Source organism: Malania oleifera, chromosome 3 (assembly GCF_029873635.1).
Source record: "Malania oleifera isolate guangnan ecotype guangnan chromosome 3, ASM2987363v1, whole genome shotgun sequence".
Taxonomy (NCBI): domain Eukaryota; kingdom Viridiplantae; phylum Streptophyta; class Magnoliopsida; order Santalales; family Ximeniaceae; genus Malania; species Malania oleifera.
In genome coordinates, this window is record NC_080419.1 from 69,794,006 (window position 1) to 69,866,094 (window position 72,089).

The 72,089-nt window shown below is 36.3% G+C and overlaps 1 protein-coding gene across 1 annotated transcript; it reads right to left on the reverse strand.

Annotated features, from left to right (window-relative positions):
- Positions 1-3,413: 3,413 nt before the first annotated feature.
- Positions 3,414-13,478, reverse strand: LOC131150628 (uncharacterized). The gene is made up of 3 exons (XM_058101474.1): positions 13,241-13,478; positions 12,837-12,902; positions 3,414-3,723 (listed from the first exon to the last, which is right to left on the reverse strand). Exons 1-3 carry the CDS (start codon positions 13,286-13,288, stop codon positions 3,676-3,678), a joined length of 162 nt encoding a protein of 53 aa, XP_057957457.1. The 5' UTR covers positions 13,289-13,478; the 3' UTR covers positions 3,414-3,675.
- Positions 13,479-72,089: the final 58,611 nt, after the last annotated feature.

The window sequence follows — 72,089 nt, forward strand, 5'->3', positions numbered from 1 at the left end:
GATTTGTGAATGTTGTGAATTTTTATACTGATCAAACTTTGTTGTAGTTACAAATATGAGTTTGATTTAATATGCTGGAACTATTGTATTGGTTCATTATTCATTCAAGTTATTGCATAAACTATTTTTTAGCTAAGCATAACTTTGTTAATATTGATTTGCTGTAAGTGTTGTAAATATCATGTGGTTTGGTTTCATACTTAAATCTTAACTCATGCTCTTTAGAATATCAAGATATATATATACATATCAAATTGTCTATTGAGAATACTGCCGCTGTTAACAAATTAGAACACGTTTAAAATTAGTTTTAAAATTGATTAAGCTGCCACCCACCCCCCCCCCCCCCTCCCCCCTCCCCCCTCCCCCCTCTCTTGGTATTACACCTCAACTTTCAAGATTGCCAATGTAAGCCACGAATATTCCAAGTATGAATTGCTTGTGATAGATGACATAGGAAAAACACAAAATATTCCATGTATGAATTGCTTGAGAAAGGAAGGATATAACACTTTTTGATTGGCTAAAACAGATTTGGTTATTTACGACTACTCATTTATAAGCATTACAAGTAACTTAAGGGAGCACTCGTGGAGTGCATTGTTATGTCATCGTTGTATAGCTCCTTGGAATGTGATGGTGATTGTTTAGTTAAGATAGTCACTATAAAAAAAAAGCTTGACTAACAAAGTAAAACATGTATCATCTACTTAGGGAAGTGACTAAGTGAAGAATGGCCTCAAGAAGTAAGTCAAACACCAAAGGCGAGACACAAATTGCCATGATGGAATTGCTTATCCCCTAAGCTAAATTGAACACAGAGTCAACTGGTGACAATAGTCATCTAACTTATTGGAAGAAGGTCACTCATCATTAAGTGACAAGGTGAATAAGCAATGGGCAAGCAAGTCACCAATAATAATTTGGACTTATCAAATGGTCTCAATTTCTAATTAGGTTTTAAATGTTTTATAAACTTCCTTTTTTATTGGGATTTATTATTTTGAATTTATGTTTGTAATTATTGAAGTAACGCAAGTTTGACTCTAGAAAATTATAAATATGTATAATGGGTGTTGTATGGTGATCTCCAACTTAACTTAACAAACATCATTCAATAACCCAGTGCTAAATAGGTCTCAGTGCCTTTTATCTCTTTTATATCTTTATCTCTTTCTCTCTCACTTTATTTGCACCTTAGTCTCTTCACTCCCTCTCTCCTTACCTTTTCTAATTTAAGTCTTTTCACCTCCCTTTTTTCTCCCTCCCATGATTTCTACAATTTATCTCTATCCTTGTGCTTTTGATGAGAGTATAACGAATTCATTCACAACCGATCCAACATCTGCCCATCTAAATTCAAATCATCCCTTAAAAGGTGCTTGATTTTTTTTTTATAGACACATACTCATTCTTTACTTCTTATTAAAGAGTGTCAAAAATGTCTTATGCAACACCCGAGAGGGGTTCATGTTTGGCAAACCATCCATCCACCCTAATTCATATTCCTCTGTTACCTATTGTTTTTAAATTTCCTTTAATTATTGCAATTTTTTACCATTGTTTGTTTATTATATGTTTACTCCCGATGTACTATTGGTTTATATCCATTAATAAAGTTTGTCTTCCAAAAAAAAATCAAATATTTCTTAAAGTTATGAAAGTAAATGTTAAAACTACACTAGATGTCAATATATATTGTGTAATTGTTTGAAAAATTAAGTTTTTTCGCAAGAAATTTTTGAAAAAAAAAAATTTAATGGTGTTTATAAGGCTCAAAAAGCAAACTTTATTAAAAATTTATAATTCTAAAACTATTTAAGATTACTAAGATCTTAAGTCAAATGTGGCTAATTTGCATGATAACATTCATCCTTATTTGCCTTCGAGCATATATCTAATAAAAATATGCCTTCTACTTCACTTTAAATTAGACACCCAATCAAATTTTTAGATAGAGTTGCGCGCATCCAAATTTTTAAAGAACGTCAATTTTCCATTCAAGAGAGGAGCGATGGCTTCTCATAATCAATCCATGAGAAGATGATGAAAATGACAACAATGGAAATGATGCTTTTGGATCAGAATGTACAATTTTAGAAGAATTGAATGATTGGTTGAACTTATTAATTAAAAGAATTGAATGATTGGTGAAAAGTTAATGCAAAAAATGGCACCTCTAAACAGGGGCAAGAAAAATTGACCCAAGAATGATGTTTTGTGGGCGATGTATAGAAAGAGCCATAGTAAGAGGGTGTGGTAGCATATGACGTAGAGGAGACTTCTCTCCATTTTGCACGCATTCAATACAATAAACAGGCTCCTCTTACTTCTGTTGATTTACAGACCAAAAGCTTATGCGAAGTTAGCAGCATTGTCACATTCCACTCGAACATGATCGGCCATTCTCAAGCAACCATACAAAAATAAATAAATAAATCTCAAATTGTGTTTCCTAGGTGAGCTGCTGAGAGCATACACTTGATGCACTAGAATGAAATGAACTTACAAAAATAATAAGATTAGTCGCATAACAAACATTTTAAAAAAGAACTGAGATGTCTTTCTATGAAATCGCGGGTCTCTCTATTAGTGGAATATAGGGAGTAGTTATGATCGATTTAATATTAGGGGGGAAAAAAAAAAAAAAGCAAAAATAGAAAGTAAAAGAGAATAGTGTGTTTTCTCATCAGGGATTTCCTAAAAGAAACTGCCATATCTTCCTCCAATTCCTTACTAAAGATATTCAATCCATCAAAATAGAAATTAAAAAGGGTACTTATACTTTGTCGTGTCCTTTATATGGACATTAGAATTCGACTCAACCAACTCCATTCCTCCCAACCAAACATCGCACAACTTATAACCTGCCTAAGCTGCCCTAAACATAAATATAGGTTTTGTTCGGGGTACAACAAATATCTAAATCATCAAATCCTCTTGGGATGGCCTCCATGCAAGCTGAAATTCCCAAGTGAGTCCCCAAACTGGCAAATCTTCTTAATTAAACCATAACACTTTCAAATGGAAACATGTAAATAATGGCAGGTCGACCCATAGGCTAATAAGATTCAAGATCATGATGCATATATACGTTGCTGGTGCCTTTGCTGGGAGGGAGAAAAAAAGAGAAACCACAAATGCTGCACTTGGTTCTAGTCTTCTAGGATCCAATTTATCAGTGGATTGTGAAGAGTTCCAAGCAACTTTGATATGTAAGAATGAAATGGAAATCAAAAAAATGTAATTGAATTGGTCACTTCATTTTTCTCATATTCTCCGATCAACTCTTTATTTCATTCTGTTATACAAACCAAATATGACAATTAAATTCCTAGCATAATCATGAACTCAAATCCTCATGAGCACAAAAGGATTGAAAAGACAACAATTCCCCATAAAAAACATTGAAATTGAGAGCACAAAAATTCTGAATAATTTCTCTAATCAACACACATTTCATAATCATCCAGTTTCCCTCCTGTTCAGAAAGCAGTGGATCCCTTAAAATCTAAGACATGGTGAACACCACTAACCTCTATCCATACAGTTTCAGAGCTATATAACTAAAGCACCATGGTGGACAAATGTTTAATGCTAAAATATGAAACATTGGCGAGACACATCATAATGCATTATTTCTACCCACAAAAAACCAGAGAGCAAAGCATTTCTTCAATGGTGACCCTTAGCTTCAGCTTTTTGGTGAGACTTGGCCTTTGCCTGGGAAAAATCAAAACAAGGCCACAAGTAAGCACGTCTGTAAGCTTTGATCAAAGAAAGTATTCATCACCTGGCCAGAAGGGCCAAAGGGAACAGTAAATTCTTAAATATATTATGCAGTTGGTAGGGATATCAAAAGAAATTATGACAGAAGGAAGACTTCAAAAAAACAAAAAGAACGAGGCTGTCACCCACACAGAGCATGACAGCAAAAATGAACAGGCAAAAAAACTATAACAAGCAAACTATGCAAACTTTTTTGATCACTTAGAATCATAGCCTTGAGAACCCCCAGAAACTTTCAATATGCACCAAATTTGAACAATTACTCATTACACTGAACTGCAAAAGGCAGTATATATGAACAGAAAAAAATTATAACAAGCAAATTATGCAAACCTTGATCACTTGAAATCATTGCCCTAGCCTTAAGAACCCCCAGAAACTTTCAAGATGCACCAAATTTTAACAATTACCCATTGCACTGAATTGCAAAAGGCAGCAAAAAAAATGAATAGGGAAAAAAAAAAAAAAAAATTAGAACAAGCGAACTATGCAAACTTTTAATCACTTGAAATCACTGTCCTAGCCTTAAGAATCCCCAGAAACTTTCAAGATGCACGCATGCCAGCACCTTTGTGTTCCTCACATCAATTACACTTTCCATTCGAAATGACTAACAAATCTTGAGTTCTTCAATTTTCTTCTAATCTCTGGGTTAAATCCCCAGGTCTATGTTTCCATTGCTGGATCACACTTCACATTTTGAACAAATGTATAATGTTTTCAATTTTAATGCCCCTCTGGGTTGCATATTCTGATCATGCCCCAATATCCTTGTGAACTGAATCCACCAGGCTAATGCTCTGCTTGTTTACCCTTTTCACTTCCTGCAATTTCACTTCGTTTCTTTCACAACTGTGTTCTCTTTCATTTTTTGCAAGTATACTGAATTAGTTCTATGATAATGTTTTCACTGCACATATTATGCCCGTGTATTTAATCTCGAGCAATGTGCGTTCAGTGAGCACTTCCTGTACAAAAGGAGCAGCTTGCTTATATGCTAGCATGAATTAATGATTGTCATAGCATCAATTTATGTTCCTAATATGAATGCATGCTCATAATTTCTCTCTTTACTGGGCTTATTGCTCCTTCAGCATGCATCGGCATATGGGAGTTAAATGATTTTTCTGTTATTTTAATTAAAAAAGGCTGGAAGAATCTTTGGAACCAAAAAGACATTCATTTTCCACGTGAGGAATTAATGAATGAATAATATTCCTTTGGGGTCCTATTTTGCAATTATATTTTAATTATAACAAGCTAAAAGAACAATCTGCACGGATCTGTGCAACCAATGTTCAAAAAAAGGCTCAATCAAGGCTTGCCTCATGGTGAGGCTTAGGCATTTGTGCAAAAGGCACACTATTGCACCTCTTTAGTTGAGGATTATGCATTTTGGGTGTATTAATCCCGAGTTAGATTTCTTCTAGACTAATATAGCCACATGTTTATATGAAGGAATGTCCTAATACAAGTTTTATCACCCAACTCTAGAACCTATCTTTCCAAAATAATTGAGAGTTGCACATCAGATCACAAAAATAAAAAAAACAATTGAAATGGATGATTTACTTCAAGACAATATTCTTAAAATTAATGGCCAACTAGTAGTTTGTGGATTATATTAGATTTTTAAATTTTTATTGTTTTTTTTCCCCATATTTTCAAAAATATATGTAACATATTTACATATTTTATCTAAAAAATGTTCTCAAAAAGGCTTACAACACAATTTGTTAATTTTAAGGCTTATGCCTTGCCCACGGGTTAAAATGTCTGGTCTCATGCCTTTGCCTTTTAAATCATTGTGTGCGGCCAAACGAATATCAATTTGCCATAGATGCTTTTCTTCTTTATGAAATTAAGTTTAATTTCACTATTCAAAGATCTGTTCCTGTCAACCATTCAATCATGGATCTTAACTAGTCCCTTTAATACAAAACTCCAAGTTAGGATCCTCTCAGACTAAAGTTTCAATGTTTATTTTAGGTTAAAAAATAAACTTATTGAGATAATGAAGAATATACAAGGAGGTCGAAGAATCCTAGTAAGCAATACCAAAAAAAATGCATACCAAACTCAAACTAACACAGCCAACCAGTCACACTGAATATCAAAGAAACTAAAACAACTAAAGCAACTAGAAGAGAAAGATACAATCTTGCCCCAAATCTAATCACTACGCACAAAGCAATCATGGAAAATGCAAGTGTTTGTTTCGAGCAAATACACTCGCAACACAAAATGGAGGAATGCATGTGAATGATTCTAGATGGTCATGTTTAGTATGAAGATTTAAAAATTAGGTATTTTGTGGGTTTTAGTTTGTTTAGACTTATTTTTAATATTTTTGATACTTCGTGGTTATTTCATAATTATTTGCTATATTTTTATTGTTGGGTGCATAACTCACTTTGTATATTGGACAGTGACTAGACAGTTATTAACTTGAATTCAGAATTGTGTCTCTCTTCCATCTCACTAAAGTCTCCTCCTTTTTCATCTCCCTATCATTCTTCTTTCTCCTTTTTTTTCTTCTCTTCTCTTCTTTTTCTCTCTACTGTTTCTATCTTTCCCTGTAATCCCCTACTATATTGGATCACAGTGAAAACTGCCCACCATCATAATCTCCTCACTTCCTTGTGCCTGCCGAAACCTCTAAAAGCTCTCCTACAAAAATGTCTCATGAGAACTAGGACATGCTCAACACAAAACAAACCGATGACTTTATTACATAAACAAGAAGCTGCAGATTAGTGGCGGAACAGATAAGCAGACTCACACCTAGCATTGCACAGTTGCACATTACAAATACATCAAGAGATAAAGCCTTTTAATGCCTTCTAATCTACAATTGATTTTTGGTGTTAACCCTGTTAAGAATGGTCATCCACACAAAAGCCTCAACCTTAAAGGAAGCTTAGCTTTCCACAAATAGGAAAAGAATTAGACAAACAAATCAAATAGGAATAAGTGAAAAACAAGATATTAGGCCACACACCAAAAGACATATTAAGTCCAAATCTTTTGACATCCCTTCCATAGGAAAGCCAAAAGGAATCCAACAAACTAAAAAGCAAAAAAAGCTCCTCAAGTTCTTCATCATTGGGATGCTTAAAAAAATGAAAATCCCAAAAAACACAATCACCATTGATAATTAGAAAAGAAGAAACAGGAGCATTAAGATGCAAAGTGATGCGAAAAAAAAAAAGAAAAGGAAAGCAACAGAAAAACAATGCTCCCCATCCCAAAGATCCTCCCAAAATGAACCCAAGGACCGTCCCCACTTTATACTTTATATGAAGAAAGAAAATGGGTGAAATATACAACATAAATTTCCACAGGCTTTTATTCATGAGCAACTAAATTGACTGTTGATCACTTTATGCAGACTTAACTTCCAAAAGAAAACACCACAACCACTAACCAACAATTACAATTCTTGAGACCCAAGTCCCCCTCATCCCTAGACCTTACGAACAACCTCCCAACTCAGAAGATGGTCCTTTGTGATCAAGCATGTACTAGAAATACAAAAACGGATTGAAAGAGTTTTACAATTTGAGACATGCTTTTGACAATTGACTGTTAAATAGGCACAAGAAACACAAGTGTTAACATGTTGACGAGATGGATACACTGTTCTTGCAGGCATTAGCATGATACTGAAAGTAGAAGTATAAAGAAATATTTAGCCCAATCAGGAGTGACCATAAGTTGTTTAATATATTGTTCCATTCTGTCCTACATTTGTACATGGAATTGTTCAAACAGCATAAACTTGTATGAAGAATAAAACATAAGAGAGATGGAGGTCATCAAGGCGCAACCATTAGTAGGCTGTTTATCATATTGTTGCTTTACAATCCTACATTTGTGCAAGAACTTGTTCAAACAGCCTAAAGCTCATATCGAAGAACAGAACAAAAATGAAAGTCATTTAAAGAACAGTTGATTGTGTACTAATCATATAATTTCGTGCATTAGTTGAATGTATATATTTTTGCAAGTGGATGCTGCAAAAAAAAATTTAGCATAATTGATGGAACATATATCAAATGTGCTAAGAATCAACAGACACAGAAATTGAACACACAAAACAAAAACAAAACAAAAAAAAGGGACTGCTACAAATGCACTAGGATTCATTCACAAGAAATGCCAAAAAAATAAAATGATTCGAGGCAAGGGCATCAACCTACAATTACACAAGTTGTTTAACATGAAGAACTCATTAGCTGGGAATGTTATAGAAGAATGTTCCAGGTTACATAAAAAGTTAATCAATACTTAGAACAAAGTCATTTTACCCAATTAAGACAATGTAAAAAAACATAGGGTCATTGTTTGTATATGTACCAGTGGTAATGCATCCAAATTTTTATCAAAGCTAGCAAGCATAGAAAGGGCAGCACAGATTAATTTTTTATGGCGCATGCAGCAATTAGATTACCTTTTCTAATAATAGCAGAGACTATGGATGCTTGCATTTTTATTTTTTTTTGTTTCTTTGTCTTTTATTTCTATATTATTTGACAACCTTTTGTTTTCTAGGTTGGATCCAAACATCAATGGACACGTATGGAGGATGCTAAGCCAGTAGAATGTCATGTGAAATGGCTAAGACGAGGTATATCGAAGAGCTATGGTGAAAAATTAAAGATCAATTACCTCCAACAACCAAAAAAGTGATTGTTGCAATAGCTATTTGGGACTATATTAAATAATGAGCTCATATTATGGGAGTAACTGAAGATGTCACTATAGGGCCAAATAAACCAGCTTGGATTTTAGAAAATTTCCTCCTTATGTAGAACATTCTTATAGATTTTCAAAGTTTGCACACACTCAAATTGAAAGCATGGGATCAAATTATAAAGCTTGAAAAGTATATTTGTTTTAAGTATTGTACTAAAAAAGTTTACAGTACAGGTAATAACACCCATTAAGGAAAGCATCCTTACTCCATCGCATATTGAATCAAGAATGGACCTATTGAAAAGACAATGCCAAGGCATTGCTAAGATATTGAGACCCAAAAAAGGGGTTTATGTGGGATGATAAATTGAAGTTTGTGACATGAGCTTCTCCTTTTTGAAAAGAATGGATGAGGTTAAATCTTGTACATCTAATAAAAATGATTATTTTGATTTTCTTACTTTTTCATGCTAATATTTTTCAATAGATTTGATATTATAGCATCACCTAAGTCAATTGGCTTAAGGAATAAGTATTTTCCTCACTATAACAATCCTGCTCTCATCTTTGGGAAAGATACATTAAAAAGACCTAATGCAGAAGGCCTTTATCATGTGGAAAATGTGGAAGAGAAGCAGCCAGAAATAAGAAGGGCAAGAAGAGAATGAGTGAAGAGGTGGGTCAAATAAGTAGGTTATGCAGCTTTTACAAGAGTGTTAAGTGAGGCCATGAAAATAAAAAAGTTTCCGACAAGTTTCAAACTTGAGGCTGCTGAGCCAATAGAAGGATGAAGGTGCTTAATGATCTTTACAAAGTCACTATTGGATTGTTGGCTTAAGCATTTTCCTCACTTTGATGATGTTTCTCTCATCTTTGGGATAGATAGATTACACAACTTGATCCAAAAGGCCTTAATCATATAGAAGATGTGGAAAGGGAAGCAGCTAAAAAATATTTTAGATAAAAAAGGATATAATAAGATAGAATGAGAAGACAAACAATAGAGGACAAGAAATCCCCAACGAAGAAAATTAAAGGAGACAGCTAAAACAAGCAAGGGCAGTAAGGGAATAGGTGAAGAAATGGGTCAAATAAGTAGGTTATGCAGCTTTTATAAGAAAGTTAAGTGAGAATATTGAAATGTTTGCTACAAATTTCAAATATGAGTATGATAGAGCCAATAGAAGGTCGAAGGTCCAAGATCAGATTTTGCACAAAAAAGATCAAAACAATGACAACATTTAAAAGCCGTAGATATTTAGAAAGACTAATTACTTCCTCACATTGAAAGGCATTTTTGGAAGAATTATGCATCAAACTTGCTTTAGAGAGAGAGAGAGAGATTTTAGGTACTTCTGCTCTACTATCCATGTATTGAGAAAGTTTGTTTCTTGCTTGCCTTTTGAAATTATTTTAAAAGATTATTTAAAAATATTCCCCATCTTCATGTTGAAAGGACATTCTTTAATTTGATATCGTCTCTATTTCTACGTTGTTTGCTGTGGGATGGGTGTTAATATCTTGAATTTTTCCTTCTATAAACATTTTAAGTGGCTTTGGTCATTTTTCTTGGTAGGAAAAAGAAAAATTAAGAAAGAAGAATGTAGGAGGTTGAGAAATCCTCAAAAAATATAAATAAAAAGGGAAAAATAAAAATAAAATTATAAGAAAACAAAATTAAGTAGTATTGTTGGATAAGTATTATTTCTTGTCCCCTTTTAATTTTTATGCGAATGTTACATCCGGGTGCATACGTAGGATCCAATTTTAACAAGGCTTAATTTATAAACCTTGGACTTCCTTTTGTTTTCAGTAGTTTCATGCCTGTCTTTGCATATAGATGCATAGTACATTTTTTTTTGCTCATACATGCTCTTATTTTCAGTTTAAATCGCCATGTTGCAATTTACCTAGCTAGTTTTTTAACTTAATTTATTTATTCATTTGTGCACACAATAGCTTGGAGATTTTTGTACTAAATGGAAGAAATTGATGAAATTAGTGTTGCCGATGAATTTTTTACCCTCTGTTTACAAATTTATCAATCTGTATGCTATATGTTGCATAGAAATACTTTTGGAAATTAGAGGTAAAATTTGTTATTATTACAAGGGATGTTTGGACTAAACCAAACATAAAAATATTACTTTTCTACGAATAAAAAATGCCTAATAATCCAAAGAAACAAAGACAACATAAAATGCATTTCATTACAATAGATCAAGTAGATCTAATAAATTGTAGTGTCTACAAATTACACTAAGAATTTATTTAACAAGAGAAAATCTATGCATGAGCGCATCTACAAGCAATAATCTCAAGCTTCTTCACTCCAAAAGGAAAATCCTAATTTCTACCAATTTTGAATTTAAAAAATAAATAATAAATCTATGTGGACAATCAAATATCCTGCTTTGAATTTTTTTAGAAATAAAAACTTTTAATGTAAAAAGCCAAAGTAAATCTACAAATCATTTGCACTTCTCTTGATCAAGTAAGATCATTTTCATAAAGAAAAGGAAAAATGTGTATTATGTTTTAAAAAATCTAAATTTTTCCCTACATTTTTAATTTATCAGTCTCTTATATTTGGGAAAAAAATAGGAAAAAATGGTTAGTTAGACACATGTAATTTACGATAAGATAGAAGCACTCTTACACACACACACACACACAGAGACCAGGTCCACCACATCTACAAATTGAACCAAATCAAACCCTTGTAGAGGTAGAAAGCTCCTACTTAAATTGTACCCATGGATCCAATGGCTGTTCTAGTCAAATCTAACCAAGAGAAGCTATGGTGGGAATTGGAGAGAGAGAGAGAGAGACAGGATACATAGAGAGAATGGCTATCTTGGTTGCACCACTTCAGAAGAGATGATGCCGCCTTTATGCTTCAGTGATAGATAAGAGAGTAAAAACCTTAATAAATTTACTCAGAGAGTTCAATAGAACTTTTTACAAATCCTATTTCAAGGCAAAGTGGCCATCCTAAAAGCGGCCACCCTATTTGCAACTTTTCAAGCTCATCTTAGTTAAGAACTTTATAACAAGATTTTCAAAATCTTTTATATGCAAATAATTTTCTACTTTTAATTCTTTTAGTCATCTTAAATGAAATCTATTTATAAAGAGTGAATAAAATTATCATGAAACATTTATTATTATTTTTTGGAAGTTTTTTATAGAAAAAAAAATCAACTTCACATTGTATTTCTGGAAATAAGAAAGGCTGCACCATTCTATCAATCAATCAGCTTTGTTGTTAATTTATCAATTTTTTTAACAAAAGAATTATTCACATTTTTTTTGGTAATGTATGTCACTGTTTCCTACTAATTAGTCTTCTTAAAAAATTTTGACAAATGCTAGTCACATACTCCTTTTCACAATGAGTAACTCTTTATTTTAATTTATAAACCTTATCCACGAGAAAAATCAAGTGCTTATCACAAAAATTAAATATTATGTTTTACATATTAAAGATTTGTTTCACACTACATGGGATTTAAAATCAAAACTTGGCCAGTATTTATGCATAAGATAGGGATGGCTACGCATAGTATTGCTCAAGGCAACCGTCAAATTGCAGATGTCAACTTCTGGGAGCTATATGAATATTGCTTGGGACTCACAACCAGGAAAACTATGTACTTAACAGCTAGCACCAATCTTGTGGAAAACTTAAATATTGTTCATAGAAAAGTATCAAGATCCTAATTGAACTTGTGCTAGGGAGTTAATAGGCTTCAACTATATGAGGTATTTTTAGAAGATAAAATCGTGAGGCTAGGAGGCCAAAGCGGACAATACTTAACCAAAATTGGGTCAATACCATTCTATTTGGTATCAGAATCACCCTGAGAATACCAGCATGATAGTGAATTCCTACGCAGTTGTGGGTTCCGCACAGAGGTATGGGCTTGAAAAGCCAATCACAATCCTACATTGGACGTGCTAGGAATATGTTGGCCACATAATGATGGTTAGACTTCAACTATATGAGAAGCCTTTTATAGGATAAAGTCCTGAGGCTAGTGGATCAAAGTGGAAAAAAAAAGGAAGCATGTTAATCTAGTGGTTATAAGAATATTCAAATTTTGTTGAAATAAAATTGTTTTATGAATCTCATTTCTTCCAATTAAATTTCATCAATCTCATAATTTCTTATTACTAAAATGGATATTTAATATTTTTAATATTTACATTATAAATATATTATATTACATTTTGTTAAATTCGTTAGTCTCTAAATTACAAAACAGATTAATATTTGACGCATGGATCGTGCTAGTACTGTAAAGCCAAAGGAGGTGGCTTTTCGAAAGGGGCCGTTAGTTGGGTACCTTCAGATATTTGAGCTTGATACTTCCGTAAACGAGTCCAATAGAGAAGGCAGAAGCACGAGCCACCTGCGAAATCCACAAAAAGAAGTCACAACTTTTGTGATTAGAAGAAAACAAGAAAACCTTGTCACAAAAAAAATTAAACGGTGAAAATCTGAGACTGATCCAGAAATGCGGGATGGGAGTATTCGGCAAATCGACCGCGAAGGCAAAAGATGAGCTGGTTTGCTAGCCAGTTAAAGTCTGAAATTCGAATTGGGGTTAACAAATCTTAAAACCCTTCAGAAAAAATCTCAAGCTCTGTTTGCCCTTTAGATTGCGTTGCTACGAGTGTTCGTAAGAAGCTTCATGTAACAATTTGAAAAAAAAAAAAACGATAATTGAAACGCTATCGAAAAACGTACCAAAGCAAGAGTGCTGGTTCCGGAATAGGGTCCTGGAGGCGGCGCCATTGGAGCTTCTTCCTAAGGTACGCGTCTAATACTAGTTAGAGAAGAGTCCACCAAAACCCTCCCCAAAGCAGAATTTTCTGAGCCCTAGAATTTGCAGCCAGGCGAAGCTCTTTAAAATGCGGAAATAAATACATGGAATGACGTCGTTCCGCCCATTCTTGGCCCCACTCAACAAGGTCGCACGGTTCTCGTTCGTGCGTTTGTGCACAAAATGGAGTATAAAGAAAATGAAATGAAATTTTAAATAAAATTATGAAAATTTTGAGGGATAAATTTGATTTGATTTTATTTTATTTTATTTTTATATATTAATTATGTATTTAAAATATATTTAATTTAAATATTACAAAAGTTAGACTAAACTTAATCCTTAATAACTTATATTTAGTCCAATCAAAACACATAATTGTATAAGCAAGTATAACCTCAATTATCAGCTAAAAATCAAGAAAGAAGATACTTGGAGGACTCGAGGTGTGTCTTGAAAAATCACTCTGATGCCTAAGGGAATATGGAATGATTGAATTATTGGAATAGGAAAAGAATATTTGAAAATGAGATATTTTACCTATGGTTATATTTTGATTGATGATATTTATTGGGAAAATTAATTATAGTATCATGATCTTTACCTCTAGTTAGTGTACCCCATTGATCTTGTTATTTTTAGGGTCAATGTAGAGTTTATTGTTATTTTTTATGCTATATTAGTTGTCCCCCACTCCTAAGGCCAGAAATTAGTTTTCTTAGCTTAGGGATAGTTTTAAGATTATATATATGTATATACATTTTGAAGTTAAATAAATCCCTTTTACCTTTGATTAAGCAAGCCTCTAGCTAAGTCGAGTAGGGTATGACTAAACCAAATAGGCATTATCTAAGCTGAGTAGGCTTCATACGAGATAAGCAAAGTTCATCCAAGTCAAGTAGGGATCTCTTCTTCTTTTTGGTCAAGCAAATGATTCTTTCTACTGAGCAAATCTTATCAAACAAACGTTTTTTTAGGACTTACGAGCAATGCTCATCATGTGGGTCATATATTAGTATGTCATGCTCGCCTCTTGTTATCTCATAATGTATGTTCATTAAATGGACTTTTTTGGGTCTCATGAGCAATGTTCATCAAATGAGTCATATTTTGGTGAGTTATGTTCACTTCTTATTGTCTCATGAGTTGTACTCATGAGATGGACAATTTTAGGTCTTATGAATTGTGCTCATCGTATGAGTCATGTTATTGTGAATTGTGCTCACTTTTTGTTATCTTATGAGTTATGCTCATCATATGGATATTTTTGGGTCTCATGGGTTGTGCTCATCGTATGGATTATATTTTGAGTAAGTGGGCCTAACTGACTTGTTGAATTAGCTTACAGTCTTTGTAAGATATTACTTGTCTGCATTTAAATATTAACAAAAAGAGAATATCTCGCAATATTATAACAAAGTTTTATTGAATTCATTTAATATAAAATGATCATGAACCTCCATTGTTTTTTCAAGCTGATTGATTTTTTTTTTTTTTAAATTATCCTCAAATGCTTACAAGCATTATTCATCAATGTCAATGTTATTGATATCCTCATGATCATGACTCTTCCTTATCAGATCTAAATTCTTCAAAGTTGATTCTTGATGCTTTGGTGATTTACTTTTTGGTGGTGTATCCAAAGGAAACATTCTTAGATTCTGTTATGAATAATCCTTCTTTGTTGTGGAAACACTTCAAATATCTCTTCCACCTTCTTTTAAAAGATTAGAAATTGCTCCATTGGTACCATTTGTCCTATGAAAAGACATCAACTTGCATTCTTTGAATTGATAAAAGTGAGTGATCTCCAAAAGGATTATACGAATTAGAATTAAGAGAGGCCGTTATGATCGTTTTTATTTCAATCCTTTTAATCTTCCCATAGACAGAGTCAATTGTTGCAGCCAAAAATGACCAGGTTAACCAGATCAACCATTACCTCGACCACCTACTAAAAATCAAGAAAGAAGAGACTTGAAGGATCCAAGATGTACTTTAGGGGGATTACTCTGATACCTAAGTTAGGGAATATGGAAGGATTAAATTATTGTAACAGTAAAAGAATAGGTGAAAATGAAATGTCTTTCTTGGGGTTATTTTTTTATTAATGATATTTATTAGGAAAAATAATTATGGTATCATGATCTTTGTCTCTTGTTAGTATACCCCCATTGATCTTGTTATTGTTAGGTTCAATGTAGAGTTTATTGTTTTTTTTTTTTCATGCTACATTAGGTCCGAGCACATGAACTGGAGGTGACTCATTTTTATCAGTAACATAAAACAAATACTTCATTTTCTCAATTCCTAAATAATATTTTATTAATTCCTAAAAATAACCTTCTTATTTCATTCATTATTCATAGTTATGCTTACTAATTGCAAAATACTATACTAAATTATTATTTTCAAAAAATCAAAATATTTAATATCATTTAATAATTGTTTTAAATCTTGTTATTCATCCATGTTAATTCTACTACTCCTAAAAGTGATTTATTGTTTTTTTTTTTTTTTTTGGGCATGGGATGATAGTTTTTAATAGACAAGTTTGCCATTGTTGTTATACTTGGTTCAAACTTTAATTATTGTTATATCCTCCAATACTATCATCCTAGTCAATCAATAAGTGTAATATTATTTGTCAATAAATTCATTTTTTGCCCTACTAGAATTTTAGTCATGTTTTGTCAGTGTCGCACAATTGATCATTCTTCTCTCTTATTAACCTTTAGTTCTTATTTGAACCCTATGTCTCTCTGTAGATCATCAAAAGTTAGGAATGCACATACAGACACATACCCCCGCATACCTCACATATTCTAATGATGTTCTCTCTTGCTCTCTTGTTTAAGCAATCTGAGTAAGGAGGGTGATTAAGTTTGGGGGGGGGGGGGGGAAGGTTTTTAAGCTAAGGGTCTATTTGGGTCCTCAGATTTGGAGGCTTGGTTTTGGAAACCCCCAATCCCAAGTCCAAAAATTTGGAACCAAAAAATGAGTTAGGATTCGAATTCCAAATGTCCATAGTTTGGAACCACAAATGAGCTAGGATTTGGATTCCAAATTTCATTCTTTAGGGCCCATGTGATGACCTAATTTTTCTACAATTTTTTTTTCATACAATAATAAATAATAACATTCCATCATTTACCACATATCCCTGATACCATATATTAATATAGCCCGGCCCAAAATGAGATATCAGTTATCATCAATACACACAAACCTTGCAGCGGAATACATAAAGTGTTTGGGTCCCAAAATACAATACTAGAGTGCTATAACCTCTACACACATACATATACATCCCAAAAAATCCACAAAATACTCTGAGAATTATACAAGTCATATCCCCAACTCTAAAACACTTTCCCTGAATAGTAGGATAACAGTACCTCTTCTACCTCAGAGCTCTCTCTGCTCATCTGTCCTGATTTCCTAACATGTTTAAATTCTGAGTGAGACACCTCTTAGTAAGACGAAATAAATTATTCACAGTGCGTGGCAACATGAGTTTGGTTATATCATAACACATTCATTTAAATAATTATATTAACTAGAAAAAACATACAAATTTGTACTCATAATCATATATATATATATAAACATAGTTTCATAAACTTTCATATCATTGTCATAACCATATACATAAGCTTTCATATCTCATACCATATTCATACTCTTTCATTTTTCATATCATATACATACTCATTCATTTCTTATTTCTTATATCATATATGTACCCTGTCATTTCTCATATTCATAATCATACTCTAGCACATGGGTATCCACTAGCATATAGCACAACGCATCTGTAACCCATGGCTGTTCATTTCTCATATTATTTTTTATTTTCATAGTCTAACTCATGAGTATCCATGAGTATAGAATACACTACACGTCTGTAACTCATGGCTATTCATTTCACTTTTCACTTTTCATAAATATTTTCTAGCTCATGGGTATCCACTAGTATAAAATACATGAGGCGTCTATAGCTCATGGCTGCACCTCAGTAATGAGAAACCATCCTGAGGATAATCACTTTGTCATGTATTCACCCTTCATGATCTAGTTGTGCGGCCCGAAGGCTAGACCTAACGTGGTTGGCCTACCCGATTAGATCAAAACAAGGAACGCGTATGTAGTACGATTGGCCTACCCAATTTTGGTGCGGGCCCCAAGGGGTAACACAACCCTTCACAGGCTCAATCGACTACCTTGCCACACTCTGTACTATACGTGTGGTTGCACTAAAACAATGCTAGCAACGATACCGTGCTCTTAGAATAACTCTGGTCTATCAGAGTTCTCATTTCCACATTTCAGTATTCATATTTCTTATGTCTGTATAACTCTCATCACACACATATATATATATATATATATATATATATATATATCATCATCATCATCATTTTTGTATAATTATCTATTCAACATTTGTGTACAAAACATCTTTAAGTATTTCACATATCATCATTTCAGTATAAAACACATCGGTGTATTTCTCATTTCTTCATTTTGTAATTCTCATTTTTCCTGTATAATTATCATCTCATTTCATCATTTTTGTATAAAACATATCTCTATATTTCATATATCATCAATTCTTAGTAAAAACATATATGTATATCGCATATCATCATTTATATATAAAATATAACTGGGTTTCTCATATCATCATTTCTGTATAAAAATATTTTTAGGTTTCTCGTATTTTCATATCTATATAAAATACAGCAGTATATCAACATTTCTTAGTACAAATCATATGTTTCAATATCATTTACATTCCTAATATAAAGTTGTTATTTCATATTCCTCATGCCACACAATTTTAAACGGTTATTCACAATATAATAATCATAAGGAAAATATTCATATCATCATTTTCTAATACTATATACCATATTCTCATTTTCACATACTTTAATCAATCAATTAATGTCCCAAAAATATCTGTGTTGGCCTAATAAGGTTTACAAATCTTGTTTTGATGATAACAAAGCAAATGATCTTAATATGTTTTGCTAAGATACGTTTCAAGGCTCAAAAGCTTTCATAAGAAGAAAGATCAAGTTTAAGTGTTTGTAAAGAAGCTCACATGAAGATTATGCTTGGCCCATGATGAAACAAAAGAAAATTGAAGAAAGAAAAGCTTGGATTCAAAGATAGAAAAATCTGATGAAGCTTAAAGACTTCTAAAGCTCAAAGTCAAGATGGACTCAAAGCAAGATATACATGAAGACTTCACACATAGAGAGTTTAAGTCTTAAGGAAAGTTTTATGCAAGTACTTCAATTTAAAATCAATACAGATGCTTCGAAGCTCTTTAGGAATGATTATAGACCTAGAGACCTATTTTTAAAACCTTGGGAAACATATTTTGCAAATTTCAAATCAAAGATTCCAAGATTGAAAGTTAAAAGAGTTTCCGGAAACAAAATCTTAAAAATAGTTAAAATGCATGCTTAGGTGACTGACTAGGTTTCATCAGGCAATTGACAAATTATATGGCTTTTAAGAAAGGCAAACAGAACTATGACAAACGCCTCCTAAAACATTCTCATGCGACTGACAGTAGTCAGGCGACTGAAAGAACATTGTTAGGCGTGTAACGAACTACCTATTTTACCATGTACAAATACTCATATTTATTTATTATTTATTTTATACGTAACATCATTCATAATAACTCTGATATCCTGCTACACCGATATAATCATGATCAACCCGAATCCATGGGTATTGGGGATATACCTGTCATACATCTCTTATACCTAAGTAGTGAAAAACATAAATTACATACATGTCATACAACATCGGACACAATACCAGAATTCTACTGAATTTGTCATATGTATACAAACATCCACAAAAGGACCAAAAGTACCTTAGGGTCATAACCCAAAAATCAATCTGACCCTAACTCAACTACTTACCCTTCTAATAAGGTAATTTGATCAACCTCTACTGCTGCGGAGCTCTATCCGCCCTTCTATTTGGATATCCTGAAATATTTGTAATGTTGGGGTGAGACACCTCTCAGTAAGGGAGATAAACTAATATCAGTGTGTGGCAACATAAGTATTACCATGCTTAAACATGAACTGTACATAACGTATATATATATATATATATATATATATATATATGATAAAAATGGCTATATAAATTCTGAATAAAACATAATTCATCATAACATAATATATCACACTAAATTTCTGTAACATGTAAATCATCTTCTATAGATGTACAATACTGACATATTACTAATTACGCGCCACAGTTGTGTAATTATGCATTTAAATTCAGCCGGCACGGATGCCATGATTATTCAGCTGGTGCAAATGTCATGATTATTTAGCCGGCACAGCTGCTGTGATTATTCAGCCGGCCCAGATGCCGTGATATTTCAATTGGCCCAGATGCCGTGAACAGATTTATATGTATATAATAGTTTAATCAAATATATTATTATATCATATTTTACACAAGATCATGAAACAGTGTATATAGTATTTATGAAATTTACTATATGATAGCAGAGCCTTGATGGTTTAGTTTAGTTTTAAATCATGGTACCGTAGCTATTTAGATCAAGTAGTGCTACCACACGTCTCAAATAAAGTGTACGAGATGGGTAGTCGATTGAGCCCAGAGAAGTGTAGTGTGCCCCCTCGACAGTTCGGACTAGGCTGGGCATGCCAATCGTACTTACAGACCAAACAACTTTCGCTTAGCATGGTAGGCCAACCATTGCTAGGTCCCACCTATGGGCGCACAACCCAATTATGTGGGGGTAATACATGACGTCAGCTAACTATCCATCCAAGGTGTGATTTTAGTAATATACAGATATAACAGATTATTTGTATGTATACAGAAATTTAGTATGATACGTATGTGATGTTAAATTATGTTTTATTCATATTATATACAAAACAGTTTTGTAATGACCTGCCTATTTTACCGTAATAATAATTTTTTTAAAAAAATAATAACATTTAATATAATAATCCTAATTAGTTGATAAAATATAATCAACCTGGACTCATAGTACCAGGGGTATACCTAAAATACAACTCTGCAACCTAAGCAACGGTAAACGTAAAATCATATACATATCAAATCATCCAACCAGCATAATACTAAAGTTCTACTAAAACTATTACATACATATACACATCCCAAAATGACCAAAAAGTGCCCTAGTGTAATGACCCAAAAAATTTAATGATAAAATAATTGAGAAAAATAATAAATGAAAAAGATAAATAAGGAATAAAGGAAAAGAGTAGGAAATAAAAGTTTAGAAGAAAAAGGGAAAAGAAATTTAGAAAGGGATAATAAGCAGGTGTTTGTCGACGAGCACGATTTTCTCTTCGACGAGTGATGTTGTGTGCCTCGTCGCTGAGTAAGTATGTCTCGTCAACGAGGATTAACCGAGAGGGTTTAGTGTAAGAACCCGAATTTGTATTGTACGGGGTAATTACGTAAAAAGGAGTAAAGTATGGAATTCTGCAGACTTCATTGATGAGGCCAAAATTCATCGACGAAGGTAGTAGATTTCTTGTCGACAAAATTCAAAGCCTCATCGATGAGAAAAAGCCAAGGGGTTCAGGAAAATTTAAATATCAGAGTTCATCGACAAAATCGTTGTCTCGTCAATAAAATCTTTGAAGACCTCGTCGACGAGGACACCAACTCGTCGACGAAGCCACTCGGGTCAAAGGCTTATAAAAGGATATTTTGGGGTTGCTTAGCTCCTAAGTTTGGTTTCTCTCTCTCACTCTCTCTAGGATTTCGAAGCTCTCTCTCTCTCTCTCTCTCTCTCTCTCTCTCTCTCTCTCTTCGATTCCTTCACCGTTTGTCGCTGGATTCACAAATCCAACGATACTGCGAGGATCAGTGAAGGATTCTCTACGTTTCTACTAGATCAGAATCTCGATTCGAGCGTTTTCGGGTTTTGGGCCAAAATCGAGGTAAGGCTCGGTTTTCATTTCTAATTCGATATATATATATATATAGTAGTACAGATTGTAAGTATGTTTCGTACTGTGGGTTTGTAGGTTTTGGGGTCTCGGTTCGTAGTTTTGAGGACCGTAGAGTTCAAAGTTGGTTTTCGGGTTAAGGTAAGGGGATTCTGTTTATATCAGTCCATTTTTGAAATTGGGATCGGTAAGCTTGTAGGCTATGATCATATGTATGTTTTGACTACTTATTTGGGGAAATCTATCAGGTAAAAATGTAGGATTTTCGAGTTACAATTTTTCGGGAAAATTGGGGATTTTGGGTATCATCTCTACTTTGTTTGGAAAACCATTTGTTTTGTTAAAACTGTATTATTGAGATAACTGTAATCCATATTTTCATAAACTGTATACTTGAAATTGTAAATTATATGATTTGTCGTAAACCAAATAAGTGTGGTACGTATGGATGTATGTAATTGTTCCAAGTATTTTTAAAACAGCTGTGTGGTGGCTAAATTTCGTACGCTAAAATGTATAGGAACGTGAGTTCCAAAATGATTCCAGGTTTTGTGAAATCAGCTAGGGGCGGCTAATTACCGTACACCGAGAGTGGCCAGCTCTATATCCGGGGTGTGAAATATCACCAATATAATTCGGCTGGTCACCGAAGGAGTGATCTACACCATATATAGCAATGGATTCACTATGGGCCTAGGTCGTCGCAGCGTAGTTGTCACGTGGCAATGTAATCGGGGTGAGACTAGGTGACCTTGTGTAGGTGCGTATGTAGCAATGGATTCACTATTGGGCCTGAGTCGTAAACCTTCGTAGTTGCATGTGTAGAAACGTAATCGCTGTGAGACTAGGTGACCTTGTGTAGTTGCGTATGATGCAATGGATTCACCAATGGGCCTTGATCGTCACAGCGTAGTTGCGTGTGTAGCAATGTAATCGCTGTGAGACGAGGTGACCTGGTGTAGTTGCGAACTAGTGTGACGACATTGACCGTATGTATGTATGTTGGGTATCGTATGAACTGGAATGGTTTTTGTGAAAATACTGGAACTGTATGGAAATGTATGGAACTGTTCTAAAACTGTACAAATTGTTTCAACTGTATTGTATGTATAATGTTATGAAGTATGTAAAATAATACTGGTATGCCACACACTGATATAACCTGTTTTCTCCCTTACTGAGAGGTGTCTCACCCCGAATATATACAAATTTTTTTCAGGTCCTTTGAGTAGCCGAAACTAGCATCCTAGCATCCGGAAGCGAGGGGTGTTGTTTAGCTACTATTAGTGCTTGATAGGTACGAGTTTTTGTAACGGGTTGTCATGATGGATTTTGTAGACGCCCGTAGTATGTATGGTGTTCATGGGGATGTATATTCTTGTATAGTATAGACTCTGGTTTGGTACAGTTACGTATAGAAAGACCGTAATCTGCTGCGTAATTTGATAAGTATGGATGTTTGTATGTATGTATATAGGGCATCCGTGTACCCCACGGTGTCGGACCCTCTTTGTATGATGTATCATGTATGTTTTAATTGATACAGAGACAGGTTAGGTTACTTAAATTCACACCTGAGACCCATTTCTGGGTTCGAGGCGTGACATTTAGGCTTTAAGAGCTAACCAGGTTGTTAGGTCTTGTAGACTTGGTTAGGAGTATTGTTGAGTACATACTAGAGTATAGGATGTAGGGAATGGGTAGTGTTGGTCAAGGGTTGTTCTGTTGCTAGATTGGGATTTGTCGGTGGTATTCCGTGTTTTTCCTGGGATGACGATTCCAGTAAAGGCAGGGCAGACCATTGACGACTTTCGTGTTGGTGTGACGGGACAGGCTTAGATATGTGGGAGTAGTAGTTGACATGATTAGGTCTATGATTGTGTTAACCGTGTATGATATAGGAATTCTAACTGATTCCTATTCTTTTTTCAGTATGGAGCGTAAGGATAATAACTTGGAGAGTGGCTCCAAGGATACGGCAAGTGATGAGTCTCCCTTAGTGTCTCATGGTTTGGTGAGGCAGGTGATCCGAGAGATTGGGCAGAGTGTTAGGAGACGCGAGAGTTCTCCTACTGATGCGGGGTGTACCATCGAGAGGTTCACACACATGCACCCTCCGACATTTACGGGAGGACCTGATCCGATAGTAGCAGAGCACTGGGTCGAGAAGACTGAGAGGATTTTGGAAGTCCTCCACTGCACTGAGAAGTAGAAGGTCTTGTATGCTACCTTCCAGTTGACTGGGAAGGTAGGGTGATGGTGGACGGCAATGAGCCTGCTGGAGAGGCAGAGAGCTGGTCCATCTAAGATGACTTGGGGCCATTTCAAGGAGGTATTTTTCGAGAGATACTTTCCGATCTCCACTCGGGATGCGAAGGCCGATGAGTTTTCAGGCCTGGAACAGGGTACTTTGACGGTGCAGAAGTATGCTGCCAGATTTATCGAGTTGTCTCAATTCGCACCGTACTTGGTTTCGAATGAGCACGAGAAGGCTCGGAGGTTCGAGAGGGGTCTGAGGAAAGACATTCGCCGTCTTGTGGGGATGCTGCAGATCCGTGAGTTCTCTGTCCTAGTGGATAAAGTCACCATAGTTAAGATCGACCTTCGGGAATATGAGGTAGTACAGGTTCAGGGGAAGAGGCCGGTATCTTTTGGTCCTCAGAGTGGTCCTCGTCAGGGACATTGGAAGAAGAAGAAGAGTTACAGCTCTGGTTATCGGCAGAACACCGAGCGGCTGAGTTCTCAGGGGGATCCATCCTCCACACCATGCACCAAGTGCCATAAATGGCACGATGGTGAGTGTCAGCCATTCTGGGGTGTTTGCTAAAACTGTGGTGAAACGGGCCACATGGCGAAGAACTGTTAGGAACTGAGGAGGATTATGCCTGCACCGAGTCAGAGCAGTGGAAGTAACCAGGTGCCTCGGGTGAATTACTAGGCAACCACGGCTCCGGCGAGAGTATATTCACTTACTCCAGCAAATTCGGAACACGCGGGGAACATGGTGACAGGTACCATGTTATTGCTTTCGAATAGAGCTGTTGTTTTATTTGATTTGGGGGCAACCCATTTGTTCATATCTGCTAGTTTTGTGAAGTTGTGTGAGGTGGAAACCTGTGTGATGAATGAGATGTTGTCTGTAACTACACCGACTGGGAGTATAACGATTTGTAGTAAGATGTTAGGAAACTGCCCAGTGGTGATTCAAGAGAGATTATTACCAGAAAATCTTATAGTATACGACATGTTAGGTTTTGATGTCATACTGGGAATGGATTGGTTGTTTTCCAGCTATGTGGTGATTGACTATCGGAAGAAGGAAGTAGTGTTCAGACCTCCTGGAAAGCAAGAGTATGAGTTCGTGGGATCGTGTGTGTGTTCGACGCTACAGATTCTATCGATTTTGTAGGCAAGGAGGTTACTCTTGGACGGTTGTCAGGGGTACCTAGCTTGTGTGAAGGAACCGCCGTGGGATGAGTTGAGGCTTGAGGACATTCGAGTAGTCAAAGAGTTTCTGGATGTGTTTCCAGACGACTTACCCGGTTTACCTCCGGATTGTGCGATGGAGTTTACGATTGAGTTGCTGCCTGGTAAGGCACCGATCTCTAAAGCTCCATACCGGATGGCTCTAGCAAAACTTCAGGAGTTAAAGGAGCAATTGTAGGAATTACTAGACAGGGGATTCATTCGACCTAGTGTTTCACCCTGGGGAGCTCTAGTATTATTTGTGAAGAAGAAGGACGGGTCGATGCGTATGTGCATTGATTACCGTGAGATCAACAAAGTGACAATGAAGAACCTTTACCCTTTGGCTCATATAGATGATCTTTTTGACCAGTTGCAGGGGATGCAGGTCTTTTCAAAGATTGACTTGCGGTTAGGATATCATCAGGTGAGGGTTAGAGCAGAGGATGTAGCGAAGATTGCTTTCCAAACCAGATATAGCCACTACGAGTTCTTGGTCATGCCTTTTGGGTTGACAAATGCTCTAGTGGTGTTCATTGATCTGATGAACAGGTTTTTCCATGAGTACCTAGATCGATTTGTAGTGGTATTCATTGATGACATTCTGGTATACTTGAGGAGTACGGAAGAACATGTGGAACATTTGAGGTTAGTGTTACAAATTTTACAGGAGAAGAAGTTGTATGCTAAGCTAAAGAAGTGTGAGTTCTGGTTGAATAAGGTCGCGTTCTTAGGCCATGTGGTGTTTGAGGGCGGTATCTCGGTTGATCCTAGCAAGATCGAAGTTGTGGTCGACTGGGCTAGACCGAAGAATGTGCGGGAGGTTCGGAGTTTTCTGGGATTGGCAGGTTACTATCATCGGTTCGTAGAGGGATTCTCTAAATTTTCTGGACCTCTGACATGATTGACGAAGAAAGGGGTGAAGTTTGACTGGACTAGTGATTGCGAGCAGTGTTTTCATGAGTTGAAGCATCGGCTGGTTACTGCTCCAGTGTTGACCATTCCTTCGGGGGATGGGGACTTTGTGATTTATAGCGATGCATCTTTGAAAGGTTTAGGATGTGTGCTTATACAACACGGTAAGGTAGTAGCTTGTGCTACTCGGAAACTTAAGGAGTATGAGAAGAATTACCCTACGCATGACTTAGAGTTAGCTGTTGTGGTCTATGCCTTGAAAATATGGCGACACTACCTGTACGGTGTTCATTGTGAGATTTTCACTGACCACAAAAGCCTCAGGTACTTTTCCACGCAGAAGGAGTTGAATATGAGGCAGAGGCGGTGGCTAGAGTTGATTAAGGGCTACGATTGCACGATCAGTTATCACCCGGGAAAGGCTAATTTGGTAGCAGACGCGTTGAGTCGAAAGTCAGAACATGTAGCAGTATTTGCAGTTGTAGCTCAGCATCATGTCAAGCAAGATCTAGAAAGCCTGGGTGTGGAGTTGGTGGTTGGTGATCATCAGGATTTTGTTGCTAGCTTGCTGATCCAGCCGAATTTGTTTGATCGTATTAAAGTCGCGCAGGCTAATGATGCAGAGTTGGTTAAGATTATGGGAAAAGTGCAACAGGGTTTGGCTGCGGACTTTAACATCTCTGATAGAGGTGTGTTGAGATTTGAGACCAGGATGTGTGTTCCAAATGATGATGAGATCAGAAGGACGATTCTGGAAGAAGCACATCGTTCTTTGTATACGGTATATCCAGGTAGTACGAAGATGTATCAAGATTTGAGCGATCTTTCTGGTGGAGTGGTATGAAGAGGGATATTCCCTGGTTTATGGAGTAGTGTCTGACATGTCTGCAGGTGGAAGCTGAACATCAGAGGCCGGCAGGGCCATTGTAGCCTTTGCCTATTCCGGTATGGAAATGGGAACATATTTCCATGGACTTTGTTATCGGTTTGCCGCCAGCACTTCACGAGCAGAATGCTATTTGGGTAATTGTGGACAGGTTGACGAAATCTGCTCACTTTGTATCGATGAAGGTTAGCTATCCTTTGAGTAAGCTAGCTGATATGTACGTGCATGAGATTGTGAGAATGCATGAGGTACTGGTGTCTTTACTTCTCGATTTTGGAAGAGCTTGCAGGAAGCATTGGGGACGAAGCTTACTTTTAGTACAGCGTTTCACCCCCAGACTGATGGACAGTCAGAGAGGACAATATCGATCTTGGAAGATATGTTACAGGCTTGTGTATTGGACTTCGGTGGAAGTTGGATTCATTTTCTGTCACTTGTGGAGTTTTCCTATAACAATAGCTTCCAGGCTAGTATAGGGATGGCACCGTTGGAGGCTTTGTATGGTCAGAGGTGTCGATCTCCTTTGTATTGGGATGAGGTCGGTGAACATCAGGTTTTAGGACCTGAACTTGTGCAGCAGGCGTCTGAGAAGGTAGTTTTGATCCGGGAGAGGATTAGATTGACTCAGAGTCGACAGAACAGTTATACGGATGTTCGCCACCGTGAGTTGGAGTTCGAGGTGGGGGGTAAGGTATTCCTTAGAATTGCTCCGATGAAAGGAGTGATGAGTTTCGGAAGGAAGGGCAAGTTGAGCCCGAGGTATATCGGACCATTTGAGGTACTTGAGCGAGTGGGTTCGGTAGCCTACAGAGTTGCACTACCCCCAGCACTCTCGAGGGTCCACAATGTATTTCACGTATTTATGTTGAGGAGGTACGTGTTGGATTCGTCGCATGTTATCAGTTACGAGTTTTGGGACTTTTGGATACTTTGGCATATGAGGAGATACCTGTTTAGGTTCTGGACTGTAAAGTTCAGAACCTTCATATCAAAGATATACTGTTATTGAAGGTATTGTGGCAGAACCACGAAGTTGAGGAAGCTTCTTAGGAACTAGAAACGGAAATACGCTGGAAGTATCCGCAGTTGTTTGAGTAGTATTTGGATAGTAGAGTTGGTATAAGTATGTATGTAGGTATGTAATACTCTATTATCGTATTGTTTAGTGGTTAGCCTCTGGGAGAGTCCTGTTGTATTGTAAACTCTCGAGGTCACATATGTATGTAACCACGGTATTCCTCCGCCATAGGTGAGGACATGTATGTATGTATTGTAACGGGGCTACGTATAAATGGCCGCCGTATTCTCTAGAGTGAGTATGTATGTATCGTAGAGGGACCGTGTACAAATAGTCACCTTTTCATCTCAGAGTATGTATGTATGAGTAGTATGAACGTGTTTGTAAAGAGAGATTACAAATTTCGAGGACGAAATTTTTATAAGGAGGGGAGATTGTAAGAACCCGAATTTGTATTGTACAGGATAATTACGTAAAAAGGAGTAAAGTATGGAATTCTGTAGACTTCGTCGACGAGGCCAAAATTCGCTGACAAAGGTAGTAGATTTCTCATCTACGAAATTCAGAGCCTCGTCGACGAGAAAAAGCCGAAGGGTTCAGGAAAAATTAAATATCAAAGTTCGTCGACGAAATCGCTACCTCATCGAAGAAATCTCTGAAGACCTCGTCGACGAGGACACCAACTCGTTGACGAAACCACTCGGTTCAAAGGCTTATAAAAGGATATTTTGGGGTTGCTTAGCTCCTAAGTTTGGTTTCTCTCTCTCTCTCTCTCTAGGATTTCGAAGCTCTCTCTCTCTCTCTCTCTCTCTCTCTCTCTCTCTCTCTCTTTCTTTGATTCCTTCACCGTTTGTTGCCAGATTCATAAATCCAACGATGCGGCGAGGATCAGTGAAGGATTCTCTATGTTTTTACTGGATCGGAATCTCGATTCGAGCGTTTTTGGGTTTCGAGCCAAAATCGAGGTAAGGCTCCGTTTTCATTTATGATTCGGTATATATATAGTAGTAGGGATTGTAAGTATGTTTCATACTGTGGTTTGTAGGTTTCGGGGTCTCGGTTCGTAGTTTTGAGGACTGTAGAGTTCAGAGTTGGTTTTCGAGTTAAGGTAAGGGGATTTTGTTTATATCAATCCATTTTTGAAATCGGGATTGGTAAGTTTATAGGCTACGATCATATGTATGTTTTGACTACTTATTTGGGGAAATCTATCGGGTAAAAATGCTGGATTTTTGGGTTACAGTTTTTCAGGAAAATTGGGGATTTCGGGTATCATTTCTACTTTGTTTGGAAAACAGTTTGTTTTGTTAAAACTGTATTATTGAGATGATTGTAATCCATATTTTCATAAATTGTATACTTGAAATTGTAAATGATATGATTTGTCGTAAACCAAATAAGTGTGGTACGTATGGATGTATGTAATTGTTCCAGGCATTTGTAAAACAGCTATGTGGCGGCTAAATACCGTACGCTGAAATGTATAGGAATGTGAGTTCCAAAATGATTCCAGGTTTTGTGAAATCTGCTAGGGGCAGCTAATTACTGTACGCCAAGAGTGGCCAGCTCTATATCTGGGGTGTGAAATATCACCAGTATGATTCGGCTGGTCACCGAAGGCGTGATCTACACCGTATGTTGCAATGGATTCACTATGGGCCTAGGTCGTCGCAGTGTAGTTGTCACGTGGCAATGTAATCGGGGTGAGACTAGGTGACCTTGTGTAGTTGCGTATGTAGCAATGGATTCACTATTGGGCCTAAGTCGTAGACCTTCGTAGTTGCATGTGAAGAAACATAATCACTGTGAGACTAGGTGACCTTGTGTAGTTGCGTATGATGCAATGGATTCACCAATGGGCTTTGATCGTCGCAACGTAATTGCGTGTGTAGCAATATAATCACTGTGAGACGAGGTGACCTGGTGTAGTTGCGAATTAGTGTGACGACACTGACCGTATGTATGTATGTATGTATGTTGGGTATCGTATGAACTGGAATGGTTTTTGTGAAAATATTGGAACTGTATGGAACTGTTTTGAAACTGTACGAATTGTTTCAACTGTATCGTATGTATAATGTTATAAAGTATGTAAAATGACACTGGTATGCCACACACTAATATAACCTGTTTTCTCCCTTACTAAGAGGTGTCTCTTCAGGTCCTTTGGATAGCCGAAACTAGCATCCAGAAGCGAGGGGTGTTGTTTAGCTACTATTAGTGTCTGATAGGTACGAGTTTTTGTAACGGCTTGTCGTGATGGATTTTGTAGACGCCCATAGTATGTATGGTGTTCATGGGGATGTATATTCTTGTATAGTATAGACTCTGGTTTGGTACAGTTATGTATAGAAAGACTGTAATCCGCTGCGTAATTTGATGAGTATGGACGTTTGTATGTATGTATATAGGGCATCCGTGTAACCTACGGTGTCGGACCCTCTTTATATGATGTATCATGTATGTTTTAATTGATACAAAGACAGGTTAGGTTACTTAAATTCACACCTGGGACCCATTTACGGGTTCGGGGCGTGACATTTAGGCTATTCTAAAACTTGTCGACAAGCTCACGACCTTGTCGACGAGCATTCTTCAGTGGTTCGTCGACGAGTCCTATCTTCTCGTTGACGAGTCCTCGTGGGAAAGACGAGTATAAGAAGGTTTGGGGTAGCTTCTCTGCAAGGGAAAATAATTTTCCTTTATCTCTCTCTCTCTCTCTCTCTCTAAACGTCTCACTCTCACTTCTCTCTAAAAATCCGGCCCGAATTCAACCCGAATCACTAAACAAAAGTCGCTATGGTGTTCTAGGGAAGATTCTTTACACATTTAGAGGGTTAGTTTTCTAAACTGGGCATTTTGGGAAATGCTCCAAAGTTGAGGTAATAGTATGGATTCTTAATTTTGGGCTTTTATAAGTTTATTTAAGGTTATTAAGTTAAGAAAATGCAGAAATAGTAGTTTATTTGGGGTTTATTTAATTAATCGAGGGTTTTAAACTAGGGTCTAGGTGAGCATCACAGGCATCGGTTTGGGATAGCTGTTGGTGTAATTCAAGGATTCAGGTAAGGGGAAATTTTATATATTAAATCAAGTTTTTATGAATTAAATAAAAATGGACTATGTTATATATGTATATGAGTTTTCATGTGGGTATAAAATGTCAATCATGTAAATTATGTTTTCTGAGCTTAGGCCTACTTATTTAGCTATATATATATATAAATATATATATGTGAAAATAAACCAATGAAAGTGAATAATATTTTCAGGATAATTATATAAGAAATTAAAGATATATTTTCAGTATATGAACATTAAAAGTTGATTGGCCTATTTTACAGGGAATGTATGAATTTTACTGCTAAATTGTATGGCATGAGTAAATATAAATTCTATGCAAATATATGTTACACGTATGAGATGCAGGTTATGTAAGGAATGTACTGAGGATAAAAATGTGATATGAATTATGCTGCTTGTGTTTGTTAATGAAACCATGCATATGATGACAACTAAAAGGAGCTGTAGACTTATTGATAACAGCTAAAAAAGAGTTGTGTTAGCAGATTTTAATGCATTTCTATGTAGACTAACTGATATACAACTAAAAGGAGCTGTAGTACGAATGAATGAAATGAAAATGAAATGAAATGGAAATGTGAATGAAATGGATATAAATGTGAAATGTGAACAATGTAAAATGTGAAAGGTTCCGTAAAGTGAAATGCTATGCAATGTTAAAGCTGAGAACATGAACGGATGTGAATTATTGAAATAATAGACAAAATAATGTATTATGATATTATCAAATATTTATGCTAGTAGAACATGTCATGTTAGGGCAGGGGAAACTCTTCGCCTAAAGGCTTACTAAGAAAGGCGAGTGCATTAGTAGTATTAGATGTAGCAGTAGGCTGCATAACGCACTAGGGCAGAGGGAAACTACTTGTATAGGCGGGTAGATTTCCTTATTCTTGGGCTCCTTCACTGGTAAACTTTGTATGAATTGTGTGAGTACGAGATTAATCTATTAGTTAAGGGCTTACTGAGTAAGGTGAGTGCCCTGATATACTTCAGTTGTGACCTTTGGGTTGCCTAATGTATCAGGGCAGAGGGGTGCTACTTGTATGGGTGGGTAATCACCCTTATCCTTGGGTAGTCTAGTGGGTGAATACTTTGCATGTATTTGAATAGGATCAGAAAATGGTTTTAAGAATTTATGTTAATGGTTTGCAAATGATATTAAAATGTTGATTATAATCTCATGTGGACCACACGTTATTTTAATATATATTGTTTCTTTCCCTTACTAAGATGTGTCTCACCCGATTACAAATTTATCTTTTCAGGACCACCACGTAAACGAGCTTAGAGAAGCTCAAGGTTGATAGCATTTTGGGTTCTAGATAGAGAAAAGGGTATAAACATTTTGATGATATTTAGGATGTATATAAGTTATGTTTTATGTTTTAAGGTTTTTGGAATTTATGGATGGTTGTGGAACATACTGGTGTTTGCAAATACTGTGCATTTTTGGAGATATATGGATATATGGGAATACAAGTGATGAATGGCTATTATGGAATACAGATAGAATTAGTAAACGCTAGTATTTATTTTTATAATTGAGGATCATAGTTATATTTTCCACTGCGTATGTTTGAATGTATTTATGGAATATCAAGATTTTATCAGGTATAACGCACCAAACCGGGTTTAAGGGTTCGAGGCATTACATTATGGTATCAAAGTAATGATTTTAGGATTTTGAGAACTTAGGAAATGATTTATACCAGAGTATAGGAATGAGTTAGGATGAAAATAGGAGATGGGTAGGTTAGGTGTTGATAAATATAGGATTTTGTCTTATAGCTTGGAGGTAGAAATCCCTTAGCGAACTTCTGTAATTTTCTGATTCAATCGATGATATCAGAAAACCACTGTAAATCCATCAACAGTGATGTTTCTTAGCCATGAGATTGGTCCTTATATGGAGATTTTGGATTTTTATTAGATTTAATTTAATAATTATGTTGTTTGAGGTTATGATATAAAATTCTTATCTCTTTTCTATCCTATTTTCAGGATGGACTCTGGAGATGAGAATATAGAGGTTGAAGGAAGGGAAGGTTCAGATACTTGTAGTGAAGAGGACGTTGATACCTTCAAGGTGCTGCGAGGTATAGCTCGTCAGGTTAGGGCAGAGATGAAGAAGGATCCAAAAGAACATAACTGTCCACCTGCAGGTCAGGGCTGCAACATTAAGGAGTTTGTGAGGATAAACCCTCTGGCCTTTGTGGGAGGACCTGATCTAGTGGCTGCAAAAAATTGGGTACAGGAAATAGAGGAGATCATGACTGTACTCGATTGCACAGACGAGCAAAAGGTCCGTTATGCTGCATTCAAGATGACTAGAGAGGAGAAATGCTGGTGGCTTTCTGCAAAACTGCTAGAGGACCAGAGGCTGGAAAAGATAGCTCTTACTTGGGAGAGATTCAAGGAGTTATTCTTTGACAGGTATTTTCCTTCATCTGTTAGAGAGGAAAAGATTGAGGAGTTCACTAATCTGACCTAGGGGGATATGACTATTGCGGAGTATGCAGCAAAATTTGTGGAGCTATCACGCTTCACACCATTTCTGATCCCGAATGAGGCAAGGAAGGCCAGGAAATTTGAAAAATGCCTGAGACACAAATTATACTAGCTGGTGGTGGGGTTTCAGGTTCAGACTTTCTCAGAAATAGTTAATAAGGTTTCGGTGCTAGAGAAGAATATTAAAAGCAGCACAGAGCCTTCAAAGCAAAAGAAGAGGCCTGCACCATCTAATTTTCAGTTTGAGGCTAGTTAGGGATCAGGGAAGAAAGGAAAAGAGGCAATGGAATTCGTATACTAGAAATGTAATAAAAGGCATAGGGGGGAATGCTGGTTTGGCACTCCGGATTGTTTTAGGTGCGGAAAACAAGGGCATATCAAGAAAAATTGTCGGGAACCATTGCCTATGTTATCTGTTCAGAACCAGGATAGGGGAAAATAGTAGGTACCACTTGGAAGGGGTGCTCCACCCCAATTGTATACACTTTAGGCTGAGGAGGATGCCATTAGAGAAGCAGGTATAGGTTTATGATTAAGGAAATTATAAATTAATTCAGTTATGGATGATTGAGCAGTATACATGGTGGTCTAAATGTTTATGATGATGTGATTAATTTTTAAATAATGTAGGGATTTGGGTGATATACATATTGAATTGTATGACTTAGTGAATACTAAATGATGTGAAAGGATGGTTAGTATATAAAATTTCGAGGACGAAATTTCTTAAGGGGGGAAGAATGTAATGAACCGAAAAATTTAATGATAAAATAATTGGGAAAAGTAATAAATTAAAAAGATAAATAAGGAATAAAGGAAAAGAGGGGAAAATAAAAGTTTAGAATAAAAAAGGAAAAGAAATTTAAAAAGGAGGTGCTCATCGACAAGTAGGATTTTCTCGTCGACAAGTGATGTTGTGCGCCTTGTTACTGAGTAAGTATGTATCATCGGTGAGGATTAACCGAGAGGGTTTGAGCTGTTCTAAAACTCGTCAACGAGCTCACGACCTTGTCGATAAGCATTCTTCAGTGGTTCGTCGACGACTCCTATCTTCTCGGACGAGTCCACGTGGCAAAGACGAGTATAAGAAGGTTTAGGCTAGCTTCTCTACGAAGAAAAATAATTTTCCTTCAGCTCCCTCTCTCTAAATGTGTCTCTCTCACTTCTCTCTAAGAATCCTATCTATATTCAGCCCGAATCGCTAAACAGAAGTCGCTACGGTGTTCTAGGGAAGATTCTTTACACATCTAGGGGGTCAATTTTCTAAACTGGGTTTTTTAGGAAGCACTCCAAAGTTGAGGTAAGGGTCTGGATTCTCAATTTTGGGTTTTTATAAGTTTATTTAAGGTTATTAAGTTGAGAAAATTCAGAAATAGTAGTTTATTTAATTAAACTAGGGTTTGAACTAGGGTCCGGGTGAGCATCACAGACATCGGTTTGGGATAGCTGTTGGTGTAATTCGAGGATTCAGTTAAGGGGAAATTTTATATTTTAATTCAAGTTTTTATGTATTAAATAAAAATGGACTATGTTATATATGTATATGAGTTTTTACGTGGGTATAAAATGTCAATCATGTAAATTATGTTTTCTGAACTTAGGGCTACTTATTAGCTATGTATATGTGAAAATGAACCAATGAAAGTGAATAATATTTTCAGGGTAATTATGTAAGAAATGAAAGGTATATTTTTAGTATATGAACATTAAAAGTTGATTGGCCTATTTTATAAGGAATGTATGAATTTTACTGCTAAATTGTGTGGCATGAGTAAATATAAATTCTATGCAAATATATGTTATACGTATGAGATGCGGGTTATGTAAGGAATGCACTGAGGATAAAAATGTGATATGAATTATGCTACTTGTGTTTGTTAATGAAACCATGTATACAATGACTGCTAAAAGGAGCTATAGACTAATTGATGATAGCTAAAAGGAGCTGTGCTAGCATATTTTAGCACGTTTCTATGTAAACTAATTGATGTACAGCTAAAAGGAGTTGTAGTACGAATGAATGAAATGAAATGGAAATGTGAATGAAATGGATATGAAATGTGAAATGTGAACAATGTAAAATGTGAAAGGTTACGTAAAGTGAAATGCTATGCAATGTTAAAGTTGAGAACATGAACGGATGTGAATTACTGAAATAACAGACAAAATAATGTATTATGGTATTATCAAGTATTTATGCTAGTAGAACATGTCATGTTAGGGCGGGGCAAACTCTTCGCCTAAAGGCTTACTGAGAAAGGCGAGTGCATTAGTAGTATTAGATGTAGCAGTAAGCTGCATAACGCACTAGGGTAGAGGGAAACTACTTGTATGAGGGGTAGATTTCCTTATTCTTGGGCGCCTTCACTGGTAAACTTTGTATGAATTGTGTGAGTACGAGATTAATCTATTAGTTAAGGGCTTACTGAGTAAGGTGAGTGCCCTGATATACTTCAATTGTGACCTTTGGGTTGCCTAATGTATCAGGGCAGAGGGGTGCTACTTGTATGGGCGGGTAATCACCCCTATCCTTGGGTAGTCTCGTGGGTAAATACTTTGCATGTGTTTGAATAGGATTAGAAAATGGTTTTAAGAATTTATGTTAATGGTTTACAAATGATATTAAAATGTTGATTATAATCTCATGTGGACCACACGCCATTTTAATATATATTGTTTCTTTCCCTTACTGAGACATGTCTCACCCGATTACAAATTTATCTTTTCAAGAACACCACGTAAATGAGCTTAGAGAAGCTCAAGGTTGATAGCATTTTGGGTTCTAGATAGAGAAAGAGGTATAAACATTTTGATGAATACCGTGGCAGAGGAATACCGTGGTTAAATTCAAGGTTTTGGGAGATTACATATACACATAAAATAATCTTCTCCCACAACCAAAATACTATCTACTACCAGAAAATTATTACATCTAACTAACCTGCACAAAAGAAATTTACATATTCACCTGTAACTTTTCCTGATTACTACTAATTCCCGCTGAAGAGATACAGGTACTTCTGTCGTATCTGCTCCTCGAGTTCCTATGAAGCTTCCTCTATCGCATGATTTCTCCACAGGACTTTTACTAACGGAATCTTCTTATTGTGCAATTCCTGTTCTTTCCTATCCAGAATCTGTATTGGAGTTTCTTCATAAGCCAAAGAATCACTGAGTTTTAATTCGACATAACTGATGACATGGGAGGGGTCTGGGACGTATTTCCTTAACATGGAAACATGGAATACGTCGTGAATTCTAAATAAAACTGGTGGTAAACCTAACCGATAGGCCACTGACCCCACTCTTTCAAGTATCTCGAAAGAGCCAATGAACTTAGGGCTCAACTTACCCTTCCTTCCAAACCTCATAATTCCCTTCAATGGTTCTATCTTTAGAAACACGTGATCTCCCATATCAAATTCCAGTTTCCTGCGGTGAGTATCAACGTAACTCTTCTATCGGCTTTGAGCTGGATTGATCATATCTCTGATGAGTCGAACTTTATCATATGCCTGCTACACTAGCTCTGGTCCCACCACTCATCTCTCACCTATCTCATTCTAGTGTAGAGGATAATGACACCTCGTACCATAAAGCGCCTCATAAGGTGTCACGCCGATGCTGGCCTGATAACTGTTATTGTATGCAAATTCTACCACTGACCTATACTGAGTCCAACTACCCCCAAAATCTAACACGCCCGCCTGTAACATATCTTCTAATATCTAAATCACCCTCTTAGTCTAGTCGTCTGTGTGAGGATGAAATGTCATGCTGAAAGATAACTGAGACCCCAGAGCCTCCTGAAAACTCTTCCAAAATCGTGACGTGAAACGTGGGTCTTGATTCGATACTATGGACACTGGAACACCATGTGATCGTACCATCTCCTGAATATATAATTTTTTCAGTCTGTCCATGGAGTAGTTGACTTTAATAACAAGGAAATAAGTGGTCTTCATCATTCTATCAACGACCACCCAAATAGCATTTTGACCATGCGGTGCTGATGGCAAACCCATTACAAAGTCTATAGATATATGATCCCACTTCCACTCTGGGATGTAAAGCGGCTACAGCCGGCCCGCCGGCCTCTAGTGCTCTGCCTTTACCTGCTGGCACATCAGACACTACTATACAAATTCAGTAATTTCTTTCTTCATGCTGCTCCACCAATAAGACTCTTGTAGATCCCTATATATTTTAGTACTACCTGGATGAACCGTGTATAAGGACCTGTGAGCCTCCTCTACGATCATCCTCTTGATATCCATATCTGCAGGCACACACAACTAGTAACAGAACCTCAAGGTCCCATCATAAAAAATATTGAATTCATCTCCCTGTCCGTCCTGCACCTTATCTATCAGCTCTACTAATTCTGCATCATCTCTCTAAGTCGTCTTAATCATTTCCTATAGAGTAGGCTACACTACCAGGTTGGCAATAAATACCTAAGGATCACTCTTTACCAACTCTACACTGAGTCTCTCCAGATCCATCTGAATTGGATGCTGAACCTCCATAGCTGCCAGTGTGTGCCTACTGATTTCCTACTCAGAGCATTAACTACCACTTTTGCTTTCCCTGGGTGGTAACAAATAGTGTAGTCATAATATTTAATAAGTTCCAACCACCTTCTCTATCTCATGTTCAACTTCTTTTGAGTGAAAAAGTACTTCAAACTTTTGTGATCAGAGAATATCTTGCATCTCTCACCATATAGGTAATGCCTCCAAATCTTTAACTCGAGTACCACTGTAGCCAATTCTAGATCATTGGTAGGGTAGTTCTTTTTACTCTTTCAACTTTCGGGAGGCACAAGCTACAACCTTACCATGCTGCATCGATACACAATCGAGCCCTTTCAAAGATGCGTCACTGTAAATGACATAACCATCACCTCCAGACAGAATGATCAGCACTGGTGCAGTGACAAGCCTCTGTTTCAGTTCCTAGAATCTCTACTCACAATCCTCATCCCATTGAAACCTAACATTCTTTTTGGTCAGATGCATGAGAGGTCCTGATAAAGCTGAAAACCCATTTACAAATCGACGGTAATAACCTGCCAATCCCAAGAAACTCCTAATTTCCTATATGTTCTTTGGCCTGACCCAATTCAACACTGCCTCAATCTTGCTAGGATCCACTGAAATACCATCCCCTGAAATAACATGCCCCAGAAATGACACTTTCTCTAGCCAAAATTCACATTTACTAAACTTAGCATACAACTTCTTTTCCTTGAGCATTTGAAGTACCAGCCGTAGGTGTGTCTCATACTCCTCAAAACTCTTTGAGTAAACTAGTATATCATCAATAAAAACTACAACGAACTAATCTAAATACTAGTGAAAAACTCAATTCATTAAGTCCATAAACACAATAGGAGCATTCGTTAGACCAAATGACATAATTAGAAATTCATAATGTCCATACCTGGTCCTGAAATCTGTTTTCGAGACATTTTTTGCTTTTACTTTCACCTGATGGTAGCCTGATCTAAGATCAATCTTAGAATAGACCCGCGTACCCTAAAGCTGGTCAAATAAATCGTCTATACCGGGTAGAGGATACATGTTCTTAATTGTAACCTTATTAATTTCCCTATAATCTATACACATCCTCACAGACCCGTCCTTCTTCTTTACAAATAACACTGGAGCTCTCTACGGTGATACACTGGGCTAAATAAAACCCTTATCTAGCAAGTCTTGCAACTGATCTTTTAGCTCTTCCAACTCTGCTGGAGCTATTTTGTAAGGAGCTTTAGAGATCAGTGCCATCTCGGGAAGTAGATCGATAACGAAATCTACCTTGTGGTCAGGAGGTAACCCAGGTAGTTCATCTGGAAAGAAATATGAAAACTCCGCGTATTAACAAGCTTCAATTCATTTTTTGACACCTTCTTTACAAAGTCCATAATCCTCTAACAACCATCCAAGAGTAACCTCCTCACTCGTATGGCTGATACTAACTGAGGCAGGGATTGCACACGCGACCCTATGAACCTAAATTCTAGTCTTCCCGAAGCTATGAATATTACTTCTTTCAATCAACAGTCTATATTGGTTTAATTAGCTGCCAACCAGTTCATACTAAAAATTACATCAAACCCATGCATGTCCAATACTATCAAGTCATTTGGCAAGACTTTCCCTTTAACATCAACTAGATAGCCTTGGAGCACTCTACTACACCTCACTACTAACCTTGTCGGTGTAGTTACTAACAGTTTAGTGTCTAACAACTGTGTTTCTACCCCACATAATCTAATACACCCCATAGACACGAACGAGTGTGTAGCTCCTGAATCAAACAATACAATAACTTTAAATGAAAGCATGTTAATCATACATGTCACCATATCGCCGACTGTCTCAGCATCTTCAGGCTTCAAAGCATAGACCCTCACCAGAACTACATTCCTCTGCTGGCCTCCACGGGGTGCTTGATAGCCTCCTTGGTATGGTTTGGGAGGAAGAGCAGTATCAGTAGGTCTAGGGAAATCTCGCACTCGATGTCCCTGCCTACCGCAGCGATAGCAGATGGCTCGCCCCACTCAACACTCGCCTAAGTGTCTCTTTCCACAAGTCTGATAGACAGGAAAATTTTGCACCGCCTGCAACTCACGACCTCCAGTCTCCTACCTTTGTCCTCTACATAGTTTCCTCTGCTGACTCTATGAGTTCAATCCTGTTATGATAATGACAAATCACTTGGTATTTGATCTGTGCATTGAGAATGTGAGCAGGAACATTACTGAGCATGCATGGAAGGTTAGAAAGTCATAGAAGCCATGGGGATTAAAGGATATACAACTTGACACAATCCATGGAACTAAAAGAGTAGAAGAATGAAGATGCAAGCGTCAAGTTCGAGATCATCACGGGAATGGGTATTTAGAACTGAATATATTTACATATTTCATATGATTTAATTTGAAGCTCAAAATATACCCTAGACTGACCTTAGGACTCATGCATCTCACGAAAATCTTTTAGGGGTTATTCATTGACTTAGAAACTCTATTTAAAACCCCAGAAAATGTTTTATGAAAAAGAAAAGCAAGAAAGCAAAACTGGTTTTTGAAAACAAAATAAAAAAAACTAAAGTTGGATTGCCCAAATGACTAAGGATTACCCTCAGAAGTCTGAAGATGTAACTTCAGACGACTGAAGTTTTACTTCAGACGTCTAAAGAATTTCCTCAGAAGACTGAAAAATTAGTTCAGTCATTTGAAGAATTATTTTGAAACACAAAACAGGCAGAACACCTTTAGATGTTCGGACCTTCAATTCAGTCGTCTGAATGGGAACCTCAAAAGACTGAACCTATAGTTCAGTAGTATGAACCTGTATCGAGACTATGAAATTTAGTGCTTTATGGAACTTCAATTGTCTGAACCCGAGAGCTCAATTGTATGAACTTGTAGAAACTTTAAAAATCTAGTTTTTAGCGAGAGAACACGCGAGTCATTTAAGTAATCAAGTTGATCCAATGGTCAAGAATTAACCTAGGGCTGAGAACACTTATAAAATCAACCTCTAAACCCTAGTGCCTCACTTTTTGCATATGATTGAGGAGCTTTGAACATTCTTGCACATTTTTGAGATTTTTGAATACTATTGTTAAGAATCATTGCCTGCACTACAAAGAACACACATTTACTTAGGTATTCACATATTCAAGATCTAAGCAAATACATGCGCAACCTATGCTAAATCTAAGTTTGATCTTAAGGTTTTAAAATTATTTTATTGAGCTTTCAATTTCTATTAATCAATCATCTTTTTCATTATTCGTTTATAAAAAAATCTTTTTGGGAGCAAGAAACTTATTTTCCCATAGTTATTTATTTGAAAAATATTTTGGGAATAGTATTCTAAAGTTTGATTCATTGTGATATTCAAAGTTATATTTTTATTCAAAGAGATCTATCTTATTGGTGCAAAAAGTATTTAAAAAATATTGTTTGTTAAATTTTTGAAATACTCAAAGTTATACATTTATTCAAAGGTTTGATCTTACGAAGTATTTGATAGCAAGAACTTAGATCTTCATAATATTCAAGTCAAATTTTTTAATAAGATCACATTCTATATCCTTGCATCTAGTAAGTTGAACTAAAACCCTAAGTTCTCCAAAGCATCTACTTATATAATTATTTTGGGAGATTTGATCAAAGGGAAATTTTGTGAAGCATATCATTCATATAACGATTATATCGTTACATACTTACTAAGCTTCAAGTCTTATTATATGAATATGTGTTAGGACTTCCATTGTACTCACTAGCTTTGTTAGAAGCAATATTGAGTTTTTGCAGATTTGAAATTTTATATTGTAATCACGGTTCGGGTTGTGAATCGGGTGAGGAGGAAGTTGTGCCTCTTGTTAGCAGTAGTTTGTAAGTGAAGCTCCGTCCTGGTTAAAGGAACAAGGATTTAGTGGAATCCTTGAGTGAGTTGCTCAAGGCGAGGACGTAGGCCGGGTTGGCTGAACCTCGTAAAATCTTGTTTGTCTTCTCTCTTCCCTTATCTTTTTAATTTTCGCTTGCATTTCATTATTAGCTTTTGCATGGTTGTATGTTGATTTATATTATACACTCTTGATAATTAATTGGGTAAAGTAGAATTTATTGAGATAATAATTTGAATTAATTTCAAGCCCCTGCAATTAATTTGTTAAACATTGAAATAGAGATTAAGTGGTAAAACAAACTTAAAGTTTTTTAAAATACCCAATTCACCCCCCTTTTGGGATCACACCTGAATTAACATTTGGTATTAGAGCAGGTTTACATAGACTTAACTGTTTATTTTGTAAAAAGATCACATGGCACACATCGGTGTAACTCCATTCAGCGAGGGACACTCATCCACTAGACCACCAATTTTCTACGATGTAAATTACACCTACTGGAAAAGAAGAATGAGTATATATCTTTTAAATATGGATTGGAAAGTGTGGAAAATTGTTTCCATGGGAAACTATGTCCCTATGAAAGTAGTTGATAAGGTTGTTCACTGCACTGTAAAATGCCTAGTTACTTCAAATGTTTTCTTATGCTACTTTATATATGGTTTCAATTCCCTTGTTGCTAGAAGAACCTTGTGGTTGGACCTGGTATAAACTAGTTTGTCCTCTTCCCTGCCTTGGATGTTGCTTGGTGATTTCAACTCTGTATTAAATCCTGAAGAAAGAAGGAATGGGGCTCCAGTTTCTGTCTATGAAACAAATGATATGAATGATTGCTTCAATGAAGCTGGCCTCTCTGACATGAATTCTTTGGGTTGCTTACTTACTTGGTCTAATGGGAATGTCCGGAGTAAATTAGACAGAGTGGTGGTTAATCAAAGGTGGCTCGATGCTGAATGGATCTCCAATGCAATCTTCCTGTTTCCAGGTATATTGTCTGATCATTCAATGTGTATAGCTAACCTTTTCACTGTCCAGGATCTGGGCAGAGCTCCATTTAAATACTTCAATATGTGGTCAACTCATCCTGAGTTCAAGAAACTAGTAAATGAAGTCTGGAAATTTGAATATGTGGGCAAGCTCCAATTTTGTTTCTACAGGAAGCTCCAGGCTCTAAAATACCCACTGAAACTTCTGAATTCCTCCAACTTTTCGCATATATCTTCCAGAGCTGAGACTGCTAGCTCTGAAGTTAAAGAACTCCAACAACTCTTACACGACAACCCCTCTTGTTAGAACCTGCAAGAGGACCTAAAATCGAAGAAATTAAAATCCTTGAGGCTGGAGGAAGCTAACAGTCTCTTCCTTGCTCAGTTGTCCAAAAACAAATATATGAAATTTTGTGACAGGGGTACGTCTTTCTTTCATAGCCTGTTGCGTAGGAACAGATCAAGGAACCACGTAGCTTCCATCACTCTATAGAATGGCAAATTATCTAAGTCATATGATCAGGTGGTTCAAGAGTTTGTCAGCTATTACAAACAGCTACTGGGAACTGCTGGATGTAACTCTATGGTGAATGCTCAGACATTGGCTAGAGGCCATATACTGAATGAATAGAAAATGAGTACTATGATGACCCTCATTTCAAATGAAGAAATCAAATCTGCACTATTCAGGATTGGAGATAACAAGGCCCCTGGACCTGATGGGTTTTCATCTAGGTTTTTCAAAAGTGCATGGAACATAATTGGCAATGACTTCACCCTTACTGTGAAGGAATTTTTCAAGAATGGGAGATTGCTAAAGTAGATCAATCATACGACTATTGCTCTAATACCTAAATCCAACCATGCCACTTTAGTTAATGATTTCAGACCGATTGTTTGCTGTAATGTGATCTACAAAGTCATATCCAAGATTATTGCTAAAAGAATTTAATTCATCCTGCACAAGCTGCGTTTATTAAGCAAAGGAGTATGGTTGAAAATATATATATGGTACAAGAACTAGTTAGAGGCTATGCAAGAAGGAGAATATCCCCTAGATGTTTGTTGAAAATTGATCTAAAAAAGGCTTATGATTCAGTTGCTTGGCCTTTCCTCAAGGAGATGCTTATTCACTTAAGATTCCCAACTGAGATGATTTCATGGATTATGGAATGTGTCACTACCACCTCCTATTCCATTTCCCTTAATGGTAGATTTTTTGGCTTCTTTAAAGGTAGTAAAGGTCTGAGACAGGGTGACCCCCTCTCCCCCTTGCTCTTTGTGATATGTGTTGAATATTTTTCAAGACTGCTAAAATCTGTGGAGAGTAAGTCTGATTTTAAATTCCATCCCAAGTGTGAAGCTCTTAGGCTTTCTCATTTGGTGTTTGCAGATGACTTAATGATTTCTCAAGGGGTGACTTACCTTCTATGAGGTACCTAATGAATTGCTTAAACGAATTTTTGAACTGCTCTGGCTTGGCAGTAAATCTGCTGAAATCAGAGCTGTATCACGCTGGTATTAGGCAAGAAGAGCTGGGAAACATATCTAATTTATCTGGTATGAAGCTGGGTGCCTTTCCCTTCAGGTATTTGGGTATCCCCCTTCTTTCTTCTAGACTGAATGCTGCTCATTACTCTCCACTTATTAACAGAATTGCTGGAATGTTCAAGGGGTGGCCGTCCCATACCCTCTCCTATGCTGGGAAGTTGGAAATCATTAACTCCATAATTCAAGGGGTGGAATGCTTCTGGCTGGCCATCTTCCCCTTCCCCCTTAATGTTTTGAACCATATTATTAAATTGGGCAGATTCTTTTTGTGGGGAGGCAGGAGGAAACCTTTGGTGGCCTGGAGAGAGATATGTCTCCCTAAAACTGAGGGGTCTTGGGTGTGTTTTATCTCAATATATGGAACATTGCTTTGCTGTCTAAAGCACTTTGGAATATCCACTCCAAGAAGGATTCAGTCTGGACAAAGTGGATCCATCATATGTATTTAACTAATTCAAGCATCTGGAGCATCTCTGCAGCGAAGAATGACTCCCCTTTATTCAAGAAACTGTTAACTATTAGAGATCAGCTGGTGGTGAACTGTGGTGGTATTGATGCTGCTGTTGATATGCTGAGTAAGTGGGAGAACAGAGCCAAACTTAGCTATGAATTCTGGAGAGCTAAAGGGCATAAAGTGCCCTGGACTAAGGAGGTTTGGTATGGGGGCATTCTCCCTAAACACTCAATCTGCCTTTGGCTGGGTTTGAAAGCAAAGCTAGTTACCTGTAACAAGCTGACAGATGAAGGCATTGATCGGTTATGCACCTTCTGCAACACTAATCCTGAATCCTTGGATCACTTATTTTTCAAATGCAAATTCACTACTGAAGTATGGAATGGTATTAGAAGCTGGCTGGGTATTACTAGAGCCATGACAACCATTAGAGTTGCTGCAAAATGGCTTCATAAGGAGGCCAAAGGGAATGGTCTTATTGCTGCAGGGCAGAAGATTGGATTTGCTGCATGTGTGTATTTTATTTGGCATTTCCGCAATAGAGGCAAGTTTGAGAACCACTCCATTTCCACTATGGAGTTGATCCATGTGATACAAAGACATGTATATAGTGCTATGTATGAAAAATTTGATCTATATACTGTCAAAATGTAATATTTTGCTTGTCCCTTTTGGAAGATTGGGATTTATGAATTTTTGTTGATTTGGCCATAATGGCCCATGGTTATGCTCAGGTTCGATGTAATTTGTGATTTGATCCCCCATCTGTGTTTGGTTGGATCTCTATGGCCTGGGGATGCCCAATGTACGCGTAAATACTTACTTTGATCAATATACTTTTACCCTTTGATAAAAAAAAAAAAGTAGTTGATAAGGTAAATGTACCCAAAACTAAAGATGAGTATACTGAAGAAGATTGGAAATCTATGCAAATAAATGCTATTGTAAGAACTTGCTATTCTATGCATTATATGTAAATGAGTTTAATAGGATGATGGCTTGTAACACTGTTAAAGAGATTTGAGAAAAATTAGAAGTCACGTATGAAGGTACTAAGGAAGTAAAAGATAGTAGGATAGATATGCTCACTAGTGAATATGAGGCATTTAAAATGACTGCTGATGAATCAATTCAATCCATGTACACTTGATTCACATGCATCACGAATTCTTTAAATGCTCTTGGTAAATCTTACCCTACTTATGAGTTGATCAGGAAAATACTTACGGGACTACCTCCAGTTTGGGAAGCTAAAGCTACTACAATAGTATAAGGGAGAAATCTGAAGGAGATGTTTGTTGATGAACTAATTGGATCGCTCATCACCTATGAGCTTGCAATAAATGAGAGGAAGAATGAGCAAACTAAAGCAAAAGAAGCTACAACACTTAAGGCATCATCTCACTGCTCCAGTGAGGGAAGTGATTCAGAATCAGATGAAAACATGGCACTTATCACTAAGAAATTTGGAGAGTTCATAAGAAAGAACAAGAAATACACCATAAAATTCAAGGGCTCAAAAATAGAAAAAGGAGAGTCAAGCAAAAGGATGATCCTCTCATGTGTTATAACTGTAGAGAATTTGGACATATCAAGCCGGATTGTCCCCAGCTGAAGAAAGTGTCTAAGAAGAAGAAGAAGAAGAAGGCTCTAAAGGTGGGCTGGGACACTCATAGTAGTAGTTCAGAATTTGAATCCAGTGATGATGAGATTGCAAATCTATGTTTGATGGCTCACGATAATCACGAGGTGCAATATTTTTGTTCTGCTTCATCTTACTATTCAAGTGATTCAAAAAATGAAAGTAACATGCTTTCTTATGATGAATTGAATCCGGAATATTTGTATACCCTTAAAATGCTTGAGAAAATGAATAAGAAAAATTATGGTTTGAAATTAAAAGTGAAAGAATTTTTGAAATTAGTTGAAAATCAAAATGAATTTCATTCATCTCTCATGAAAGACAAGGATTTGAAAATTAAGGAGTTAGAAAAGAATTTGAAAGAAAAATCTAAGATTATTTGTAAATTTATAGAAGGTCCAAATAACTTTGAAAAACTCATAGGAGCTCAAAGAAATTCCCTAGAGAAGGAAGGTCTTGGTTTTAATAGGAAGGAGAATCTAAAACAGAGACATCTCTACATAGGATATTTTGTAAGAGAGTCAAAATCGTATGTTCCAACTAAAGACTATCATAGAAATATTACATGTTTTAAATGTAAGAGGTTGGGTCACATAAAATTTGACTGTCCTTTCAAAAATAAAGATGTCAAAATTAAGAAAGTCTGGAAAGTCAAATGAGAATCTAGTACTAACCCCCATGGAACCAAGAAAATTTGGGTACTAAAACTAGTTATCATATTATGTCCTTCAGATGTGCTTGAGATTGTCCTCCTTGAAGGTCAAGTGGTATATGGATAGCGGATGCTCACGATATATGATAGTAGATAAAGCTAAATTCGCATCTACCATATCCAAAGATGAATGATTCGTTACATTTGGGGATAACTCTAAAGGTAAAATCATTGGAATTGATAAGGTTGGTAAGGAACCTTCACTTGTCATTGATAATGTGTTATTAGTTGATGGATTGAAACATAACTTATTGAGTATAAGTCAACTATGTGATAAAGGTTATAAAGTCTCAGTTGAACATGACAAATGCACTGTAGAGAACAAATCTGAAAACAAAATATTGATTGCTGATCGTCATGAAAATGTCTACACCACTAGCCTTGACAATCTTGCTTCTCAACATGTTACTTATTTTTCTGCTATAAATGAGATTAATTGGATTTGACATAGGAGATTAGGAAACACAAACATGGACTTAATATCTAAACTTGTTAAGGGAGAATTAGTTAAGGGATTGCCTAAGACAAAATTTGTGAAAGATAAAATATGTGATGCATGCCAACTAGGAAAACAAGCAAGAACTAGTTTTAAGAAGAAGAAAGTAATCTCTAATACTAGGCCACTTCAAATGCTACTTTTATATTTATTTGGACCAAACCCAACTCAGAGTTTAGGAGGAAAATCATAAGCATTCTTCATAGTAGATGATTATTTAAGATATACATGGGTACTATTTTTAGGTCACAAAAATGAACCGTGTGAACAATTCATTAAACTGTGTAAGAAAATTCAAAATGAAAAGGGTTATACTGCACTAAAATTCGAAGTCATAGGGTAGAGAATTTAAAAATCAAGGCATGGAAGACTACTGCAATTCATAAGGAATAGCTCATAATTTTTCGGCTCCTAAAACACCACAGCAAAATGGTGTAGTTGAAAGAAAGAATAGGTTTATACAAGAAATGACTAGAACTAGCTTAACAAACAAAAACTACCTAAGTACTTCTGGGCTGAGGCAGTAAATACCGTCTGTTATGTTCTAAATAGAGTTTTGATTAGATCATCTCTAAATAAGACTCCTAACGAATTATGGAGTGGCTATAGACCAAACATATCATATTTTCATGTCTTTGGCTATAATTGTTTTGTCCTTAGAGACAATGAACATTTAGGAAAATGTGAAATCAGATGAAGATATCTTTCTAGGGTATGCCTTAGATAGTAAAGCCTAAAGAGTATATAATAAACGAACACAACCCATTATAGAATCCATTCATGTAGTATTCGATGAGTCAAATCCCTTCTCTAAAAGGACTGATGAAGATGAAATTGAGATAAATAAGGAATTTGAAAATATGTCTATTGAAAATGATTCAGAAAAGAGAAATGAAATTAAGGAACCATCTGCTGAAACTAATCAAAATAAAAATGAGGTTAATGAACTACCTAGAGAATGGAAGTACGTAAAGAGTCATCCTATTGATCAAATAATAGGTGAACCATTATGTGAAGTAGCCACACGATCCTCACTTAGGAATATGATTAGTCATTTTGCCTTTCTGTCTCAAGAAGAACCTAGGAATGTGACTGTAGCAATTGAGGATGAATCTTGGGTGATGTCCATGCAAGTAGAGTTAAACCAGTTTGAGAGAAATAAAGTATGGACATTAGTTCCTAGACCTGAGGATAAGACAATTATTGGAAAAAAATGGATATATAAGAACAAGAAAGATGAACATGGGATAGTTGTTAGAAATAAGACAAGACTAGTAGCTTAGGGATATAACTAGGAAAAAGGAATAGATTTTGAAGAAACCTTTGCACCTGTACTTAGAATGGAAGCCATTCGAATGCTTTTAGCCTATGCTGCTTTTAAGGATTTCAAGTTGTATCAAATGGATGTTAAAAGTGCATTTTTAAATGGCTACATAAGTGAGAGGTATATGTAGAACAACCCCCAGGTTTTGAAAACCATAAGTATCCAAAACATGTTAATAGACTAACTAAAGCCTTGTACGGTTTAAAGCAAGCTTCTAGAACTTGGTATGAAAGGCTAAGCGGTTTTCTACTGGATAATGGATTTATTAGAGGAAGGATAGACACAACACTTTTCATAAAGTCTAAGAAAAATGACATACTCCTAGTTCAAGTATACTTAGATTATATCATATTAGGAGCAACAAATAAAGAGTTGTGCAATGAGTTTGCAAGCACTATGCAAAATGAACTTGAGATTAGCATGATGGGTGAACTAAATTTCTTCCTAGGACTTCAGATCAAACAAGTGAAACATGGAATTTTTATAAATCAATCGAAGTACATTAGAGATATGCTCAAAAAGTTTAATATGGAAGATGGAAAAATAGTAGGGACACCTATGTGCTCTTCTTTGAAATTAGACAAAGATGAACAAGGTATACCAGTAGATGTCAAGCTCTATCGTGGAATGATCGGTAGCTTACTATATCTGACTGCCAGCAGACCTAACATAATGTTTAGCGTATGTTTGTGCGCAAGATTTCAGGCTGTACTAAAAGAGTCACATTTGTTAGCTATCAAACAGATACTTAGATACCTGATAAGAACTATTGAACTGGGGTTATGGTATCCTAAGTATACATCCTTTGAGATTATTAGCTATTCAGATGTTGATTTCGCTGGTAACAAAGTAGATAGAAAGAGCACAAGTGACACATGTCATTTCTTAGGACATTCTTTAGCCTCTTGGTTTTCCAAGAAGCATAATTCAGTTGCTTTTTTCATAGCTAAGACAGAATACATAGTGGCAGGAAGTTGTTGTGCTCAAATGTTTTACATAAAGCAACAACTTATGGATTTTGGATTAAGCTATGATACAATTCCTATAAGGTGCAACAATACGAGTGCAATAAACATCTCAAAGAATCCTATATTACATTCACGAACTAAACATATATAAATTAGACATAATTTTTTTCATGATCATGTGCAAAAAGGAGATGCGACACTTGAGTTTGTATGCATAGATGAACAATGAGCAGACATATTCACGAAACCACTTGCGGAGGATAGGTTTATCCAAATTAGACATGAATTAAGCCTAATGCATAGTCAAGAAGTTGCTTAAAATTATATTAGATGACATAATTTAGGGGGAGCAATATCACTTAATATTCACAATTGGTTAAAAATTTCAAATTCAGCTCATTTGTTCCCATTTGGTATCACATTTGTTCACATTTGGTATTAAACTCGTATCATGATGAGTGCATGTTAACTGACACATGTTAATCCTCACATAACCTTTGAACTTTAGTGACTGTTTTTGCTTATCCATGTCTATGAATTTTGACACACTGTTTATGTTCACATTGCTTAATTCAACAACACAGTTTTTTGTATTAGCAAGGGGGAGAAGTAAATTGAATTAACATAGTTAGACATATTTCACAGTACAATTTTTGAAATCTGAAGGTTGCATATTTTTTTAAAAATTGAGATTTAATTATGTCTGAACATTTTTGTTATATACCTTTTTGTTGATGTAAAAAGGGGGAGAAGAATATAAGGGAATAGCAAAAATAGTTGGCAAAAGTACATAAGTACATGAGTTATATGTGCAAAACTATTGCCTATTTTCAATTGTGTATGAGCATATTTCATATTGTTGAATATTTGATTGTGCATTATTTGAGGGGAAGCTTTGTTAGGCGTAACCCATTTTATATTTTTGCTCGTGTATTTGTCATCATCAAAAAGGGGGAGATTGTTAACTCTATGAGTCAAATCCTGTTTTGATAATGACAAATCACTTGGTATTTGATCCGTGCATTGAGAATGTGAGTAGGAACATTATTGAGCATGCACGGAAGGTTAGAAAGCCATGGAAGCCATGAGGATTAAAGGATATACAACTTGACACAATCCATGGAACTAAAAGAGTATAAGAATGAAGTAGCAAGCGTCGAGTTCAAAATTGTCATGGGAATGGGTATTTAGAACTAAATATATTTACATATTTCATATGATTTAATTCGAAGCTCAAAATATACCCTAGTGACCGGTGCAAACTGCAAGTGCACAGTATTGTAGTTTTATAATATAATGATGTGTAGAGTATCGTCCTCAGGGATTGATGTCTTAATTTTACCAAGTACTGAAATTTTACTAACCTTGATTTTATTTAGAAAAATTAACAATTTTAGACTGCAAAATTTAAACAAAGCTACTTTAATAAACTATTCAGGAGAATTTAAAACTGAATACCGCGTGTCAAATTGATGATGGTGAAAACTTCTAGGAAACCGATTTCACCTAGTTTCTCACTATGCTTTACTCATTTAGCTAATTTAACTTCGTTTTCTCTGTTTGTTGGCAAATCGCCAATTTTTCCAAAAGCCTCTTTCAATAGTCAATCGGAACCTATTCTTGTTTATTATTTAACATAAGAGTATGCAAATTAATAATGCAAGAACGCAGTAAGACCCTCGATTTTTTTATGCTACGTAGGTTCATATAAGTCTTTCGATCTCTATATTTACCTACGCTGATTTATCCAAGATCTATCCTATAATCCCCCTTTTCGGTAGCAAATCACAAGACTAAAATCATTTAATTAATGACCAGTTAATTAAAAGCATTAGGCACAGAATAACTCAAACAAACATTAATGAAAACTATTTCAGATTAGCATCAAAGAGCAAGCATAGTTCGAAACTGGCTACATCGTTTTTCTAGAATTCAAAATTTTAGTTCATTCCGAAAATAAAATCCAACATAACAGATTTCACCATATTTTCTTCAATTTGGAGCGTACGGGAAAGATCAACACTCGCCACACCGCCGTTGCGCGTCACGAACATCCCGAACACCGCCGTTGTTCGCCGCCTTCCGATTCTGAAAAGATAGTATTTTTGCGTGCTTCCAACTCTCCTTTGCTAGCTGTGTGTGTATCTACGCAGCACCCCCAAAAGAAAACCACAAGAAAGCTCTCCAAAAAATAATTTTTCTAAGAAACTCTATGTGCTTTTGGCCTCCCTTCTCTTTCTCCCCAAGAAAATTTTTTTTTTTCTTCCTATAGTGCGGCCTCTCTCCCCTCAGCCCCAGCGCATGCTGCTCTCTCCAAATCTCTTCTTGCACACGGCACTCCCCCCACAAGGAAACCCTCCCTTGTTGACTTTTCCATCCTTTCCTTTTATCCTTTCTTTCTTTGCTTTTCTTTCCTTTCTTTTTTTCTTTCCATTCTTTTGTCTTTCCTTTGTATGTACCTAGCGCACACTGCCCTTATGAGATGACCTGGCTGCATGGCTGGGTCACATCTCATTTTTTGATTTTTTGATTTTCTTTTTTTTTTCAAAGGTACATGAACTGCCCTCCTCTTTCAAGCCCACTTTCGACCCTCTTAAAGCTCGTAACTCTCAAAGCTTAAACCATAAAAGATGTAGAGCTCTTTTTTAGCTTTTCCTAGAATTTTGAATCATCTCAATCGGAGCTTGTATGAGAAGGTTATGCCAAGATTACGAAGAATTGTCGAAAAAATCCATAAAACGGCGTATGCTAACTTCACGTCTGGTTTCGGCCTTGATGCTGCCAGTATTTTGTAAAACACAAAATACAAAAATTGTAGATTGTTTTCTTATCTTTCTACAGCATCTTGAATCATCTGAATCAAAGGTTGGATGAGAGAGTTACGCACAGATTGCAAAGTACTGTCGATTTTTTTTAGCTTCCAACAGTTGCTCTGCAATAAAAAACACCAAAATTTCATACATTACTCAATAAAACCCAAATTTTATAAATAGAACACAATGTTAGAATATTGAGAGTAATTAGGCATTTAAATACAAAATATCATTTGCAATGCATGAATTAAAGCACCTAATTACGCAATTTAAGCGCGTAATCACTAGATTGACCTTAGGACTCATACATCTCATGAAAATCTTTTAGGGGTTATTCATTGACTTAGAGACTCTATTTAAAACCCTAAAAAATGTTTTATGAAGAAGTAAAACAAGAAATAAAAAATAGTTTTTGAAAATAAAATAAAATAAAACTAAAGTTGAACTGCCTTGACGACTGAGGATTACCCTCAGAAGTCTGAAGATGAAACTTCAGACGACTGAAGTTTTACTTCAAACATCTGAAGAATTTCCTTAGAAGATTGAAGAGTTAGTTCAGTCATCTAAAGAATTAATTTTGAAACAGAGAACAGGCTAAACACCTTCAGACGTCAGAACGGGGACTTCAAAAAAGTGAACCTATACTATGACTTTCAGTGCTTTAAGGAACTTCAGTCGTTTGAACCCAAGAGCTCAGTCATCTGAACTTGCATAAACTTAAAAAATCTGGTTTTTAGCAAGAGAATACGCGAGTCATTTAAGTAATCAAGTTGATCCAATGGTCAAGACTTAACTTAGGGCCGAGAATACTTATAAAATCAACCTCTAAACCCTAGTGCCTCACTTTTTTCATATGATTAAGGAGTTTTGAACATTCTTGCACATCTCCTGAGATTTTTGAATACTATTGCTAAAAATCATTGTCTACACTACAAAGAACACACATTTACTTGGGCATTCGCATATTCAAGATTTGAGCAAATAGATGTGCAACCTCTGCTAAATCTAGGTTTGATCTTGACGTTTGGAAATTATTTTATTGAGCTTTCAATTTTTATTAATCGATCATCTTCTTCATTATTCGTTTAGTAAAAAATATTTTTGGGAGCAAGAAACTTATTTTCCCATAGTTATTTATTTGAAAAATATTTTGGGAATAGTATTCTAAAGTTTGATTCATTGTGATATTCAAAGTTATATTTTTATTCAAAGAGATCTATCTTATTGGTGCAAAAAGTATTTAAAAAATATTGTTTGTTAAATTTTTGAAATACTCAAAGTCATACATTTATTCAAAGGTTTGATCTTACGAAGTATTTGATAGCAAGAACTTAGATCTTCATAATATTCAAGACAAATTTTTTAATAAGATCACATTCTATATTCTTGCATCTAGTAAGTTGAACTAAAACCCTAAGTTCTCCAAAGCATCTACTTATAATTATTTTGGGAGATTTGATCAAAGGGAAATTTTGTGAAGCATATCATTCATATAACGATTACATCGTTGCATACATACTAAGCTTCAAGTCTTATCATATGAATATGTGTTAGGACTTCCATTGTACTCACTAGCTTTGTTAGAAGTAATATTGAGTTTTTGCAGATTTGAAATTTTATATTGTAATCACGGTTCAGGTTGTGAACTAGGTAAGGAGGAAGCTGTGCCTCTTGTAAGAAGCGGATTGCAAGGGAAGCTCCGTCTCGGTTAAAGGAGCAGGGATTTAGTGAAATCCTTGAGTGGGTTGCTCAAGGCGAGGACGTAGGCCGGGTTGGCTGAACCTCGTAAAATCGTGTTTGCCTTCTCCCTTCCCTTATCTTTTTAATTTCCGCTTGCATTTCATTATCAGCTTTTGCATGGTTGTATGTTGATTTTTATTATATGCACTTGATAATTAATTGGGTAAAATAGAATTTATTGAGGTAATAATTTGAATTAATTTCAAGCCCCTGCAATTAATTTGTTAAATATTGAAATAGGGATTTAGAGGTAAAACAAACTAAGTTTTTTAAAATAACCAATTCACCCCACCTCTTGGGATTGCACCTGAATTAACATCCTCTCCTCCACTAACCCTACCTAGCTCTCCGCTAGAAGCTTGAAGGTGTAGATCTCTTCTTCTATCCCTACTCCTCTGCATCCATCCACTCACTAGCCTCAACCAACACTGCCCTATTGACTAACTCAACAAAGTCCTCTATCTTTAACACTACTACCTTCTTGTATATTCCATGCCCCAATCCCCTTTCAAACTGCCTTGCTTTCTTTACTACTGGACTGACTGTTGTCCCTACTTCAGATTCAGGAACTCTTTCACTTTAGCTTTCCTGACAGTGGCATAGAAATATCTGTCAAAGAATAATTCTCTAAATCGACCCCATGTCATAACTATTGGCGTCGTCTTGTGCTGCTCTGGAAATTTCACTGCAGTCCACCACCTCTCAGCCTCCCTCGTCAGTTTATAGGTGGCGAAGAGGACCCTTTATTCCTTCGTACACTGCAATACTGCCAAAACTTTCTCGATCTTATGCATCCAATTCTCGTCGGCTGTAAGATCAACTCCTCTTGAAAATGCTGAAGGATTCATCTTAGTAAATTTATTTATCATGCACCCATGGCCTGCAGATGGGCCACCATACTCTCTGAAACTCCTAACGATCTCATCCATAACCTGCTGAACCACACTGCATAATACTACATTAGAGTCAACCCCGCCTACACTCGAGGGCCCTGCACCCTCACTACCACTCGCATGGTCACTACCTCCTCTAGGGTCCATCCTGAAAAGACAATAAACATGGCTCAAGGACCCTATTCTTATAATTTACACATCTAACTAAAATCTTATATCATGCCCCTATCTTAACATCCTTTTTCTTAATTCAAAATTCAATCCTACACTTTGGAAACACAACCCGACAATAGTTTACTATGGCTTTCCTGAAATCGTCGCCTTAGGAAAAACACAGAAACCACCACGAAAGTTCTGCCTCTAAACTTCAAAACAAAACTTCAAAAAAAAACCTTAAATTCTTTTCCTATACTCTGGTATTGTTTTCGCTACACTCTAGAGTCTACAGAATCTAGCAACCTAGGCTTTGATACCAAACTGTAATGACCTGCCTATTTTACCGTAATAATAATTTTTTTAAAAAATAATAACATTTAATATAATATTCCTGATCATTTGATAAAATAATATCAAACTGGACTCATGGTACCAGGGATATACCTGAAATACAACTCTGCAACCTAAGTAGCGGTAAACATAAAATCATATACATATCAAATCATCCAACCAGCACAATACCAGAGTTTTACTAAAACTGTTTTATACATATACACATCCCAAAATGACCAAAAAGTGTCCTAGGGTCACAACCCAAAAATCCATCAGACCCTAGCATAACAACTTACCTTTCTGATAGGGTAGGATAGTAAACCTCTAACATTGCATAGCTCTATCCACTCTTCTATCTAGAGCTCCTGAAATGTTTATATAGCTGGGGTGAGACACCTCTCAATAAGGGAAATAAACTAATGTCAGTGTTTGACAACATGAGTACTTTCGTGTTATACATATAATAGTACATAAAGCATATTTGGCAAAATTGTCTGTATCATATCTGGATAAAACATAATTTATCATAACATGGAATAACATACTAAGTTTCTATACATGAAATCATCATATATAATTATACATGAAATAATACCTTGGATGGATAGCTGGCTGGTGTCATGTCTTACCCCAACATGACTAAGTTGTGCGACTCGAAGACGGGACCTAGCAATGGTTGGACGACCATGCTAGATTAACATAAGTCTGTAAGTACGATGAGTCTACCCCTCCTGGTTCGGATGCCAGAGGGACGCCTGCACTACCATACCACATCGACTTACGATCTTCCACTACCCCTTACAACATGTGGTAGCACTAACATATACATGATCGTGATCATATAACTATGATACCATACTTCATGAAAGTCTAAACCAAGCCATCCGGGTTCAAATAACATATAGTAGATCTCAAATAATGATACATAGCTGCTTCATGATAATATCTTCCATGATAATATTTTCATGAATTTTTTCTTATCACAACATATAAACCACGGCTCTTATGCTGACATTTTGTATCTTATAAATCACAGCCCTTATGTCGGCATAGTAAAACATGAAAACCACGGCCCTTACGCCGGTATAGCATATCATATAAAAATCACGTCCCTTACATCATCATGTCATATCATGTAAAATCATGGCCCTTGCGCCGACATATATTTTAACATACATAGTTTGAAATCTTTGTACTGTTTCAATACCATATTTTAAACATTGTTCTCGTATCATTTTTAATATCTTCCTGAAAATAGTAATAACATGCTGATTCTGAGAACATAATATTCTAATACTATGTAAAATCATAGAATTTCATATTCATGCCACACAAAAATAAATATTGTTTAATTTGTAAAATCTACACAAAATCTTATTCCCTACTGAAGTGTATTAAAATCATTTTCATGTTAACAGCAGTATTTCCAAACTCAGTTCTATAACATACATAATTTCCTTAAAAATAAAAATTGAATATTAATAAATAATTTCATGGAAATATTGACTTAGTTTATCCCCTTACCTAACTTATGGAAAAGCACACAATTTACTCCAAAATTATACCCGTGTGTTCCCCAAGTTAACACCCTGAAATTGCATTTCCCCCTAACAAAACTTTAGTATAAACCCATCTAATACCTTTCCTTAACCTGGTTTTGGAGTGATGCCTGAAATGCCTGATTCTAAAAATTACTCTGGTTAAACTGCAGAAAATCGCCGCTGGGATCCCAAAATCATGTTTATCAGCTGATTCGGGCTAAAATCAGGCGAGAAATTGAGGTGAGAGAGAGAGAGCTAGCCGCAACCCTTGACGAGAGAGAGAGTGATTTGATTTTTAATCAATTAAAATGATTTAAACCCTTTATATAGGGTTTCTGGCGCAGGGAAAACCTTCCCTGGAACCGTCGACGGTTTGGTCTTTTAACCAAGCCATTTTTACTGTTTTACCCTTACCCTACCGCGGTAATAACAAAATCGTCAACAGTTTCCTGCTCCCCACCAAACCATCGACGGTTTGATCTACACCAAACCAAATTTCCTCTTTTTCTTTATTTTTCTTACTATTCCCATTTTTTGGGTCGCTACATGTTTGGTCGACCATATCAGGGTGTTTTCAAACCCTTCGTGCGTTTGATCAATCAAGGCAAAGGTTGGTTGACCATTTATATGGATTAGGCCAACCAAGGCCAATTTGAACTACAAGGTTTGGTTGGCCAAGTAGTTGGGGTGTCCGAGGTTGATGGTTCGGTCAATCGAGGATGGTGCGTTCAATTTAGTATAATCGAATGAGCGAAGTCAACATATTGACTTTTGACCTGTTTGGTCGACCAAGGCATTTATACTCCCAAGAGTTCAGTCGACCGAGCTTTTAAATTAAGCCCAAAAGTACAACTTCGGTCGACCGAATTTTTTGCCCCAATTTAAACCCTAAGGAGATTTCAAAACCTTTATATGATGTTAACTTTTATGGAAAAAGGTTTTAATAAAAAATTCAATGTCCAAAGGTCTGTCTATAGCCTTTGGTTCCCTACAGTCTGTCTATGGTTATGTCTAAGCATTCAAATCATATCATGCAAGATATATACATTATTACAAAACAAATTCTAAAAATAAAACTTAAATGCATTACAATATAAAACAATAAATGTCCTCTTCTTCTTCTTTTGCTATTATGACTTCATGGAATGCACCTGATTGTATAGGCTTTAAGTCCTGTAAGCTTCCATCATCATTTCGTTATGTGTGTGTTAAATTAATGGACCTATTCACATGCTAAATATACACATAAGAAATATGTGTTTTGTCAACATTAAAACAGGGATCAGACTTAAAAAGTCAATAGTTTGTGTGGTTGGATTAAATTTTCAAATGAGCTTTGAATACTGTATTTTTGAATACACAGCTTAGGTAAAATTAGTGCGATTGATTATCCTATTGAAGCAAATATTGTAATATAATTCAGATTGAATTATTGAAATTTTATCTTGAGATTATCATTGTTCATTGTTGAAAAAAAAAATCTGATTCTAAAGTTTGTTTATCTATTGAAGCATTAAAATTTGGATTTGGATTGTTATCTTATTAATTCATATATACCTAGAACTCTCGATTGGTATAGTACGGTTGTTGATTAGAATTTTTGTGTTTGTGTGAGTGTAGAAAACTAATTTGAAAAGGGTAATACTTCACTAAAGTTTTTGTAATGAAAATTTTAAAAACCCAATTCACCCCCCTCTTGGGAGTACACCATTAATCTCAATCCCATTCTTTGTTTTCAAAATGTGTAGTTAACACTGCAAAGTATTGGAGGGCGTGTGGACGATTGTCTCTCACCAAAAGGGGAAACACCAAGATGAGCCATGTGATCTTTAACAAAAACTTTTAAGCTTTTTGCAACAAGGCTTTGATACCAATTGAGAGTTATGGTGTAATCCCAAGAGGGGCGATGAATTGGTTATTTAAAAAATCTAGGTCACTTTTTCCCTAATTGTAAAACTCAACCACTCTATTTAAAGCTTAGGATTTTACGAGTTCCAGTATTTCTCAATCAATCTCAAATGCTATAAATAATTGAAACATTCATAATAATCACAATAAAATAAACGTAAGCATGCAAGTGCGGAAAAGTAAATAGTGTAGGGAAATAGGAGCAAACACGATGATTTTTTACAAGGTTCGGCTATCCTCTCCTACGTCCTCACCTTAAAACAACCCACTTGAGGATTCCACTATCCACTCCTTAACAAGGCGGAACCACCTTATACACACTCCTTCAATTGGGTGGAGCCCCCCATTACACCACTCCTTCTAGGCAGAGCAACTTCTCCAAGCGATACCCCACGTTCGGCATGGTTCACAATTCAAACTGCGAAGGCAAATAAGAACGAAAAATTTTGTGTACAAAGAAATGCTTCTTCACAAGTTAGGTTGTACAATGAAAAAACTATATGCACTCTCACAAGATAAGATTTGAGCTCAATGGAGTTAGGGTTTCTTGTTGGCCTAACAAGGCTTAATCTCGTTTTGATGATAACAAATCAAGGATACTTAACATAGTTGTTTAAGGTTAAGTTTCAGGGCTTAAGTGATCTTATGAATTCAAGTGGATTTGCTTGAAGAGTTTAAATGAAAAATCACATTTAAAGCTATGAGACATGATGAACATGAAGTTTCAAGTCATGTGGGACATGAAGTTAATTGAAATAGTGCATAAAGCTTAGAAGAATCTTGGAAGCTTCACAACATGAAGACTTAGGAACTTAGATAGAATAATCATATGAAAGACTCACGTAAGTACTTCAAATTTCAATATTGAATGATTGAAGCTCCTAGGATATATCATGGACTTAGAGACCTATTTTTACACATATAAAATATTTTCTTAAAGTCCAAATTTAGTTTTCCAAAGTATAAATTTAAGTTTGGAACCCAAACATTGAAAAACAAGAGTTGCTGAAAGGACAGGCAACTGATGATATTTCATCAAGCGATTGAGGTGCTACTGACTTTGAAAATATGTAAACAGAATAGAAATAGGCGACTGACCTATTGGGACTAGTCAACTGACCCCATTCTGACTTTCAAAATGAGCTATTTTTAAAAGAGCACGGGTGACTGACCCTTCGAGTACAGTTGACTAATGTGTATGTTTAAACGATTTACAAAGCTGATCTTGTTTCCAAAACTTGCATGATTGGTTTCCAAATTGAGATAAAATTTGAGGAAAACTTTTTGGAACCCTAGTGCACTATTTAAAAGTACTATTCTTGCACATCAAGGCAAGAAAATAGAGAACGACGCGCACAAACTCTGAAAAATTTTCTAGTTATACTCTTCCAAAAGGCTGCTATGTTCTTGCTAAAAACTCACGTTAATATGCTTAGTTCTTTCAAAACTTACACTCATAAATCATATTTCTGGTGATATACTTTCGAGCTTCATTTTTTATATTGTTTTATTTCAAGTATTTTTTATTCTAACGTGTACTAATCTGCTCATTTGAGGAGCTTTCTCTTGTACAAGCAATTTTTGCTTTGGTTGTATTATTTTGGCGATTAAGGTATTGTGAATCATTGCCTAATGAGAGGATTGTTCTCATTAGAGAGACGAACTCTACCTTGAACGAAGAGAGGTTTTACTTCACTCGGTAGCGAAGTTGGAAAGGAAATCCTCACAATGGGTTGCTTGAGACAAGGACGTAGGTTGCGGCTGAACCTTGTAAAAAATACGGTGTTCAGCTTCTTCTTCCCTACTCTTTTAAATTTTTGCAAGATATCAACTGCGTGCATGATTTTATTTTCATTAAGAACTTGCTGAATACTCACACTTGCTGAATATTGAATCTTGTTGAATATTTGAGAATGTGCTGAACATTGATATTGTTGAATATTGAAAAATCTATTGAATGATTGGAAATTATTTTTTTGATTGAAACAAGAACTCCTATTGTTCGCTGATTGTATCTTGGATTAAAAATTCAAAATAGCAAAAGTTTTTAAGTCTATGATTAAATTAGATGAAGAAAAAGGGTTAGTATTTAATCATAATATTGAAGTATATTTGCTAAGATAAACCAACTTTCAATACTGAAATCATTTTTGTAAATCTCATTGATTCCAGATGAAAATTATATTCTGAATGATTGCCTAACTGAATTTATTAATTCTTGAATTCATATTGTAAATTCAGATTTTCTATTGATCTTTATATTCATATCTAGGACTCCCGATTGGTATAGTGCGGTCGCTGCATAGGAATATTATTTGTGAAATTGTTAAAGTGTTAAAGTAAATAGAAATTCCGAAAATAAATTTTAAATAACCCAATTCGAGCCCCTCTTGGGAATACATCCTAATTTTATTTCTCTCTCAAGAATATTTTTGAAATAAGTGAAAGTAGATGAGAGTAGGTGATCTTTGATTTTAAAATATGTATGCAATAAATGCTTCAAAAATCTAAGATGCAATAAATGATTTCTCCAACAAAGAGTTTTGCAACTAATGATAGTTTTTGCTCTCAAGAGAATATTTTCAAAATGAAAGAGTATGAGAGTGAATGCCTTTTGATTTGAGAAAATGTGAGTACAAAAATGCTTAACAAAGCAAGATATGTGATTGACAAAAGTAGTTTAAAGAGCTTTGGGCAAGGTATTTAAAGGCATTTTCAAAATATGAGCGTTTTATAGCCATTGGGAATAAAATAATAATATATTTTGAATTTTTATGGCCTTTATCAACTCAAAATTGGCTCAACCTGAGAGTTCCAATCGACTGACCCATGGTCCGGTCAACTGGCCCAAGAGCGAAAACCCTTTTAGCGCAGTTTGGCAAAATGACCCATTTATCCATTTTGTCGAATCTTCATTGAATGAAGTCCGGTCGACTAGGCTTGTAAGTCTAGTCGATGGGGCTTGTAAGTCCGGTCAACTGGCCTTTTACAAATATTGAGTTCTGGCAATTTGTTCTATTCAGTCGACTGGGTTTAGGAGTCCAGTTGACTGGCCCTTTACAAATATGAGTTTTTGGACTTGTTTTGAACTTCAAAATCGTTTCAAAATCTTTGTATGAGTTTAGCATTTTAAGTGAAAGGTTTTCCATGAAAAGTTTGAGTTCCTAAGGTTAGAATATGGTCATTACTGAGCTTCTTAATCAGATCATATAAGGCATGTATTTACAATTTGAAACTTAATACAATACAATTGAAAAATAATTGTCTTCACTCTTTTGCTCTTCAATTTTCCATGAAATAAGCCATGTGATATGAGCTTTAAATGCCTCATAGCTTCCATTTTATCCTTACCATATGTGCGTTCTTAAATATAAGCATGTTCATGTGCTAAATGCACAAATAAGATACTTGTGATTTGCTATTATCCAAACGGGATTGGACTCAAAAAGTCAACAGATATTTCCAATTACATCTAAACTATGGATTGACATTATCCTAAGAAATGAGGTATGTAGGCAATCCATCAAATAATAATGAAGGGTTCAGTACAAACAGTCACAAATTTGAGTTTTGAAATGAGTGACTTGCATGAAAATGAAGATTTTGGAATAAATAGTACTTAAGGAAACGCTTTTCTAAGGAAAGTTTATCAATCCATACTCAACTAAGATTTGGAAATCAACATTGAGACAATTTTATTGGAAGTTTTGGGGATTTTTTAAAATATTTTCAATAGTAAAAAATTTCTTATTTCCTACCATGAAGGAAGAACCAAAGTGTTTTTCAAATGCAATAAAAAAAAAAAAAAAGCTCTTATACTACCCTAATCGTCCTTTGCCTATTCTGAAAACCTTTTCTAACCTAAAGACCTTTTCATTATTATTCAAGAAAAGAATCATTCTTTTGTTTAGCAATATGTGTCGTAAAACAATGCAAATTCTGAGCGAAGAATGCAAGGAATGAAGGTTTTTGCAAAAGTAATTGGTATGTATAATCATAGCCTAGATCAAGTGATGGGTATAACAAAGGTTAGCTAACACAACAACATATTTATTCGTGAAAAGAAAAAGACCAAAAAAAGACATCTCTATCTTTTCCTAACATTTTTATACCTAAAATGTTACTAAAAGAGGGGCAACTGTCGATTATTATTTTTTACTTCTTAAAATAAGGTTCTTTGGATATGTGAAAAGTGGGAAGAAACTGAATAAGAGAAGAGAAAATAAAATAGAGGTGATTAACTAACTCTCCCTCCATTTATAGCCATTGGTGCCATCTCGTAAGTGATCAACCAAGATGGTCAACCAACCTGGGACAAAATTGACATTTAAACATGCCTTCGGGCAATTATCTGGAGATCTTAGGCCAACCATGCATCCCTTTAATGTCATATGTTAACCTCTGGTATTGTCAGTTAACAAGTAGTGGTTATTTTCAAATTTGAATTCTGAAATTCAAACTTAAAAATGGATTTCCCTCTACTCCCAAAAGGTCTATAAAAGTACCTTTTTGGGAAGAATTTAAGACAAGAAAAGAAAGTGGCAAGGAGAGAACAATCTGTGAGAAGAAAGAGTGCAAGAATGAAAGTTTTGATTGGAAGAAGGGGGGAGACTACATCCCGTCAAAAGCATTCAAGAGTATTTGACGTATATTTTCTTCAAGTATTCATTCATCAATAGAAAAGGATTATCATTTAGTGAGTCAGTGCCTTTCTTTTCTTTTGATGTTATTTTCTTACATTTGTCATGCATGATATGACATGATCCTTAGAAGCATATTCTAAGATTTACAGTGTTGGAATTGGTGTATTCCCAAGAAGGATGGTGAATTGGAAATTTTAAAATTTATCTCCTAGGTTAAACTATCCAGCAGCAGTATATACACAACCTAGGGTCCGTTTATGCAATCCCAAACACACTTGTAAATAACTGAGAAAATATTTAAACAATTAAAGTTGACTTAGTATTTCTCAATTATTCACAATATTAAAAACATAAACTTTCAAGTGCAGAAAATAAATTGCGTAAATTAAATTCAGGCACAAGAAATGATATCGGGGTTCGACCAATACTGCCAATGTCCCCGCCTTGGCTCACTAGCACAAAAATTCCACTATAAGCTCACTTTACGGGTGGAGCAACACTGATTACAACCAAGTCAATTAACGGGGCTGACCTCAACCTACAACTACACCTTACAAGGATGGTGCACCTAGCTTTTTTAATTGGGTCTAAGTCAATCCGGGACTATTCAACAGGGCTAGTCTCCCTCTTCAGGCCCATGCCTGGAATACAACAGATATTCAATATAAAGTTTACATACAAGGAAATGTGCTTCTAAACAAGCAAATTATATACCAATATGCACAAGCAATAATCAATGCATCTCAGACAAATACGAACTATAATCTCAGTGCAATACGTGTGCTAAACACTATATCTTATATCAATATTCAATCAAGCACAAGAGTGTATAATCAAGCTAATCTTTGAAACAATGTATAAATGTATATCTCAATCACAGTTTAGGGTTTCAAAGATTTCTACCAAGAGTAAACAGAATATCTCAAAAATATTTTCTCAATATCAAAGTACAAGAGATATTTATAGCGAAAGCTTGTAAAAATATTTTGCTTCACAAATCGAAATACAAAATTAGGAGTCTTGTAATACAAATGCTAAGACGCACAAACTACCAAGTTTTCCCCACACAAAGATTATTAATTAAACCGGGGGGAAAAGCTTTATGCTAAACTCTCAATCAAAATCAATCACACAACTAAACACAATGAGAGTTATAGCTTTGTAGGATCTCTCAAGATATACTCACTCAAAAAGTTTTTTGCAAGGGAATAGTAAAAGGATGAGTATTTGGCTTAGTATATGAAGAAAAGGCTCTCAAAAATTCAGAGGATATTTTCATTAATCTAACTCCTAATCTTATCTTAATTTTTGCAAATGAGCTCATATATATGGACACCCTCAACATTTTGACCGTTGGTGTAACGACCTGCTTATCTTATCATTTAATAAACATACTAAATAAAATAGTCAACCCGAAACCCATGGGTAGTGGGGACACCTGTCATACACAGTGGAACCTAGGCAGCAGTAAATGTAAATCATCATTCTCATAACCACAAAATATAAAATACTAGAGCCAACTACAATCCACAGTGATACTGTATTCATATACAACCTCAAAATATAAAAAATACATCTAGGTTCCTGCAACAAAAATCTTCTGATCCTAGTACAAGACTTACCCTCCTAACGGGGTAGCACAACAGACTCAACGACGGCCACGACCTGCCAATCCTTTTGGGTTTCCAGAAAATCATTTAATGTTCGGAGGTGAGACACTTCTTAGTAAGGGAAAATAAACTAAATACAGCTGTGTGGCAACATAAACATTTAATGCAATTATACATATACAATATATTTCATATATCTGCAAACATTCATCATAACATACTGAATCATCACATACTTTCGTAAGTTCTAATAAATCATATCGTTCATAAAATGTCTGTTATAGCTGATAATACTGAAAACATACCCAGTATGAAAAGCTAGCAGATGTCATGTTTTACCCCCCATGACGGGTTGTGCAGCCCAAAGGCGGGACCTGACAATGGCTGGCCGACCACTGGCGAGTCAAAAATGTTTATAAGTACGATGGGCCCGCCACACCCTAGTCCGGACTACCAGGTGGACATCTACAACTCTACATTGAAAGCCACATCGCCTATCCATCTCCCACCCCCTCGTAGGGTGGTTAGCACCAATCTGAACATAGATATCTGATCTATATAGTTACAGTATCGTGCTCCTGAACTGAACTAAACTAACATCCGGGTTTTGATAACATATAATACATGATAATATAGCATTTAACATAAATGGATTGATAACATTTTCTATAATTTCATAAATACGGCCTCGGGCCAAAATCATACATAAAACATAGCCTCGCGCCGGCTATCAACCACAACCTTGTGACAAATATCTCATACATATCATTCGGAATAATTAAATCATTATCATGTACTTTAAAATCATAATGTACTACATTCTTTCATAATCTTTGAAAAACATACTTCATTCATAACATTGTCATATCATAATACTTCTCACGTAAAGTAATATTCATGCCACACATTTTCTGTATAAAACCATATATTATATTCTAAAATCATAATTTTTGGCATCTCATATATATATACATTTCAACATAATAGTAGTATTTTCCCAAATGCGCATTTCCTTTGTAATATACGGATATAATACATGCTTTCCTGAAAATTAATTTACTGATAAATAATAATAATTTGCATGGAAAATAACTGCTTTAGTTTATTCCCTTACCTAACATTGAGAAAAACCCCCTAAAAACACTTGTCCTTCACTTACAGGGTTCCCCGTTCAACACCCTGAAAACGATAACTCGCAACTAAATTTCGGTATTTTCATGTGAATATCATTTCCTATAACAACAGTAAGATCAAATTTGGCATAAAAAGTCTTACCTCAACTCAGGGATAAATTTCAACTCGCTTCCACCAACGATCCGCTTCGACAGATTTGGAGAGAACTTCCCCAAGAGCATCGTGGAGGCCTCAGATCGTTGATCCAACGAACAATGGAGCCAAAATCGAAGAGAGAGGAGAGAGAAATCATAGGGAGAGAGAGAGAGAGAGAGAGAGAGAGAGAGAGAGAGAGAGTGTGTGTGTGTGTGTGTGTGTGTGATTTTTTTGATTTTTCTACGATTAAATCCAAGTTTTAGGCTATTTATAGAGCCAAATTCGTCAACGAGACATGTCACCTCATTGACAAGTCCTTTAGAAAGTTATTCGATGAACCTGCACCCTCGTCGACGAATTTCAGACTACCAAAAAAAATCCTCTCTCGATATATTCTTATTGACGAAACTTGCCTTCGTCGACGATGACCTAATAAATTTTCTTGGGTCATTGCTTCCCAAAGTGCAACGTTGTCGACGAAGTCGATTTGCCTCCTTTTGTTACTGTTTCCATTTTCGTTCCTCTTTATTTAAATACCATTATTATTTGGGTCATTACATTCTCCTCTCCTTATAAAATTTCGTCATCAAAATTTACTATTCATATAATTCATCATCATTTAAAGGCAAAATGGTCTACTTATTTTATTACTTACCCTCACTTATGACTGAGGAATACCGTGGTTACATTCCAAGCCATAGGAGATTACACGTATAAAAAAAAAATTCCCCTAAAACTAAAATACCACTTATTAACTAAAGTATTACATGTACTTGCAAAAGAAATATTACATATTTACTTACATTTTGTAATTACATCTGAACTTCTTGGAATAATTGTGGGTACTTCTGTCTGATCTGCTCCTCGAGCTCCCAAGAAGCCTTTTCTATTGCATGATTCTTCCATAGAACCTTTACCAGAGGAATTTTCTCATTACGTAGTTCCTGTTCTTTTCTATCCATTATTTGCACTGGTACCTCCTCATAGATTAGCGAATCACTGAGCTCTAATTCACCATAACTAATAATATGAGAAGGGCCTAGGACGTATTTCCTCAACATAGAAACATGGAATACGTCGTGCATCCTGGATAACGCAGGTGGTAAAGCTAACCTATAGGCAACCGGCCCCACTTTCTCTAGAATCTCAAACGGACCGATGAACCTAGGGCTAAGTTTACCCTTCCTTCCAAATCTCACAACCCCTTTTAACGGAGCTATCTTCAGAAATACATGATCACCAATGTCAAATTCTAACTTCCTGTGGTGATTATCGGCATAACTCTTCTGTCAGTTCTGAGCTGCACTGATTCTATCTCTGATGAGTCGAACCTTATTGTACGCCTGCTGCACAAGCTCGGGTCCCACAACTCGTTGCTCACCCATCTCGTCCCAATATAAAGGAGATTGACATCTCCTACCATATAAAGCCTCAAATGGTGTCATGCTAATGCTGGCCTGATAACTATTATTATATGCAAACTCTACCACCGGCATGAACTGAGTCCAGCTACCCCCAAAATCAAATACACATGCCCGGAGCATATTTTCCAATATATGTATCCTCCTCTCAGTCTGCCCATCTAAATGTGGATGAAATGCTGTGCTAAATGATAACTGAGACCCTAAAGCTTCCTACAAACTTTTCCAGAACCATGACGTGAAACGCGGGTCTCGATATGACACTATGGACACAGGCACTCCGTGAGAACGAACTATCTCCTAAATATAAATCTCTGCCAAACAACTGAGGGAATAACTGATCTTGATAGGGAGAAAATTGGCGGTCTTAGTCAATCGATCTACTATTACCCAAATTACATTCTGGTCATGCAATGTCGACGGCAGCTCGAGACAAAATTCGTGGATATATGATCCCACTTCGACTCTGGGATAAATAGCGGCTACAACTAACCCGCTGGCCTCTAGTGGTCAGCTTTTACCTGCTGGCATGTCAAACACTGAGCTACATACTCGGCAATCTCTCTCTTCATACCACTCCACCAATAGAATTCTTGCAGATCCCTGTACATTTTCGAACTGCTAGGATGGATTGTGTATAAAGATCTGTGAGCCTCCTCCAAAATAGTCTTCCTAATGTCAGCATCAGTGGGAACACATAATCTGGAACGGAACCATAAAGCCCCGTCATCTGAAAAGCGGAATTCCTCTCCCTGACCAGTCTGCACTCTATCTATCACCTTTGTTAATTCTAGATCTTCTTTCTAAGCAATTTTAATTCTTTCCTGCAAAGTAGGTTGTACCATTAAACTGGCGATACATACAGGAGGATCACTCTCTACGAACTCTATGCCGAGTCTCTCCAGATCCATCATGATCGGATACTGGATCTCCGTAGCCGCCAACACTGGTGTCGCAGACTTCTTACTCAATGCATCAGCTACCACATTTGCTTTCCCTGGGTGGGAATTGATAGTACAATCGAAATTCTTAACAAGCTTTAACCATCTTCTCTGTCTCATATTCAATTCCTTCTGGGTGAAGAAATACTTTAAACTCTTATGGTCGGAGAAAATATCACACTGTTCACCGTACAGGTAATGCCTCCAAATCTTCAATGCGTGTACCACTGCAGCCAATTCAAGATCATGGGTAGGGTAGTTCTTCTCATATTCTTTCAACTATCTAGACGCATACGCCACCACCCTGTCATGCTGCATTAATACACAGCCAAGTCCCTTCAAGGATGCATCACTATAAATGACATAACCCTCACCCCCTGACGGGATGATTAGTACTGGTGCTGTGACTAGCCTCTGCTTCAATTCTTGAAAACTCTACTCACAGCTGTCATCCCACTCAAATCTGGAATTCTTCTTCGTCATTCGTGTTAGAGGCCCTGATAAAGCTGAGAATCCCTCAACGAAACGACGATAATAACTAGCTAACCCTAAGAAACTCCTGATCTCCTGGACGTTCCTCGGTCTAGCCCAATTCACTACCGCCTCATTCTTACTAGGATCCACAGAAATTTCATCTCCTAAGATAACATGCCCCAAAAACACAACTTTCTTGAGCTAGAAATCACATTTACTGAACTTGGCATACAACTTCTTCTCCCTGAGCATCTGCAAAACTAGCCTCAAATGTATCTTGTGCTCCTCATAGCTCTTCGAATAGACCAGCACATCATCAATAAAAATAACAAAAAACTAATCTTAATATGGATGAAAAACCCTATTCATCAAATCCATAAATATCACAAGAGCATTGGTCAGACCAAATGGCATAACAAGGAACTCGTAATGCCCATATCTGGTCCTGAAGGCCATCTTCAATACATCCTCTACTCTCACCTTTACCCGATGGTAGCCTGATCTAAGGTCAATTTTAGAATATACCCGTATACCCTAGAGCTGGTCAAATAGATCATCTATACGGGATAGAGGATACTTGTTCTTGATTGTTACCTTATTAATTTCCCTGTAATCTATGCACATCCTCAAAGACTCGTCCTTCTTCTTCAGAAATAGTACTGAAGCTCCCCACGGAGATACACTAGGTCGTATGAAGCCCTTATCAAGCAAATCCTGCAATTGATCTTTCAGTTCTACCAACTCTGCTGGCGCCATTTGGTATGGTGCTTTAAAGATCGACGCTATACTTGGAAGTAGATCAATGAGAAAATCTATCTCACAATTAGGTGGCAAACCCAGTAATTCATCTGGAAACACATCAAAAAACTCCTTTAGCACTGGTGTACTGGTGAGTTTCACTTCATTCCCTGTTGTTTCCTTCATAAAGGCCACAAATCCTTAACAACCACTCAAGAGCAGTCTCCTTGACTAAATAGCTGTAACAATCTGAGGTAGAGATTGCACTCGTGACCCTATAAATCTGAGTTCTAGTCTTCCTGGCGATCTAAAAATTACTTCTCTCACATGGCAGTCTATACTGGCAAAATTAGTTGTTGGCCAATCCATGCCGAAGATGATATCAAATCCATGCATATCCAGCACCACTAAGTCAATAGATAAAATTCTCCCCTGAATATCGACTGGACAACCACGAAGCATCCTACTACATCTCACTGCTAACCCGGTCGGTGTAGCTACTAATGATTCAACATCTAGTATTTGTGTTTCAGCACCACATAATTTAACACATTCCACAAATGCAAACGAGTGTGTGGCCCCTGAGTCAAAAAGTGTAATAACTTTAATTGAAAAAATATTAACCATACCTGTCACCACATTGTCGACTGTCTCAACATCACCCAGCATTAGAGCAAAAACCCTAGATGGAGCCATATTCCTTTACTGGCCTCCATGTGGCGCCTAGTAGCCTCCTCGAGCAGGTTTAGGAGCAGTAACAGCACCAATTTGAGCCTGACAATCCCTCATCATATACCCTGGCTCCCCACATCAGTGGCAAACACCTCGTTTGGCATGACACTCCCCCAGGTGTCTCTTCCTGCAAGACGGGCAAGCTGGAGATGGCTGCACACCGTGGAAACCACGATTCCCGGTCTCCTACCTCCGATCTCTGTAATAACCACCTCTCTTCCATAAACCACGACCGACTCCCTATCGAGAACCAGAAGGTGTGGATCTCTTCTTCTGCCTCTGCTTCTCAACCTCTATCCACTCTCCAATCTCTGCTATAGTGGATCTATCAACCAGTTCGACAAAATCCTACAACTTCAGTATCAACACTTGCTTATATATTTCTCTTCTTAGACCTCTCTCAAACTGCCGCACCTTTTTCACCTCATCTGGTATAATGTATAGGGCAAAGCGAGATAGTTTGATGAACCTTTCCGCGTACTGCTATACAATCTACTATCCCTGCTTCAGATTTAGGAACTCTTCAATCTTTGCTTCCCTAGACGAAGCCGAAAAATACCTATCGAAGAATATCTCCTTGAATCTCTCCCATGTCATCTCCATAGGCACCATCCTCTGCTGCTCTAAGAGTTTCACCGCCGACCACCATCTCTCAGCATCTCCAGTCAGTTTATATGTAGCAAATAGTACCCCTTGCACCTCTGAACACTGCAGTACTACAAACACTTTCTCTATCTCTTGCACCCAGTTCTCAGCGACTACAGGGTCAGTTCCTCCTGAGAAAGCTAGAGGATTCATCTTTATGAATTTCTCTATCGTGCTACCATGGCCTGCGAACGGACCACCCTATTCCCTCGAACTCCTGGCAATTTCGGCCATAACCTGTTGTGCCACGCTGCGTAAGACTGCATCTGAATCACCACCCACAGTGCCTGAGGGTCCAGCACCCTCATTTCCACTAGCATGGGCACTAATGCCACCAGGGTCCATCCTGAAAAACAAATAACTTAACTTAGAATCCTACTACCATAACATATCATCCAACTAGTACTATATTTTCTTAATTAATTCATCCCTCCTGATCTTAATTCAAGGTTCAATCCTACAACCTAGATACCT

Bases quoted from the DNA above. Each gene is read 5' to 3' on its own strand.
- LOC131150628 (XM_058101474.1), bottom strand. From the start codon at position 13,288: ATGGCGCCGCCTCCAGGACCCTATTCCGGAACCAGCACTCTTGCTTTG. The intron at 12,903-13,240 runs GTACGTTTTTCG...TGGATTTCGCAG, and splicing joins GAACCAGCACTCTTGCTTTG to GTGGCTCGTGCTTCTGCCTT. The intron at 3,724-12,836 runs GTACCCAACTAA...GATTTTTCCCAG, and splicing joins TCAAGCTCAAATATCTGAAG to GCAAAGGCCAAGTCTCACCA.